The sequence below is a fragment of the Plutella xylostella genome, chromosome 12 (genome assembly GCF_932276165.1).
Source record: "Plutella xylostella chromosome 12, ilPluXylo3.1, whole genome shotgun sequence".
NCBI classification, from domain to species: domain Eukaryota; kingdom Metazoa; phylum Arthropoda; class Insecta; order Lepidoptera; family Plutellidae; genus Plutella; species Plutella xylostella.
Genome location: NC_063992.1, coordinates 11,391,288 through 11,463,376, shown reverse-complemented (window position 1 = coordinate 11,463,376; position 72,089 = coordinate 11,391,288). Strand labels below are relative to the sequence as shown.

Genomic DNA, 72,089 nt, shown 5'->3' with positions numbered 1-72,089 from the left:
CCAGTAATACATATTTTGTTTTATGCACCTTACAGCTTCGTTTTCGAAGTTCCTTCTGCCTAGTCGAATAGAATGTCCAAGGTAGACATAATATACTGTTGCTGCATTAAGGCCGCTATGCATGTTACAACGAGGGAATTCCAGAACTGCCCTGGTCTAAATGCAATCAAAGGCTTTCTTATAGTCCTTGAAGACCTTGATAGAAACACGGTTCGTGATGACCTTATAAAACAGCTTGAAAACATGACTTATAAACAAAATTGGTTAAAGAGCTTCTGAAGCTGTTCGAGAATATTAATAGCTTTCAGAAGAGCTGTACTAATTCTGTCTTTACCCAGAGCATGTGAAGCTGAAAGCCGTAAAAACCTTCAATTTCCGCAAGAAATTTCAGCTTAGAGGCAACTATACTACCGTCAGCAGTCTTCAACTTAGCCAAATCACTTCTTCCAAGCTGCTGAATTAATACATCAAGGTCCACAAGCATTTGCTTTCTCCATTTCCGTTTCCAAATACAAGGGTTTCTCGATTTGTTGCATTCATATGGACCCACGATTCGTCGCATACTTGTACTGTCATTTTGTCGTAGAAGTCGACCATTACAACGGTGATTTTGAGTCTTACCGGTACAGAACCTAGACAGGTAATTGTACATTACCTAATATCAAATATATTATTGATTTTAGAGTACTTATTGACCTAATTGCATGATTTTTCAAAAGGTGCCAGTTACTGAAACATCATGTGACAGTTACTAATTTTTACTGCCAGTTACTAGGTTTATTGGGGGTAGTGGATATAAACTTCATTAAAAACGAATATTAATCATATATCTTTACCATTTACGCCTATAATTGTTCGTCATCTTATTGCCAGTAATTCAAGCCTACCAGTGCTTAAATCAGGCCAATACTTTATTTTTAATATATTTTTTTGTGTTGCTAGTCGCTTAAACTGCCAGTTACTAGTACTTTTACCCTACCATTATTAGGCTAAACAATGTTATGCGAAATAACTTTTTACTAAACGAGATTTATGCCATACGATTTTCGGCGTAACGAGACTTTGACCAAACGTTACTATGCAATAGGAGATTAGGCAAAAAAATCTTATGCCAAAAAAGGTAGAACCCATCCCACCACCAATACATAGACTATTATCGACGCGATGTCTTTTGCGTGGATTTCAATATTCTGAGGTCCTATCACCATAAACAATAAGTTTGGTATTTGTCTATGGTATGATGATGATGACACAAAATGTGACATCTATTGAATTGACATTGGACATTGACATTTCTTCGCAAATTAGGTTTTTGAAGAAGTGGGGCAATGGTATAAAAAATCAATTTATTGTGATAAATCAAACTCCCTACACCCGTTTTCTGTATCTATTCAGTGGAATTAATAAGCAGAAATGGCTGGCGATAAAGACGAAGCCGTCCCAGGCGGCGGTTCAGAAGATAGGCTAGTAGCTAGCCAAAATGATGATGGGATCACATCGCCTGAAAATGTCGATATCGTAAGTATTTTCTATTGATATGTTAATTGATTATGATAATTTGGTTAACTATTTCTTTTCAATTTATTAATAGTAGTTCTGAATAGTACATAATATCCTACTCACACTTTTCAACATAATTATCTAGTGTCCCTAGATTTAACCTTAAAATAGTATCCAGGTGCAAGGCCATACATCATTACATTACAATATTCTAAGAGCTGAACTCTCTTACAGAATGCACAAATTGACGAGCAGAGGGCAAGGATGCAGCCAACGAAGTTGGAATCCTTTTTCGCCATTACCAAATCATTAATTATACGAGCTCTTATTGTATATTTTATAACTTCAATGTTCCGTCAACCTGCCGCCCCCAAGCCGGACCTGAAGTCCCCCGCGGGAGGCGCGCCGCGCATCCCCGCCATCAACATGTTCAACAATGGCACAGTGCTGGACATGTACTGCTACATATCTGAGAAGGAATACCTTGACAATAACTTTGATGATACAGAACTAACCTGGAAGCACACAGACTTGATATACGGGGATTGGACTGGAGGCCCTCAAGGAGACGGCACATTCACTCATGCTGCTGACATAATTCCCTCAGAATCTCTTAGAAATAATGGCTCAATCTACCTCCATATTTACATTCTTGAGTCGGGCAAGTCACCCAATCCCAAAGACAAGAATTTTGCTGGTCCTTACATCACATATGGAAGGAAACAGTTGAACAAGTTCAAAAAGCTGAAGTACCAAAAAACACACAACTTACTGACCGGAGAAACTGATAAATCTGAGGAAGAGAAGAGGAAGGCTGAAATTATGACTGAGGAGATAGTGTCCCACTGGCACCCGAATCTGACCATCAACCTGGTGACGGACCAGACCAACTGGATGCCAGGCAGTGTGCCGCCACCACTGGACGAATTCATTCTGTTTGTGCCCGACGGCACCAAGTACAAGCCCGCTGTCTTCTGCAATGACTACTGGAACATGATGAGGGACTATGTGCCCATCAACAAGACCACGACGGCCCTGCAGCTGCTGCTCACCTACCAGCCGCTGAGCCTGTTCAAGTGGCAGCTGTACACCGCGCAGGCCATGCGGGACAAGCTCAGCATGTTCTCCGCACTCGGCAACGAGGAGCAGGACGAGGACCAGGACACAGTGAAGGAGCTGCTGCTGGACACCTCCCCGTACCTGCTCGGGCTCACCATCAGTGTCTCCATCCTTCATTCCATATTTGAACTGTTGGCATTCAAAAATGACATCCAATTCTGGAACAACAGGCAGTCTCTGGAGGGTCTGTCCGTCCGCTCCGTCTTCTTCAACGTGTTCCAGTCCACTATAGTCCTCCTGTACGTGTTGGACAATGAGACCAATGTGATGGTCAGAATATCCTGCGGCATTGGACTGCTCATTGAAATATGGAAGATTAACAAAGTGATGGATGTGAAGTTCAACAGAGAAGACAAGGTTCTGGGCATCTTCCCTCGGATATCGCTGACGGACAAGGGCTCGTACGTGGAGTCGAGCACGCGGCAGTACGACATGATGGCGTTCCGCTACCTGAGCTGGGCGTGCTTCCCGCTGCTGCTCGGGTACGGAGTCTACTCGCTGCTGTACAACGAGCACAAGGGCTGGTACTCCTTCATCCTCAACATGTGCTATGGCTACCTGCTGACGTTCGGCTTCATCATGATGACCCCTCAGCTGTTCATAAATTACAAGATGAAGTCGGTGGCGCACCTGCCCTGGCGGATGATGACCTACAAGTTCCTCAACACCTTCATTGATGATATCTTCGCGTTCGTCATCAAAATGCCAACTATGTACCGTTTAGGTTGCTTCAGAGATGGTAAGTGCCTGTTTTACATTCATTTATTCAAGTAACAAGACTCGACAGACAGAGATTGTTAAATGATTATTCCCAAATGCATTGTGCTTACGATGGTAATCTCCAAGGGGAAGTCAGAGGTGACTCGCAAACGAGTAATTTCGATGTAGGTACATTATTACTCACTGATATAAATTTAGAGCCTTGTTAAATTATTACAGTTATGCATAATGCCTAAATAAATTTAGTATAATTAATGGGTTTTCCAAGGACCTCGCATATAATTAGAGGTAGGTAACCCAACTAATACAGTTTTAATTTTAATAATATGTTTATAAATTATATTTTTTCTCCTTTCCAGACATCGTATTCTTCATCTTCCTCTACCAGCGATGGATTTACAAGGTGGACCACAAGCGCGTGAACGAGTTCGGCTTCTCCGGAGAGATGGAGGAGCAGCAGAAAGCGGCCGGGAAGGCGCCCGCCATCGCCGCCGCCGAGCCCGCTGACAAGAAGAATGACTAGACATGCTTGAGGGTTCATTTACATTATTTATTATACCTAAGAGGCATAGCAAATGACGTATTTTAACGTAAGACGTTTTGTCGTCTGAGTGTTTTAAATACGTCCTGTGCTATGGCTGTTAATGATGCGCTGTCGCGATAATATGCCAGACGGATTGTTTTAACATTTGCAAGGTTGTACATCGTGTGAGGCATGAGTTTTATTTATATTTTGATAAGGTCTCAATTGTCAGTTTACACAAGAGCCTGAACAGGTTAGTTAGAATATATTTTTGTTATTTGCTGTATTATTTTAAGTAATTCATGTACAAGGTATTGTTGTTTTTTGGCTGTAGTTAGTTCAATTTTGAAAGCACTTTTATAATATAGTCGTGGATGTTGTGTGGATATAAATATAACATATTATAAACGTTAGATAAGCTTCATATATATTCATTGATTCCATTTTCATTGATAAGGAACTCGTCTTAGGTTGTGTGATAAGCATTGTTCACACAATACACTGATTAGATCTTGATAGTAGTATAGACAGCGACAGTCGGTACTGGCAAGTATTATGTAGTCTGAGCCTATCTGAAACCTAGATAAACATTGTGAGATTTGGCGTTGCGACTTTCTCCGTGTTCGGCATCATAAGGGTCACAGTGACAGTTAAATAAAGTCAATTTTTCTCTCCACCTTTAGTTTGCAAGGTGCGGGTGCCTATATAAATAGAGTGAGTCGCCCGCGCGCCTCAGTTGGTTTTTGATTTTTGAAGTGAACACTTCGGCAAAATGGCTCAATGTAGCCACGGTTCTCGTCGGCTTCGCTCCGACGGGGAAAAATATATTATTGAATTTGCGGAGTCCTCGCTGCCGGGAGCTGTAGCGTGATGCGGACCAGGCGGCGCGGGGCCTGCCGGCTGCTGCGCACGCAGCGATTGCTGAGGATTTCGCAACGAAGGTTTGAGTTGATAAGCCGTGAGTAAAATGCTATTATTTACTGCTTTTAAAAGCTCAGCCACTGCTGGTCATAATGCTCCGCGCTTGGGGTTTTTATCCCACGCAGTAGGGTCCGATTCAATAGTCGTGGTGATGATTGATCACATATTCCGGTCCTACTAGTGGCGCTTGAGCTAGATACTTACATTAATGACCGCTTTAAGTAAAGCATATGTTAATTTTATACAGGAAAAAATTATAAAAATATATTTTTCTACCCTCAATTTCTAATATTTTTAGAAAACAGTTGATAAAAACTTTGCTATTACAATAATGCACTTGATTATAGCTTATGTAAGGCTTTACAAACAGGAGCTTTCCAGGACCGTCATAGGATTTTTTACAGGAAGCACGTGGCTCCGAGTTTCAGTATGTTGGGACATTGTGGCATGTGCGGCGAGTAATGTGATCCGCCGGTACCTACCCGCTGAGGGTAGGCAGGCCGATTCGGTGAAATTAAGTTTCGTGTAACCTGCACCCGGCCCTGTGCTCCTGCGCTGGCCGCCGTCTCGTGGCACCTGCATCGCAGCGTACACCCGGCCCTGCGCTCCTGCCCTGGCCACCGGTTCTTGCCACCTGCATCGCAGCATGCACCCGGCCCTGTGCTCCTGCGCTGGCCGCCGTCTCGTGCCACCTGCATCGCAGCGTACACCCGGTCCTGGCCCTGGCCACCGGTTTGTGCTACCTGCATCGCTGCATAGACCCAGCCATGCACTCCTGCCCTGGCGGCTGTACACCCGGTCCTGGCCCTGGCCACCGTTTTGTACCACCTGCATCGCAGCTTACACCCGGTCCTGGCCCTGGCCACTGGTTTGTGCTACCTGCATCGCTGCATAGACCCAGCCATGCACTCCTGCCCTGGCGGCTGTGTTGTCCCACCTGCATCGCTGCGCACACCTGGCACTCCTGTTCTGGTTGCCAGATCCAAACGCCCCCTGTCTGGGAAGAGATTAATAAATAATTAAGATTTCCGCTGAACATAAAATTTTATGCTCAGCGGAAACGCCTGCACTATTGCTAGCACGGTCATCATCATCATCAGCCATCATTATGAGCTTATTTAGAAGGTATCGAGTAACGTGCGCTATTCATCAGTGATTTTGGCATATGCAGACGAACGTTTACTGCCAAGGTTGGTCATGTTAGCCATACAAGGGCACACCAACGAAGCCTGAGTAACCACCTGCAGTCGCCGTAGCCACATCGGCATGGATGACGACAAATCGGGTAACGTGCACCGCTTCTAAAAGTGTTATAGCACTTCAATTTGATGCCTCCGCTGAGGTAGGGTATTCTATTAAAGCAGCTTTCTTCTGAACTGCCCAAAGTGACCTGTAGACTGCTCCTGGGGATAGTTGTGCAATCAATTTTTTATTTCGATGTCTCTGCTGAAGAAACTGTCTAATGCAGCTTTTGTTCTAAACTGCCTAAAGATCATTGGACTGCTCATGGGAATGGTGACGCACGGTAAGTACAGGAGCGTTACTCTATACTGATGAGAAACGAACGAACGAGAGCTGTCGTGCAATCGGCACGTTTAATACATACAAACAGATAGAGCGGCTCAGGCCGCAGTGCACTGAAAGTTCGTTTTTCGTCATATAAAGTGACCCCCCAGACACTATCTTAAGTATCATGACACATCGGCAGATTCCAGCTTTGAGTCTTTTCTTTTCTCGGCTGTGAGCAAAGTGAATCCCACCGGCGAGTGTTCAACCTAAAAGCACTGAGCTAATTCCTGATTTCGTGAAAGTCGCTGTTGCTATACCATACCGCTTCACAAGTTACCGAATTTATTATGATCCTACTGTCGGGTGATCATGATCGGAGTGTCATCGCGGTTTCTGAGTGGCACCATATTAGCTGTCTTCCTTATGTCCCAGTGGATTGTGAGTGTGTATCCGAGCTCTTTGTTGAAAAATGCGTGAACCTCCTACGCAGCAGCTGTCTTCTAGTTGTGTATCGAATAAATCGAGTAACGGTGCTCTTGCACGAGACGACTACCTTTTGGTAAAATTATAACTTCCACTATTCTGGGAACATGCATATACGTACTGTGTACTGTGTATCACATCACGTGTAGCCGCAGCCCTACTCAATGTACGGAGCTAGATAATAAACAATGGCAGTCGTCATTAAATTTCTATGAATTTCGAAGGTCATCATTTGGAGCACAATCCAAAGTGTGAAAGTACCTATTCATGCCTAAACGGCTTCTCTAATATAAATGTATTTTTAATTCGATTCTGGCGCAAACGTTTCATAACTATTTTTCAACACTGTATCTGCTGAAACTACTTAGACTGACTGGTTAAGATGCAGACGTGCCGTTTTCACAATTCCATTTTGAGTAATCCGCAACTGTTTTATGGATCTTTCAGTTAGTTACGTAACTAGTTACCAAGTAAAAAATTACTTGTGTCATGCTCGTACTCGCATCTCATTTAGGAGCTCTCTGGCCTCTAGCTGAAGGCTAGAACTGGTATATATATCTACTAAGCTAGTACAGAGTTATAACCGGGCAGCGGTGACGTGGCAGCTGCTTGATTTATTAGAGTTTGCTGAAAACTTTCTAAATAAGTAATAATTATTAGTCATAATATTAACTCTTTGCAGTTCTTTCAGAATGCAATACCAGGTCGCTGAAGTAGGTAACCTTCCTTAACTGGACAACAACAACAAGAAGCCTTTTTGTTTTAAATAATGTCACAGTTATTCGCCGTTCCACTGTCATATCGATAATATGTCCAAGGACTTTTTCTTGGGTATAGCTAACTACCTAAGTTTACCTATAGATAGCCGCAAGCTATCCGCTGTTGGCGAACTGTCAGTTCTGATTGATAAGTCAGGCTCGAGGTGGCTCGTCCAACTGTCCATGTTCCCGCCATAGACTTAATATATACTAGCGTATAGACGAACTGACAGCTCGATAAAACGCTGGTATATACTAAGTCTATGGTTCCCGCCACCATGATTGTTGCTTCCACAGATTAGAGAGTCTATGTTGGCTGTCGTTGCATCAGGTCTGATCAGGTACAACTAACATCTTTACGTACCATGTTTATTTAATCGAGCTATTTTATTTTGTTTTATCTAGGTTGACTTAATGGTTTCAAAATCGAACCTACAACAATGTAAGTAGGTACCTACCTACGTACCTTTGAAGTTGCAACAAGGCGAAGCCTTAAGGTTTTGGCCGAGACCTGCCCTTAGTGTTGACGAACATACCTAAAGGTGACCTTGTTAATGTTTTTCATATGAAGTACTGAACATTTTACTTATCCTGGTGGCATGACTGATCATTTACTTACCCAGTTAAGACATGTTAGCCGGGTTTCATTTATCAACTATTATAATTGTTATTGTTGTGTAAATCAATCTTTATTAATTGATGTCATCTACCAAGGAATGCGGCCAGAGCTCATAATATTCACACATGATGATACAGAATGATAGTAGCCCACAAAATGGGTGCAAAGGCTTATAAAATAACTTTCCTTCCTAGTAGGACTGCACAGGAACTCGTTAACCGCCGAGTTAGTTAGAATACAAAATTAGACTGTGTGTTACTTGTCAATCTAGAATATGAATATAGTGACCTGCATCATGTTTTGAAAAACTGAATACTTAGTTATCCGCCAGTGTCACAGCCTTCATCTAATATTTTCCAGTAGCTGATGAGGCTGAGATATTTAGTAAAATTATCTTCCCTTCAAGCACCACTCCTCGTTCCAAGGACTAGATGCCGCGCCAGGTGTTGCAGGCCGTGTCGTCGTACAGGGCTGACTGAGCAGGTCCTCGAGGCTCCAGGGTCGGCTGCTGCATTTCTGAGGTCAGTCCAGAATTACATACCCTAGTCAGCATGTGCTGACCTGAGCCCCAGCGGCCTGGATCGATATTCTACATTTTACAGCTTTTAATATTGTTGCAAAGTATTTCACTGGTTCCATCCATTCGGCTAGTGTATGTTAAAAATATTGCCTTGACAATAACAAGATTTTGATCAATAATTACTTATAAGTATTGCTTTCGAAGAGGCACTGTGTGTATCCATATGTATAAATACCTACCTATATGTATAGGTACATACCTTCCATAACTTTCTGACAAGTCAGGAATAATAAGGAAGTACTTAAGTCTTATGTATACTTATACCTTTCTTTTTAGTATATCTATTACCTAGAAATCTATGCATTATAAATTTATAGATTCAAATATTTATCTACTGATATACTCATCAGTAGCTTATGGGTCACAGTTGGTTTTCTCTCCACCATGCGATAATAAACACATCTCACAATGTTTATCTAGGTTTCAGATAGGCTCAGACTACATAATAGACGCATTTTTCCTGAAATAAAAATGACATATTATGTATCTAGCCTATCTGAAACCTAGTCATTTCTGCATGGTGATATTACAACTGAGGCGCGCGGGCGACTCACTCTATTTATATAGGCACCCGCACCTTGCAAACTAAAGGTGGAGAGAAAAATTGACTTTATTTAACTGTCACTGTGACCCTTATGATGCCGAACACGGAGAAAGTCGAAACGCCAAATCTCACAATGTTTATCTAGGTTTCAGATAGGCTAGATACATAATATGTCATTTTTATTTCAGGAAAAATGCGTCTATTATTATGGAATTTTCATCAATGTTTGTACTGTATCCTGTATTGTAGGGTGTAAGGAGAGCCATTGCATAAGGATGGGTTCTTGTGTGTTGTTTCAGTATCGCTGAATATTGTTAAAGATCAATAATTTGCTTGTGATAGTAAATAGATAAATTTTACTCCAATCTAAGAACAGAGTCTTACTATACAGAACAGAATTTTTATCTTTTTTGACTTACTCTCAATTCTATTTTCAATATACTTAATTAATTATGTTCGTTGTCTACATTTAATTCATATTTCTCAATTGGAATTGTGTCGAGTTCATGTCTGTCTGTAAGCAAACAATATAATTACCTATTTTAAGTCTTCTCAATTTTGCATTACGCATTTTCTTCAAGTTGTTTCTATACTTATTTAATTATTTTTGTGTAAGAGATACAATCCTGCGCTCACCTTTCGCGCTGTTATGCGATGACTATAATAAATCTGTAAACTTAAATAATATCTGTTATTTCACTTCATGTTCCTCGCATTTGTATGCTGTATGCACAAAATCATCGTTTTATTTTCTTCGCTATGCAATGGAAAATACTTAATAATTTAAGTAAATAATATAATTATATGAGTCCCTCTAAACTACTGCACTTACGCTTAGTTTGCAGAAAGGAAGTTTAAGCTAATGTCGACCTTAAATATATTGCTGCCTGGCTTTGAGAGTATACGGATAGAAGGAAACAGATACTTACCTATAGATTTAATAGTACCTTTTTGCAACTTGGCATTACATACAACTGAACAGGCCCAGATCATGAGTACTTTATACATAGGCCTCTTCATCATGTGCACGACGCAGTTCTTAGCTCACAAGCAGCAGCCACTTCTAGTTGCTTCTGAAGGCCTAGCACAGGGCGCAAGTTGACACGAAGTGACAAAAGTTTCCCGTCGCACTTGCTCTCGAAGCCGCGCGATGTAAGTGAGCGCGCCGCAACTTTTAGAAATTTTATAAATAAATAAATAATAATAGAAGAACTTACGTTCCAAACCGGTATCATAATATGCAAAGTGAAAAGAAGGCTTGGTAATAAACTAATTTTTATTTTATATTTACAGATCTTTCCATAACAAAAATAACGTAACAAGAATTTTCATGGCGATTTATACATATTTTTACAATAGGTATTAGGTACCCATACTATTTATTCAATGAGTAGAATGTGTGTATACAGATATACCTGACGAGATAGTGCGGGGCCCAATTTGTGCATTACGTCGACGGGACGTACCGTAGCAATGGGGCCTCACCCTTATAAGTGTAACAGTTTTTATAAGTACTATTGGCAATAAAATCATGCATTGATATAATCACGGAGAAGTAAATCGATACGCACATAAACGATGTTTAAGATAATATTTTTATTTTGACATCGTAGGTAAGGATTTGCATACATTAAATTCTTCTTCTTCAATCCCGCTACTCCTCCGAGGAGTCTGGGGCTGACACCATTCCTACGTAATAATTTTATAAATTTATATGCTAACTAGGTATAACCTTAATTTTAAGGTATTTTAATCAGTATGTGTATGTTTCCCAATCAAATTGAAAATAGAACAGGAGAGGAAGGCGACACAATTATCTTAGGTCGAATTTGCAAAATATATTGAGGTTTAAAATACTTAACTAGGTAATTACTACATTAATTATAAAATCTAATAAAACGTATGCATATATATGGAAACAAAACAATAATTGTAAATTACAAAATAGGCATTAAAAATCGATGTAGGTAATCTGAAACAATCACCAACTAATAGAGAACTAAATAACTGACACGTCATAAATAATCAGTTTCAATAACTCTTACCAGACATTGGTAGATAGAGTTATAGAAACGGGCAAATATCACATAAAATCAGAACCATTTATCAACAACCATGTGGAATCATCAGAAGTAGGTGGATAAACCTAACCCGCGCCAAACGGCTTGAGTATAATAGACAATAACAGTCATGGAATAACACAGTTATAACTATAATTAAATTTTGAACAACACAACGGACCTACGCTTTGTAAAGCTGCAGACCGGCCCAACGAACGCCCAACGATGGATATTTATCATACATAATACAGAAGGGCTTGTATGGGGCGCATTTAAGACGTGACAAGAGTTTTGCATCGCGCTCACTCACATTGTGCAGTCTCAAGAGCGAGCGTGACAAAGAACTCTTGTCACGTCTTAATAGCGCTCTGTGCTACAGGGCCAGGGCAGATTACAGCAACGAAGGTCAACGAAACCTGTTCGTTGGCGTTCGTTTGGCCGGTCTCTTCGCAGCTGAAAACATACATAGCATATTAGCCCTATGACAGCTGTCAAATCCATACATATTATTTGACATTTGATAGTTTTGCCAACTGGCATACGAATCAAATGTCATAGTCCTGCTATATTTTACGAAACTTAGGGTGCGTCTTGCGGCGCTCTCGGGGCAGCCGGTCCGCTGTAGCGCACCCTCACTTGCCTCAGAACCATGGTCGTCGTAGTCACAGGGGTCACCGGTCTAGGCGCGGCTGGTCTATACACCACAGGGCTCGTAGAGGGCGCCACGGTCCTGACCGGAGGCCTATAGATGGTCAGCGACCAGGTGGGCACTCCCGAAGACGGTAAAACCCTGGCTGGTCCGTACGGCGTGATCACTGTGACCGGTCCAGGGGTGGTAGAGCTAGAGGTGCCTGCAGGGGTGGTTAGGCTAGACGTGACGGCTAGTGCAGGGGTGGTTAGGCTAGTGACGGCTGTTGCAGGGGTGGTGAGACTAGAAGGGGCAGCCAGGGGCCCAGTGGCCGCGCGCGCCGCAGCGGTAGCAGCGCCCGTAGCCGCCGTAGTAGGCGTTGGGCAGGCCGGCCACGCGCCCGTGCCGCCGCGGCGTGCCGGGGGGGAGGGGGCTGCGGGCGCGGGGCTCCTCGCCTGGGGGAGGAAAATGATTACAATGACGTGTCCAGCGATAACGACTTCTAAACACAATGGGTTAGACCTGGTTTCACATGATTCTGTTTCACAAGTATTTTTTTTTCCTTAACCTCCAGTGTCCCACTGCTGGGCAAAGGTCTCTCTCTAGGTAAGTATATTATTTATAAAATGAACAACGAGGTAAGAGCGTGCTACTTGTTCGGTGGTGGCAACCGCACAGTTGCGGGTGTCACCCAGAGAGAAGACAATAAGGGCAAGAGTACAAAGACCGCAAAGATTTAACCGTGTCAGTGAGCAGTGAGCACACGAGCAGTGCGGCGGCGCCGCAACGTTGTTATCTCGCAGCGGCGCCAAAATGGACCTTGTGTCTTTCCTTGCGACGCAAAACAACTGAACGGTGCCGCTCCGACGTCGTAACGCATTCCCCGCCTCGTCTTTGCAAGTCCGGTGCGGTGCTGGAGCGCATCGTGTGCCTTTGCTCTAATAAAGCCTATATGTAAGTTATTTACTCACCTGTAGGTTCGACGGCTCCGATGGCGCGCGCGCGGGCGACGGAAGCGGCCACGTCGGAGTCGGCGGAAGAGTCAGATCCACCGTCGCCGTCGTCGTACGACGAGTTGTAGCGCCCGTAGCGGCTGCAAGGAGGTGGGTGGTTAGGGACTATTCAACACAGAATTATATTATCAGAAGGGCTAGACGTGATAAAAGATTCCGTCGCGCTCGCTCTTAAGGCTGCGCGATGTGAGTGAGCGCGGTGCACAACGTTTGTCACGTCTTAAATGCGCCCCGTGCTATCCCCTAGGAGTGCCTCTCCAGTGATGTATCAAGTGTAGATAAGGGTCAATTCAGACGTACCACAACCACACCACAGCCACAACCACGCGGTGTGGTCGGGCGTATATTTTGTATTGGCAGTGAATAATCCAATTCACACGTGCCACATTTTGCCGTTGTTATCGACCACTTTTGTAATACGACCACATCGCAACCACAACGCAACCACATCGCAACGGCAACGCGGCACCGCGGCAACCTGTTTTCCGTATTAACTGCACACGACGACGTGGTTACCACATCGCAATGACAGCGACAACGCAACCACATCGACATTTTGTCGCTGCCACAACGCAACTGCAAAAAGCCGCTGTCACACAATTCACACGTAACCACAGCTTGACCACATTTTGTCGCTGCGACGTGGTGTGGTTGTGGTACGTGTGAATTGACGCTAACTAATATGGTAACCTACGGTGGGCGTATCTTGGGAAGTCTGCAATTACAAAATTATGTACGAGGATGTACCGAATATATTCCGGGTGAGCTAGTGAGTGATTGATTAAGTGAGCTATGGAGTCATTAATTCATAGGCTGCTCCTCTAGCAAGTCATATATGGGGGCCGAGTAGTGTCACTAAGCGAATGGTTGAGTGAGTGAGCTACTGATTCATTGATTGAGTGAGTGAGCTACTGATTAATAGATTAATAATAATAATAATAAATAATAAATAAATTAATAGATTGAATGAGTGATAGACTCACGGGTAGGAGTAGTCCGTCTCCTCCTCATATACGGGAGCCGAGTAGTGTCACTAAGCTAGTGAATGGTTGAGTGAGTGATTTACTGATTGATTGAATGAGTAAGTGAGTGATGTACTCAAGGGTACCAGTAGTCCGTTTTCTTCTCTTCGAGCGAGTCATATACGGGGGCTGAGTATAGTGTCTCTGACCTAGTGAATGGTTGAGTGAGTGATCTACTGAGTGAGTGAGCTACTGAGTGAGTGAGCTACTGAGTGAGTGAGCTACTGAGTGAGTGAGTGAGCTATAGAGCGATTGACTCACGGGTAGGTGTAGTCCGTCTCCTCCTCCTCGAGCGAGTCACCGTCGTCGTCGTCGGAGCGGGAGCTGGGCGGCTCAGAGCTGTCACTTCGGCTGTCAACAACAACAAAAGTTCAAAATTTTTCATAATGTTCTTTTCATTAAGGGTGTTTATAATAGTGTGCAGATTTGATCATACACACGCGCGCCTTTCTCTTGTATGAAAAAAAACGCGGGTGTAACGCGTGCGGGGCAATCCCGCGAGCGTCATTAAATCCGCACGATATTAAAAACACCCTAAATATAATCTTTTAATTTTATTTATTTATGCGCCTACAAATAAACTGGCTTTTAGTAGACGGACGCAACACATTGCCTTTGAAAAGAAGAGGGCTGCCTACCTACCTTAAAGATGTGTTTGAATGCAAGAGTACTTTCTTATGTAATAGTGTTGATGGATATAGGTAATTATTTATTTTCTGATACATTAAATTTTATTTTGCAGAACCGCATAATGCTCAGTCTGGTCTAATTCTGAAGCACACCGAGACAACACCAAATAAAGAAAAATATATTTTAATTTTATTATACAGGCTGTTGCAAAACGACGAGGTTGTTGTTTAGAATGACCTCTTGAGGGGGACCCCCAAAGGGGATAACTTTGGGCTTAGTATACCATTTTTGCAACACCCTGTATATGTAGAAATGGCAATCGTACCGTCGTCGGCTGCAAGCAAAGATGCCCCGAGCGAGTTCGGCGTCCATCTCTGAAAACAACACAGCTTCATAAGACGTTAGTTAAAATATTATTTTTATATGTTGTTTGAGATGTCCCCACATATTTATATGTATATAAATTATTTTGTCTTTCTTTATTATCCACTGTGTTCCACTGCTGGGCTTACCTGGAATCCATAGTGTTTTTCTTTTATAATTCGTTATTCGTTAATTTATACATAACGTATAATAATAAATAAATGATACCTAAACCCTACTCTTTATTACATGTTACGTTTTACAGTATTTTATGAAGCTGTATTGTTTTTAGATTTACCTTTATACATATTTACAAATTTTCGCTATTTTTTCTATCTTCGAGTGACGTACCACCTGCCCCTGGAATACGTACGCACCGTGGGCAGTCAGCGATTGAAGCCAATGTGACTGCTCAATCCTTTCACTACAGTGATAAACCTTAATCTAGCTCTTGTGATTGTCACCGACACGATACGATAGTAAGAAGAAAGAAGTTAGGTAACAATAGAAGAGCCGGTTTCGAACGGAGAGTAGTATTTTTAATAAATTACGTTCATCCGAAAATTTTATATTTATACGGCGAACAAAAGTGTTTGACTTTGACATTATCAGTCATCTATTCTATTCTATTCTCTGTGGGGGTGAAAGTACCTGCACCTGGCTCTCTCGAGTGGAACCGTTGTGCATATCCCCAAGGTCTAAACTGCCTTCCTAAGCTTGGACCATTTCCCACCACCGCGGGTTGGTGGGTTCACATATCTACATGTGCTAAATCTAGATGTACAGGTTTTCTAACGATGTTCTACTTCACCGTATTAAATAATAATAAATGCGCATTATGAACACACGGTACGTACCCTCCCTGTCCTTGAGCAATTCCCGCCTCTTCTCCTGCAGCTCGGCGGAGAGACTCGCCACCATCTTCTCTATGAAGGAGTCCAGCACCAGGCTCCGGCACTCCGACGTTATCGGCGCTCTGCACCAGGACATGAGTATTGTGAGTATAATGAGTAAGCGGGTGTTTCAGTCGTGAAATATAGACTGCAGAAAAAAAAACTTTTGGATTCACTTTTGGAGAGGCTTATGTCAAGCCGTGGACGATTACAGACTGATGATGATGACTAGAGATACCTTCAAAACCGATATTAACCATTTTCTAATTTATTTCATAAGTCTTTCATTCACCCAAAGGTTGCATGAATTGAATCACTTTTAGGCATAAGGCCGCCTATTGCGCTAACTCTTATGTTGTCTACGTTTTCCAGCAAAGTAATACCGTATTGCAAACTTACCGACAAATCGGGCACTCCCTCTTCTTCTTCCCCCAAACCGTGATACAATACTTGCAGTAAGTATGGCTGCAGTTCAACGTGGTGGCGGCCACCAGCAGCTCCGTGCAGATGCTGCACTGCAGCTCGCTCTGCAGCAGCTCTCCCACTTCCTCTAGAGCCTCCTGCTTAGAGGACCCTTCCCCAGGGTCGGAGGAGCAGATGTTTTGGAGGAGGGTGTTCTTTTCGATCTCGACGGACTGCAGTTGCGAACGCACCTGCGGTTTTCGGGTTACGATGTGAGAATTGTTATAATAATATTATGTGGGACATCTCACACACGGCCATCCGACCAAAACTAGGCAGAACCTTTAATATGGGTATCGGAAAGCTGATATATCTACACAAATACATATTAAATATAAATATCAACACCCAAGACCCGAGTACAAATATCTGCCCCAGCCGGGAATCGAACCCAAGACCTTCGGCATAGCAGTCAAGGTCATTAACCACTACACCATTCAACTGTCAAAAAGGGCATTGGGCTGGTCGGTTATGGAACGCACTATTTTAATAGTTGGCAGAAACTGTAAGTACCCGTTAGGTTACGTGCACATTGTAACTGCATAGGTCGTGTGTGATTTCAATGAGTTGACTTCTGAAGGGCTAGCACGGGGCACATTTAAGACGTAAAGGTTTTGCATCACGCTCACATCGCGCAGCCTCAAGAGTGAGCGCAACGGAGAACTTTTTGCACAGCCCTTCTGGACAGTCTTGGACTGATATCTAGGTAACCTCTATCGTGACAACATGTCTCCAGTTGCTGCTGTAGCGAGGAGATGACGCGGACTGGTCCGTCTAGTGACAACATGGCGGAGGGTGGACTCACATTCTCAATTTACTGTGCTAGTCACGCACAGTACAAGTGCCATACAAAACAAGAATAGAATAGACTCACAGTCTCCAGTTGCTGCTGCAGCGAGGAGATGACCTGCCCCGACTGGTCCGCTTGCTGCTGGATGCGCGCCGCCGCCAGCGCCGCCAGCTCCGTCTCGCGGGTGCTTACGCGTTCCTGGGGAGAATATGGTAGAGTCGAGTCAATGTGACATATATGTTAAGTACCTACCTACTAAGGGCCCGTACATAAAAACTGAGAATTCGCATCGCATCGCAAAAACGTCTCCCTCTAACTCGCAGGTGTTTAATGAGATAGAGAGTGATGACGTCGCGCGTGTTGCGAGCTCGCATCGCGCCAAATAGCAGTTTTATGTACGAGCCTTAAGGTGCTAGTGCTAAGTACAATAAGAAAACAATAAGTCTACTCTGGCGTCTAGATGCGGCCTTACACAAGTCAAGTGAAATCGTCAAGCACGTAGACTTGTCAAGTCAACTTGATCGTCTCGCGGACCCATTTGTTTAGTTGGGTTACACTTTCGTATTAGCACAGAATAATAAAGTAACTAGAAGCGAGATACCTATGCCTTGTCATAAATAAATCTACCGTAAAATAAAATCAGATGATCATTAAGAGATTTTTCAAACTTTCAAAATGATTCTCATAATGTAATGATTTTTCAAGATGTACGAACGGATCCTGTCCAGGCTTGCCTTGTGTGAGGATCTCTGCATTTCGATACTTTGTAAAACTTCTTTTGGCAATACATTATTTGTATTTGTAAATTAAGATAAAAATAGAAAAGAATAACAAGAACATACCCTAAGTTCTTCAAGTGTTTTTTCAGACTGTACTTGGGCCTCCTGTAGTTTTTTTTCAGCTTCTGCTCGTTCTTCTAGCTGAAACAGTAAACGATGTTACTTGTTTATCTCTTCTCCCAATATTAGATAAGTAGCTTTAGGAAAAAAATGCCCCCTGTTGAATAATTTGGTTCAACATTGGACCTCATCCAACGCCACAGAATGTATGTACTTATACAAATTTTCATGGTCTCCAATCTCCATATTTTACATGTGTCATAACTTTTCAAAATTAAGAATATTAACTATTTTTATGCAATGATTAATCCTACTAATATTATAGAGGCAAAAGTTCCTGAGTATGTGTTTGTATGTTTGTTACCCCTTCACGTCAAAACGGCTGAACCGATTGTACCGAAATTTGGTATGGAGTTAGCCACTGGATTAACACACTACTTTTTATCCCATAAATCCCACAGGAAAACTTTTTAAGGCGAAGCGGAGCTCTTCGTAACAGCTAGTTACCAATAACTGAGTCATCATTATCATCATCATGACCCATCACATCCCCACTGCTGGGGCAAAGGGGCAAGGGGCAAGGCGAGACCCTTAAATAAACGAGCATGTGATGTGAGTGCAAAGACCACTCACCAGCAGCTCCATCTTCTTCTGCTCCTGCGCGTTGAGCCTGGTGACCTGCTCCGCCTTGTCCGCCAGCTCGCGCTGCAGGCGCTCGCGCTCCGCCTCCGTCCTGGGGGGGGAACCTGGGGTTACTACGCGTGGGGTGGTGAAAAGAAACGAGGGTTGGTAGCCTCATCGGATGCCACCGTTCCCACGATCTGTAGGACCGAACATACATTTTTAGTTCGTAATATTCTGATGCACTGTTGTTCCTATTCTATTATATTCTGAGATAGGGCGAAATTCTTGAACATGGCTCTCTCCACTGGATTTTTTGTATTATTGGAGCCACTGTCACCTGGAGAGCTGGTCGTGTAGCGCAGCCTGCATCTTGCTGAGCTCCTGCTGCAGCTCCTGCTCGCGGAGACGCTTCTGCTCCTCCAACTCCGACAGTTCCTGATGAGGGAATGAGTCAAGAATTCAAGATAGGATGAGGTATTATTTATCTGACTCAAAAACGTAGATACATTTACAAAAACTTGATCTTACACAACAACAGAGACAACACCAGACAACATTTGGGTGGATGGATTTTCATTCATCATGACCCATGACATCCCCACTGCTGGGGCATGGGTCTCCTTCCATTTAATTGATTGGGTGGATGGATACTATGATGAAAAAGGATTAACTGTACCAGTTCATGGCTACAGATTCATTCAAATGGCATGATAGTAGATGTGGTGCTGATTGGAGCTAAGTTGTGTGGGTATTGTATAGGATGGCATCAAAACAACATCAAGAAAAAGTAATGTGTACCAAAATTATAAAAGCACATATCTGTAGATTAGCTTAAAATCATAAAATGTAAAACTATTTTGTTTCTTACAGGACACACAAATAATGCAACTTAAAGTAGACTTAAATTTACCTTCTCTTTAGCCAGCCTGAGTTGTTCCGTTTCATTCCTCAACACCACCTCAAGTTCCTGTTTCTCCTTCAGCCGCATCTCCTCCTGCTCTCTCATCTTGGCCTCGAGCTGCTCCAGTAGGTCCTGCTTCGAGGAGTTCTCTCGGTGCAGCTCCGAGAGGAAGTCTTCACGCTCTTTCAGCAGTTTTTCCTTCAATGCTGTGTTCTCTTTCACAAGTTCTGATTCTGTTTCATTGTGCTTCTGGATTTGGTTCTGAAAATGTTTGTTTAGCAAATGTTGAACAAGTTTATGATATGTATTCTATTCTATTCTCTGTGGGGGTGTCAGTACCTGCACCTGGCTCTCTCGAATGGAACCTTTGTGCATATCCGCAAGGTCTAAACTGCCTTCCTAAGCTTGGACCATTTCCCACCACGCTGGTCGACTGCGGGACTGTGGTGGGTTCACATATTTAGATGTGCTAAATCTAGATAAGCAGGTTTCCTTACGATGTTTTCCTTCACCGTAAGAGCGATGGTAAACAATGTACTTAAATTCAAAGAACTCATTGGTACATGTCAGCGCCAGGATTTGAAGCCACATCTCTTGGTGAGAAGCGGGCCCTTACCACTGAGCTACCACCGCTCTTTATAAACCTATTATAGTTGAGCAAGCAGGCTCATATTTTTATTATAAGGGGCCGTCCATTAATCACGTGAGGTCGTTTTTCTCATTTTTTGACCCCCCCCTCCCCCCTGGTGATATTTGGTGAGGTTTGGGACCAACCCCCCCTCCCCCCTCCTGTATCACGTGTATTTTTTTGGAAATCTATGTAAAAGCTATTTTTGACTAGAAAAAATATAACGAAAATTGCGTTTTGAATTACTTACTTACTTACTTATTCCCAATCTCCGCTGGGGAGCAAAGGGCCGAAGTGAAGCGCCGCCATTCTTTACGATCTTGGGCCAGCTCAGAGACATCCGCCCAAGACATCCCCGCCTGGCCCATTTCCCTTTTCACAGTGCGCTGCCATGTCTCTCGCGGTCTGCCGAGTCTTCGTTTACCGCCCTCGGGGTGCCATGTCAGCGCTTCCTTTGGGACGTCTTCAGTACGCCTTAGAACGTGTCCTATCCATCTCCATTTGCGTTCTTTTACGGTTTCTGCTACAGGTTTTTGATGTGTTCTGCGCCAAAGTTCCTCGTTGGAGACAAAGTCAAACCAACGGATCCCTAGGATACTGCGTAAGCATCTGTTTACGAAAACCTGTAGCTTGTTCGTGGTTTGAACCGTTTTCTTCCAAGTTTCGCAACCGTAGAGGAGAACGGTCTTTACGCACGCGTTGAATAGGCGGATCTTGGTTTGGAGACGGAATGCGGAAGACCTCCACACTGGGCTTAACATGGCAAAAGCTCCACGGGCTTTGTTGATGCGGTTGCCGATATCCTCGTCAGTTCCACCATTTGGTGTGATTTTGCTTCCCAGGTAGGTGAAGGTGTCAACATCTTCAATGGATTGGCCGTTGATTTTAAATGGAGTACGGTCCGCAGTCATTACTCGCATTGACTTTGTCTTTTCTCTGTTGACATGCATGCCCACTCGGTTACGCAAATGGACGAGGTCATTGAGTTTCCTTTGCATATCAGCACTATTTTCGGAGAAAAGACAAAGATCGTCCGCAAAAGCGAGATACTCTAGAGATGCGTTTTGAATTAAGAACCATTTATGTGTATTTGCAATAAAATGTATACTACAAATGGTTCAAATTTTTGCGCCCTTCAAAATTTCGGTTCAGAAATACCTAGCGCTTTATGACAAAAAATTAATACACGTGATGTCTAACTAGACCCCCCCCTCCCCCCTCGTGATGTTTCGTGAGGTTTTCCGTACCCCCTCCCTCCCCCTTTGAGCCTCACGTGATTAATGGACGGCCCCTAACAGAAAGTTTGTACTATTGCTTGTCCAGTTGGACCAGTGAAACCTGTTGTAGAGTGTCAGTGGTACAGTATCTAAACATTGTCCCAAGTTAAATGATTTCATATGTGTACTCACCATTAGGTCAGTGATCTTCTCCTCCATCTGTTCCCTGACGGAGGCGAGCTGCAGGTCGCGCTCAGCCTCCAGCGCTTGCTTCTGCCGCTCCACCTCATCTTTCTCCCCGCGCAGGTTCTCAATCTGCGACGCAAACCCCTGCTCCAGCTGTTCCACCCTCCGCGCCATATCCAGCTCTAGCTGCTGCTTCAGTATCATGGATGTGGTCTGCATTTGCTTTGCCGTCTCTATCTTCTCCTTTATGTGGTTTATTTCAAAATTCTGAGACTCCTCAAATTTTAATTTCACATTGTTTATTATGTCAGGGTGGCAAGAGGATGTGGAGCAAGAGTTCTCTTCCAGTTTTATCCGTTTTCTCGGTGTGCAGTGCTCTTCACCAGGGCTAACAAACTTGTATAAAAAGTCACCGGTGGCATCCAGCTGTATGATGTCATTGTCGGAGAGCCTAAATTTACAACCTTTTTTGAGTTTGGTTCCGTTTACTTCAATACCAAAGGAGCTAAAGTCTTCTATACCCCAGTCAACTTCATTTATTTTGGTGAAAACACAATGTTTTCTTGATATTGCCAGAAACGCTATAACAACATTGTTATCCAGGCTTCGGCCGATTGTAAACTGTAAGATTAAAATGGATGATTACACTAATAATTGAAAAAACGTAAGTACACAGGACAACTTGTTGAATGTAACATATTTTTATGTACAAACTTACTTCTGTGGAGGTTATCTGTATTTTGTGGAATTTTTCAAACTCAGATTTTAAGCTTTTTACTGAAACAAGGGTCGGGTAGTTTTCTTGCATTTTTATTGCAAAATTATGGTGAATTTCGCTGTTTTAGATAAAATCAATAATCAACACAAAACACAACACAACAACGGTCAAAAGCATTGTCAAAAATAGAACTGTCAATGTCAGAGTCATTGGAATTAACTGTCAAAGTTCAAGATCGTTCATAAAAAATGAATTCAAATCAAATTCTCAGAATAATAGTCGATTATTGTAGCTTCGTTCGTTGAGGACTCCTGTACCGCAGTATTTTTATAGTATTTATTATTGATAATATTGTACAATACTAGGTAATATGTGTTAGAGAAGTAATTATTATTATTACATACTTACATAAATTAACATGGCTGTCTGTCTTTAAATGTTTGCCGCAGCATGGGATCAAACCCGGGACCTTCGGCATAGCAGTGAGGATCACTAACCAGTACACGTGAACTACCTACACAAGCTCTACAAAAAAAATATCCCTGGATGGCTTAATTTTAATAAAGTTAGTTCATCTAATTAAGTTTTATTGTAAGTAGGTACCTACTCACTGTAGCACTTCTATGTAAGTAAGTACTGTAAGTATTGTAAGTACCTAAGTAAGTACTAGTGCCATAGCACTATTCTAGTAGGTACGTATTTAAACTTTATGAAATACAACAGGCTTCAAGTCCAAGGAATGACTTCTCAGGAATCGAACATCTAATGTCTTCGCTTTTTACTTCAACACTTATGATATTAGTTATCACTAAAGAGTGTTAGGCAATGACGTAAAAAGTTATAAAAAAACACAGGACTTCCAGAAACTCCAAATGCAATAAGTATAGTAGGTAGGTATCGGACGACGACGAATGCTTCTGGTCTAAAAATAAATATAAATTACTTACTGGAGACGTGGGACTCAGGGACTAACTGCAATATATCACCGTGGACAGGCGAAAATTGAGCCGACACGGTGCCCACGCGGCACACTAACGAGTAATGACCGCCATCATTATGTATTTACGACTATTAGACAGCGATAGGTAACATGTTTTTATGTTTTCCTAACACTTAAAGGGGACCATAAATAAGTAGCGACATAAGGTGCCTCATTGCTTTTGCTTGTGTTTCAAGGACGACTAATTTCCTTTGGTAAAGTGTTGTTATGTTTGTAGTGATAGGTACCTATGTATTGATGAGAGACAGAACCGTAGAGACCAAACAAGTGAACATGTTTCAATCTTTAATTCCATAACTACATGATTGGTATCGATTTGTCAATGATGTGCGCCTCATCTATGTAGTACAGCTTGACTGGTGCAGTGTCATTTCTGCTCCCATGATGCGCCACACCTATGAGGCTTATTTAGACTGGTGCAGCGTCACTTCTGGCGGTTCCTGGCTCCGTAGCGCCTCAGCTGTGCGCTGCTGAACTTGCCGTGCGTGGCGGTCGCGGCCTGCAGCGCCTGCGCCAGCTTCCAGCCCTCCACCGCCACCTGGCGACAGGAATACAACATCTTTATTTAGTTACTTACCATATAAATATATAGGTAATTAGATTGGCTGTCTATAACTACAAATAAGCTTCTCATAATAAATCTTTATCAATCCTATAAAGGTATCGTCATTCTACCGCCTGGCTTGGGTATTCGTACTTATTTGTGTATTTGCCTTGTGTAGGTATATTCATCAAAATTATTGCCGAATTTGCCTACACTTTCGGTATTATCCAATACAGCAAACATCCAACAGCAAATACGAATAGCCAAGTGTTAAGCAGCATTAAATAATGACCTGTTTGTAGTAGTCGTCCATGTTCTTCTTCTCTTGCTTGCCGAGCGCGGTCACCACCTCCTTGAACTTACTCGCGTACACGTTCTTTGGATCACACTCTGTAAGTAGTGTTATGAGTTACAAACAAAAGAGAAAATAGAAATAAGCAAATAAGCAAGCGTTTATAAAAAGCAAAGAGAAATAAGCGTTTTGGCAATGCTCTATAAGTACTTAGACTCCATTCAACGAAGCGAAGTAGAGTCGTGTTAAGCATGGATTCGGAAGCGCTTCTTTTATACAGGCGACTACATAACTACCAATACTCTGTGATGACGGAGCACACTGCACAAATAAGTGATAACAGACCCCAATATCTTGAGATTTAGTTACTAAAAGTTAACCTAAACTACGGTTACTTATATTGAAAGCTTATATAATACTACAGTGTTATTGGTAAGTCGACCGGATCCTTTCAGGAGGTGATAGAGGAAGGCATTTCCAGTCGATTGAACCCAATAATGCATTATCCTAAACTTAACCATTTCTAAGATATTTAATATTTAAGGTTTTTTTTAATTTTTTGCCAAAATTTTATGCTTAAAACCGAAAATAAAAAAAACTAGCAACATTTCAATATTTTTTTTGTTGTTTTGCATAAGTAACACCTTAATAAACTAATTAAAATAATCAAATGTGCATTATTCAACTTAAATTAGACATAATACCTCAAAATAGTTTAACATTTTGAAAAAATATTCAAAACGCAAAAACAAATAAATTAAATTAAAAAAGATTTTCATATGACATTTTTTTGTGCACTTTAGCTTAGAAACATGGTCAACTAATAAGCTTTCAAACAAGATGATTCAATACCAAATCGATTAAGGTATCACCAAGATATGGCCAAAACAACTAGAGAAAGCGGAGAAAACTGAGCAGGGGTTTCCATACTAAAGTTAACAGGACTGAAAACAATCACACTTTTTACCTTTAAATTGGGCAAATTTTGTTAGTTTTCCTGTTGAATTTTGTCCGTCTGTGCTGGTTGTTTTGGCCATATCTTGGTGATACCTTAATCGATTTGGCTTTGAATTATCTTGTTTGAAAGCTTATTAGTTGACCATGTTTCTAAGCTAAAGTGCACAAAAAAATGTCATATGAAAATCTTTTTTAATTTAATTTATTTGTTTTTGCGTTTTGAATATTTTTTCAAAATGTTAAACTATTTTGAGGTATTATGTCTAATTTAAGTTGAATAATGCACATTAGATTATTTTAATTAGTTTATTAAGGTGTTACTTATGCAAAACAACCAAAAAAATTATTGAAATGTGGCTAGTTTTTTTTATTTTCGGTTTTAAGCATAAAATTTTGGCAAAAAATTAAAAAAACTTAAATATTAAATATCTCAAAAATGGTAAAGTTTAGGATAATGCATTATTGGGTTCAATCGACTGGAAATGCCTTCCTCTATCACCTCCTGAAAGGATCCGGTCTACTTACCAATAACCCTGTATAATAAGTGTATAAAGGATATCATAGCGTCATAGGGGGCACACCCGAGTACGCGTTGTTCTATGGCGTTATAGGATTGGTATTCATCCAGAGTAGTTGTACCTACCTTCAAACAGTTTCATAGCTTTCTCTTCCTTCACGCCGACTCGCTTGAGCCAGTCCACGACGGTGGGCACGTCGTTCTTGCCCAGCAGCACCAGGTTCTCGAACTGGACCTCGACCCGCGCCAGCGGCTCCAGGTGCGCGGTGGAGGTACCACCAGGGTCCGTGTACACGCTGGCCCTCGGAGAACGCGGTTTTTTGCCGCTGGACTTTGCAGATTTCGTGCTGGACTTTGATCGCGTACTGGACTTTGAAGATCGCGAGCTGCCCTTTGAAGATTTCGCCGACATTGTGCGTCTGGAGAGGTGATAATGGCACTTGTTATGGTGGGGTTGCTTCTTGTTTATTTTTGGTAAGTACTATTTGTTCGTTCGGAGGAGGACGAGGGTAGATGTTATGCGCTTGTGGTTGTCCAGCAGTGGACGGTAACTGGGTTGTTATTACTACATGGTGAGTAACGTAGCAAAGCAGAGGAGTTCCTTGACCAGGGGGGGGGTCAGTGCCTTAATGGCTGAACTTTTAGTACAAGGTAGCGCCATCTCTTTATATTACTCTTATTACCAAAAAAGATGTAAGATGGCGTTATGAACAAGCCCATAGAACAATAACAAGACACATAGATAAGTAGTATTTGAATGTTAACATTGTCATGATCTATGGCTATTATGAAGAAATTGCGTGTCAGTGTCAGTTCAGTTGTCTTACAATGTCTCGCAAATAACATGTTTAATTTTTGTAAATAAAAGCCTATATTCTCGGTATATCGTTATTTATAAATTTTATATAAAAATAAAAATGATGTGTCAAGAAAAAGCATCTTTATCAGCTAAAAGTGTTTTTATGTAATTCTTGCGACCTAACAGATTCCATATGGATCCAGGTTCCACGTGGTTCCACGGGAACCGAGCTGAAATGGCGGCACTGGCAAAGAGCGTTCGACATCTTCATATCCGCTGAAGATTAAAATACTATGTGTACCAAACTGATAAATGTCGTCAAAGATTTGCCTCGCGAGGATAAATGATGCACTATTATCTTGGACGAAATGAATGGATCAATTGAAAGGATTTTCTTCTCTTGGGAAACATTAAACTAGCAAAACATGAATTGGTTTTCATGGTGAAAGGAATAAAAAAGGAATACACACACCCACTCGCATATTATTTTACAAGTGACATGAACAAAACTGAACTGAAATATTGTTATATGCGAGGTAATAAATAATTATATAATAATTTGTTTTTTATTTATTGTTGCATGTAGGTAGGTACATAAATATGTAGATTGAACTTACATTTAGCTAATAATTGTTATATTAACTGTTGTGTGGTGTAACTACGTTAAGGCAAATATGTCTTACTAGCTGTTCCCGCGCTCTTCGCTTTGCCTTAAATAGTTTTCCCGTGGGGATTCCGGGATAAAAAGTAGCTTATGTTCTTTCCCAGGGTCTAGACCGTATGTATGTATACCAAATTTCATTCAAATCCGTTCAGTAGTTTTGGCGTGAAAGAGTAACAGACAGACACAGTTACTTTCGCATTTATGATATTAGTTAGGATAGTTAGGATTAGGATATCATTATAGATTGAAGTTAATAACTTGTGATAACAATCCTTACTCCTTACTTTAATATTATAAATGCGAAAGTAACTGTGTCTGTCTGTCTGTTACTCTTTCACGCCAAAACTACTGAACGGATTTGAATGAAATTTGGTATACATACGGTCTACACCCTGGGAAAAAACATAGGCTACTTTTTATCCCGGAATTCCCACGGGAAAACTATTTAGGGCGAAGCGAAACGCGCGGGAACAGCTATATCTATATATACAGGGTGTCCCAAGGGCACCCTGTATGTATGTACAATGAGGCTGAGAAATAAAAAGAGATGGCACTGTTCAGTATGACGTATAGAGTATGACAAAAACCTCCTTGAGATGCCACTCTTTTCACAATTATTTATTTTTTCTCTATGTCCTTGACATTGTTGAAGTTTGGGTGAAGTGGGCAATGGTGGCTGTCAGTCTGTCAGTGGCTGTGGCAGAGTGACAACCGGTAACAGAGAGCACAATCTCCTAGCCTTACTACTACTACTAGTATTACTTACTCTATGCTCCTTGCCTCCATATCCATGGAAGTAATAAGGGGCCGTCCATTAATCACGTGAGGCTCAAAGGGGGGGGGGAGGGGGTACGTCAAACCTCACGAAACATCACGAGGGGGGACTCGTTAGACATCACGTGTATTAATTTTTTGTCAAAAAGCGCTAGGTATTTCTGAACCGAAATTTTGAACTGGGCAAAAATTTTAACGATTTATTGACCTTGATTGACTGGCCCGCCGTTGCTAAGCAACGACTCCCCGCGCTAAATTTAATTTTCGTTATATTTTTTCTTGTAAAAAAAGCCTTTACATAGACTTCCAAAAAAATACACGTGATCCAGGGGGGGGAGGGGGGGTCGGTCCCAAATCTCACCAAATATCACCAGGGGGGAGGGGGGGGGGTCAAAAAATGGGAAAAACGACCTCACGTGATTAATGGACGGCCCCTAAGTACTTGTTGAACGCAAATAGGTACTTATTACTTTTGTTTGTATCAGATGTCTTTCCCCGTGGAATGGGATATAGCGGAAGTCGGTAAAGTCCATGTAAAGTCAGACATAGACATTGCACGATAGGTAGGTTTCAGTAGGTGTATCAAGTTCTCATTGAAAAGTTGAAAGATAATGAATGTTACAGGCAGATGATGATGTTGATGACATGCTTTTAGCATTTAGCCCACCTTTTGCACATTTTTTTTTGTAATAAATAAATAAATCAATGATGGTGACATATTTCTCTGAGCCACAACTCCTGCGCGGAGTTTTCTACTCGATATTTAATTTGCACAGCTGTCTGGGTAACTAGATAAAATTATGTTATTAAAACTCATTCCAGGGCCTGGGGCGCGATTCACATCTCAACCGAAATATTTGTAAAGCGATACGAACGAGTTACGAGATGAAATCCGCAATGTTCAAAAACGCGATTCATAACACACATACTTTGATCTCGTTTTCATATCGCTAGTTCGTATTGGGATGGCTTGAGTGAAATGAATGAAACTATATTTTTTTAATTGCCATGCAAAAATTATAAATACTACCACTAATTGTTTTAAATAATTTTGTTCCTACAATATATTTTGTTGGAATTAGTGTCGATAGCAAGTATCAAGAAACGGCTTTTTAATTCAACGTTGAAGAAATTCATAACCTGTGGCACTTTTGACAGCCGCCATGTTTTCTACATAAAAACATTGATTTTCTTTGCTCATTTTCGTATCAACGTAGTTTTTTTGGAAAATAAGAAGAAAGGAAGTTTAACTTACTTAGAGAAATACGACTGAGACATGTAAGTATCAATGTATTAACCTATTTTTTTGGAAATATAACCGGTTGTAGTCAAGAAGGTATTGTAATTTACAATGTATCCAATTTCTGTTTGAATTGTTTTAGAATCATGAACGAGATGAACACAAGCAGCAGCCGATGTGCTTGAGTTGCAGATGGAGCAAGTGCGTTATGAGAGGGCCACGGCTTCAGCCCTCACAATGAATAGCTGAAGCAATGAACAGACAGGCTGCAGTCAATGAGAGGCTTCTTGAGCAGGGGCTCCTCATATGGAAAAAGGTTATTCCTAAATGTTTGGCTAAATAATAGAATAGAATTTAACTTCATTGCTACCCCAATAATGTGTTAGGAAAACTGATGTTGAATATTTATGTTACAGTGTAGTTTTGTTAGTGTCTGTAATTTTTTAGAACAATATCATACTGAACTTTTCATTTTGTCTTTTCTAGGCTAATGAAAGGAACAATCAAGACTGGCGGTGCGCGGGAGGATCCCGTCCCTACTACTCCCTACACATGCGCCTGGCCTTCAATGGACTCACGCCTCTCTTCTTCCTCTTCTTCATGCGTCAATTCAAACAGAGGAGCACCTGTGATTACTGATTACCTAAGTTCCTATATACAATAATAGTTTAATAATTGTTAACAAAATATTGTATTATATAAGTATTAATAACTATACACAAGGCTAAAAGCATTTTGTAACAGTCAACCTATAAGAGAGAATATGAGAGCTTTATTAAGTGGTAAAGGGACCTAATATATGTATTTGTGATAATTCATAGAATTTATTAGTTCTATCAATAAATAAAATAGACATGCATTACAATGTGTTTAATTCATTAACTTACAATTTGCACACTGAGGGAAAAATATTCTTCCTCATTCTGCGAGGGCCTCAGGCTAAAACCCACGCCAATCAAATAAATATCACTAATACAAGCTTACTATACTTAAAGGAAAATTACGAATTCGGTAAAGATGGAAACGTATCTCGTAGGGACGGCTGTCCGGCTGAAAAATGGCTTGAAGATGTTGGAGAGATGCGTACATGGTCAATTTCACTGTTAGCAGTAGGTATTTTTTCTGAAAACGATCTTACAATTTCACCCTTTTCTTCGAAAGTTTAAAATCGCTTAAACGTCAAAATATGACAGATAGGCGATATCAAAAAGTTCAACAAAAATGACATGAATCGCGTCATTCTCCATTCGTTCATTCATTTTGCGATCTCGAAACGATCTTACTATGTAGCTTGGGTTTTAGTGCCATGTGAATCGCAATTTGACAACTCGTTCGTAAAAATCTGAAAACGAGATGAAAGCGACGGGGTTTTTTGTGACACGAATCACGCTCCAGTTTTAATAACATAATTTTATCATAACGATTAATTATGGAAAACGGAGACAGTTTGAAGGGCCGCGGTTACAATATATTATTTCGCAGCCTGGCTGTTTCTTGAAATTGTATAAGTCGTCTGCCCACTGCTATAGTCGAGGCAGCGTCGCAGTGGCATCGCAGCGGCTTAAAGTCGCAGGAAATTATGTCTTGTATGTCAAGACCACTGTTCCGTGTTCCGCCGCGACTCCGCCTCAACTTTTTCAAAGACGTAAGGAGAATACGTACGTTGTAAGACCTACATTGAATGGTGCTTAGGTATATTATAAATTAAACCTAAGCATTTTTATCATTTACTGGGGATTACGATCGAATATTCTTGGGGTGGGGTCTTAGTAATATTTTTTGCTTAGATTCATTTCAGGAACATCACTTACTTAAATTCAGTTTTACGAAAAAAATATGTTCAATGTGCTACGCTAACCATGACTCATGATTATGATTGTTTAACACACACACACTCACGCCTTGTACTAATGTACTCCCTTGCGGGGTAGGCAGAGGTGCATTGCTGCACCCACTTTTCGCCAGAGCGTTATGTTAGTCCCAATGTAATAGGGGGCGGGCCTATTGCCATTTTACGGGCACATCTAACACCCGAGCAAAAATATCTGTGTTTAAACAAATATCTGCCCCAGCCGGGAATCGAACCCGGGACCATCGGCTCAGTAGTCAGATTGTTTAAATGCAATAAAATTAGCGGTTGCAAGAGTATTCCTTCAGAAGGTACAGGTGGGGCACCATAACTTTATTTATTAATCATTGCAGTGTTATACATTAGGACCAAAAGAGACAATAAGTTTCGGATCACACCTGCATGAACCACTATTTCGTTGTTTTAAATGTAGGTACTTGTCCTCTTGTACCTCTTTTGTCAAGTTAAAGTTACCCTATTGAAACAGGACAATTTATTTCAGAAAATAAATGTAAGTACCTAAACGAAACTACTGGAGGTTTTGTTCAGGCAGATGCAGCGGCCGGTTCCTATAACGACGTTGTATAATCAAACCTACCACATTCAACCAGTCTATACCTATATCACCCTGAAAGCATCTGCAGTACACGAAAAACGTACGGACTAAATAAATAAGTAGGTACAGTTATTCCATAAACACATCTGTTTAAATTCGTTTAGTATTCCCGCCGCGAGGTCCGCGTGACAAATCGTTTTCCGGAAAAAGGTCACGCCAAATGCCGAGGTCGGTGCCTTAAACCTACTACGGTCAAACGTAGCGGGCTGGGGCGGACCTTGGAAACATACGAGAGTAGATACGTAGTATGTAACTAAACACTCGCGATCACTGAAAAAGTTTGAGTGATATAGCAGCAAATTACTGCTAAACGGAAAAGGCTACCTAATTCACCATAGTGGGTTAGAGCCAGGGATTATTGGTTGACTTTTGACACATCTGTCAAGAATTTAGTATGGAGATGACATATAATTGATTAACCAATACCTTGTTACAATTTAACCGCATATTGTGAAATTGGAGCTAAATGACGCTGTCTGCGATATTGAATTCAATCAGCTCGCATCAGAAAGAAAATGTTGCCAGTTTGTACACATTGCGGGAGAGTAAAATAAAATAATTATTATATACTGCGGCGCGTACAGTGTGTCTATAAAGTCGTGAAATTAAATGATGGCGTTGCTAACGTTCATGTAGCAACCCTTTATAGCCTGACAAAACGATTTTGATACTAGCAGTTTTTCAAGTAAAATGAGTAAATAAATAATATTCATTACCTACAGTTATATTTTATGTTTGTTTTATTTAAATTATATACCTCTACTTAGGAAAAGTTATTTAAACAAAGATTTATTTAGTCGAAACAAAATAAAAATACACAATCTGTATTTACTGTCTTTATTCTGCACCATTAAATAAAATTACAGAACATGAAGTACAAAAAGGCGGCCCAACAGCTTAAACCAATCTCTACCGGACAACCTCTAGATGGAAGAGATAAGTACTAATTAAGTTTTATGGGGTAGCTGTAGTGCGGGTATACTACATATCGACGGTGGAAAGGCAAAATGTATTATCCGCCACTTTTGGCGAATATGAGTTATATATACCGTTGGAATCGCCTGATTTTTCTCTTTCGAATGGTGCGGGTCTCGTTTCGATCTGAGCACTTTTTGGCGCTTAAGACAACGGTGATTTTGGAAATCTTAATACTTTTTTCTTGTATTAAGAGCCACTTTTTTAGTCATTTGTATGTTCAAACATACTTGATCAAAACTAAAGTTATATAAAACATTGTACCCTCACTAAAACAGTAAAACATTGTGACTTAATTCATTTTGAACTAATGTGAATTTGTATCATTAGTTACTTAAGCGACCTACCTGATTGCGTAATTGATATAAAACAAAATGCCTTCTGGTCAAAAATAACATAAAATCACTTAATACATTTTACAATTTTGTAATTTGAAGCCATACTGGCACTTAAACCATTTTACCAGTCAGCCTTACTCGCGGCGTTTGGCGGTTAATACAACTTTACCTAAATCTGTTTAGTGGTACAATTGGCACTTAAGCAGCTTTTTGCGATTTGTAGATAATTGATATAAGTGATATAAAACAATTCAAAAGAATCGCAATGAAGCGGTCTATGGTGTTTAAACTGTTATATCCAGAAGGATATTGTGTGAAAACGCCAATAATATAAATAGGACCGGTTGGAAAGGTGTCGCTTCAGCACCCCGCCGGGACGTTCATTGGGAGAGGACGTGCGTCTATGCGACAGTTGGCGCCGCGTGCGCAGCGTAATTACGTAGGTACAAACTCAGATTCGTTCGCCAGTATAAAACTGTAAATATTTTTTGATTATATCACCGATAACTACATTCAATTATGATATCTATTATATTACTCTTTACACAGGTTCTAAATAATAGTGTTGCTATAATTAATATTTATTGAGTTATAAATATGCACTTGGATCCTTTCGCCTAAATTGCTGTTTCTATGCAAGTAGGGAATTTTAACGTTTCTCTAAAAGGATCCAACCAAATATTTATTTTTTATAAAATATTTTTTCTATGACAATATGGTTCTTAATGTAAAATATTTGTATTGTATTAACATGACATTACTTTTTATACAAAATACCTAATAATTATATATCATAAATAAACTTATTCATAAATAATTTATATCGAAATCTAGTCAGAAACAGGATTTCTTATCTATATAAAAATCTAACCGAAAATGTGTTCCCAAGCGCAAATCTCTGGATCAACTTAACCGATTTTGATAATTGTTAGGTAATTATACGAAATAGAAGACCAGTGACCACGAGTACCACGACCTGTTTGTATCCCATAATTTTCAGAATAAAGTATTTCAACGAAAAGCAAACCTTATAGGAAAAAGTTGGACATGAATTAAATTAACTTTTCTCTAACTTCACTTCATCATCCTCCATCGCTGAAGAGTGCAATATCTGGTATATTCCATCTATCCTGCTTTTTATGCCACCGTAGGAAATCCATCGTTCCCTGGTACTTTGCCACTCTTCAGCGATCGTATGGTCCGTATCAATTCGTCTTATTCGGGGGTTGGATATTTAAATTTCTGTCAAGATGCAGGATAGTCATAAATCTCATCACGAACCATTACGTCCCCACTCCTGGGGCACGGGTCTCCTTCCAATGAAGGAAGGGTTTAGGCCTAGTCTACCACGTTGGCCTAGCGCGGGTTATTGGGCCCCAACACAAGCAATCTTGTGCTGAGAGAGTTTTCGGGTAAGTGGGCTACCCAACTGTCAGACGTTTTCAAGCCACCCGAAGGCCTCTGACTAGCCTGTAAGACCTGCCGATTTTATTAATCATAATGATTACGATTATGTATCAAGATACAAGATGCTCCTGGTATATTTGCATCTGCATCCAACTCCCCAGGTGGTGGTTAGGATCATTAAAAACTTCGGCAATGTGGCCATACCATCTTGAAAGTCAATCTTTCATAGTAACAAGGAGATATCCTGGGTTTTGTTGCAATGTTCTTCAAGATGCTTTGTATAGATCCTTCATGTTTCCTATGGCAGCCGATGAGACCATCGCTGGATATAGGGTTACCCCTAGCAGCGTTTGTCCTTTTATAAATTTCGTTTGATATTAAGTTCACAAAGAAAATACTCTTACGCAAGTGCTTCTTTAGAATGGTCGTCTAGTTCGACGTTAAGTCTTCCTTGATGGTTGATCATATCCCATGTTTCTTTAGACATCCATTCATTCTTTAAGTGTTCCTTGTGCCTTATTATTTCTTCGCAAATTTTTAACAACACGTCTTTGATGCCAGTTGTTGCCGATCTGGATACTAAGTTTTCTTCTAACTTGTGGGTCCTGCAGCTTATTTTCACGACACCTTTGGCAGATCTTGTGGCCTGCTCCTAAACTCCCGCTATCTTCAAGCACATTTTTCCATCGACTAAGTGGTGATCACTATTGACATCAGCAACCCTCTTATTCCTAACATCCAGAAGTGTCTCCATTTTCGACTAATCGTCGGTCGATTTGGTTCTCGGTCCGGCTGTCGGGTGAGACCCAACGCACATTGTGATAGTCCTTTGGGGTTACCACCACTAAAACTTAGCCATTAACAATCCTAAAGCATCGGCGCTTGCTTATCAAATCTAGCGTATCTTGTATGAATCTGACAGATAGTTTAAAGCGAGCGACGCTGCTTATGGATTGATAATTGCTTATGTGTCTTGCCCACACTAACATACGGTGCCGATACATGGACGCTGACCAAGGAAACTGTGCACCGAATCAGAGTTGCACAGAGAGCTATGGAGCGATCCATGTTAAGAATTTCGCTTACAGACCGTATTCCCAGCGTGGTAAATCACCAAAAGACAAAAGTCTTCGACGTCGGTATGCAGGTCACGGAACTGAAATGGGAGTCGGCAGGAAACTTGGCTCGAAGGCAGGACGGAAGGTGGACAAAGGCGGTGACAGAATGGTGGCATAGAGACGGTCGAAGAAATGTCGGTTGGATTATGATTATTAATTAATGAATAAGTAAACCTGCTGATCACTTGGATCTCAATCTCAAAGTGATTTCGCGGTGAACAATATGTTACTAAAGTTTATAATAAAATAATGCTTCGAGAAAAGGTACGGCCATGCCGCTTCTTTGCTCGACTTGGTGAGATATTATGAATTTTTTGTTTTCAATCTAGCTGGCCCGCAGGTACCGCTTCTTACCCTACCCTACCCTATCCTACCCTACCCTACCCTACCCTACCCTACCCTACCCTACCCTACCCTACCCTACCCTACCCTACCCTTCTTACCTTTTATACCTTCCCTGGACTTCCACAAATGTTTCTAGACCAAAATCGGTTCAACCGTTCTCGAGTTCTGAGGTCCAATTATAAGTTCATTTATTCTTTAAGTCATTCATCTTAGATATAAATTGCCTTAGTCTGGCGGTTAATTCATTCTTATGGAATGTTTAAAGTAACATAAATTATTATAAAACATTATCCTGGTGTGATGGTTAAATCTCCTTGGTGTTTAAATTGTTTTTACTTGTATTTAATTAAAATGTTAATGTCGTTTAAGCCAATTTTACCTGACTGAGATTTCAGATGCCTATGTCTTATGTCCCTTATTTCAGTAAATAGAATATGTACATTCATTTTATATACAGAATAACATAGAAAACTATTTCAATTTAACGTATTTTAATTTTCAAAGCCATAGCTAGAATAATTACAGAGATACGATTTTTTTTCGAAAATTTCGAACTTTAAATCGCTCTGGTGAACATTTTATGTTATGGCGCTTAAACCATTTTGCCTTTCCACCGTCGATATACTAACAACAATAGAGATTGCGTTAACGCAATCTTGGTGGGTGTAAAAATATGAAAGTTAGAAAATAGATCAATCGTCATAAAATTCCAAATATTCTACACCAAGAAATGACTCGTTACCGCTTTCATCAGCAGCGCTGTCAACTCTACAGCTGCTGTCACCGCTGCTGCTATCATCGCTGCTGCTATCATCGCCTAAACAAATCACCAGCTCGTCTATATCATGATACAGGCGACGTCCTCGCTCGTAGTATTCTTTTTCGTGTGTCTCGACGTGATTGCAACAGTTTTTCCATGTTTCAGGCGTGATGCTATTGAAGGCCTCTTCAGCAAGTTGCTTCACATCACGTGACCCAACATTGTGTGCTGCAACTTTTTGTTTTACGTTAGCCCAAATGAGCTCAATAGGATTTAAATCACAGTGATAATCACTGTGTGCCCATATTCTCCTAGAAGATTATCAATGTGATAGCTCGGGAGTGGTTTGTTTTTTCTCACTAAACTCAGTAAATTTGGCTTCCTAAGTGTAGGGTCAAAATCAATATTGTTCTCTAATAGCCAGAGTTTTATCTCGTCCACACGGGAACTGGAGGTAGGCGCCTTATTTGTAATGACGGAGTGGTAGGGCGCATTATCCATAACTACGATTGAAGGCTCGTGAAGATTTGGTATTAGCTTCTCCTCAATCCACTTAGTAAAATTATGTGCATTCATTTCTGAATGGTAGTCTTCTAGTTTATTGTTACCAGTGAATATAAGAAGGCAGTTGGGCACAGACCCCTTTTCGCTTCCAGCGTGGACTATGATGTACCGCTTTCCTTTAGATATGTCTTTTGTGACACCTTCGATATTTAGAGACTGCCAACATTTTGTGACCTGTAGGAAAAAAAAAGGTACTTATTTATTGTGAACTGGCGTTGACTTTCAGCTTTGACAAGTATTTCATGTTCTCGTAGGATAAAAATTAACATAGATATGTCAAATTTCACGAAAATGTGACCATACTTTTTGATTTTTGTAGCAATAAATTTAATAGAGAGCGCAGATACTCTCGCAAACACACAAACTTTCATATTTATAATATTAAGCAGAATAGGGTGTATAATGCGTCGTGAAGAAACATTGTGATGTATAAAACTGTATATATAAGGGTAGGTACATGCAGAATAAAAACCAAGTCTTTACCTTATATGAAGAGTGAATATAGCTTTCATCGAGATAAATTATATCCTTTTTTAACTCTTCTGGCAAATCACGATTTTTTTTAATGATTGCCAAATATTCTTCTCGCTTTGCTGCAATATGAGTTTGTTCGATTAAAGCCTTTCTATTATTTTGGCATTTCTTGTAAGTAAACCCTATTGCTTTTAAAATTTTACGGAGAACTTCAAGACTACAATCGAAATCCAGGTCCGTTTTGGCGATCACTTGCAATTTTCTGAGGGTTGGTACCTGAAATATCAAGAGTTCCGTTGATTGTGCGTCTGACTACACATATAAAAAAATGTTAAGCTAAATGGTGCTTTTTAGGAATACACACAAAAATATGCAACTAAATACAAAAAACATTACCTCTTTTTGCACTGTGTAAAAGAATTGGATTTTTTGACGCAGTGCACAAATATCAAAATTGTCCATTTCTTTCTTTGGTCGGCCTCTTCTGTGTTTCCCAGGGGTTTCAAATTTTCCATTATTTTTAAAACCTTCATCTACTATCCGCCTAACTGTACTCTCTGATATTCCTGAAAAAATAAAGTACAAAAATTCAGTAAATGGAATTTAAGATTATTTTGTAGAAAGATTACTTAACCTAATACCTATGTGCCATAAAATTTCTGTCGCACAAATCGGCGGTCCATATATCGGAGATAACCATGGAAACAATATCTCATTGACATAAATCAATAATAATTCAAAATTGGTAGAATACCATTCAGTTTATTTTCAGACTGAGTTATACCATTCTTAAAGTATCAAAAATTATGGTCGCACTCTAATATGACCCACTTACAATGTCAATCTAACCTAAAAATATGCATTGTAAACAATGCTTTTTAACCGACTTCAAAAAAAGGAGGAGGTTCTCAATTCGTCGGGATCTTTTTTTTTATATTTTTTTTTATGTATGTTCACCGATTACTCCGCCGTTTATGGACCGATTTTGAAAATTCTTTAAATATACCTAAGCAGGAACTGTTCTTTTTTGAAGTTGGTGCCATATTTCTTCAGATTACTTTGTCACCGCACCAACATCAAAAAAGAACAGTTCCTGCTTAGGTATATTTGTACTGTCACATATAATTTGTGTAAACCTTAAATTTTTTTTATTTTTTATTATTTATTTATCAAATTATTTTACAGAATTATTGATTACTTATATCATTGCATCACAAAAATCACAGAGATTTGTCCGTGATGAATCATTCTACGTAATTAGGTACTTAATAACTAATTATACTTATTTATATTTTATACAATACACAAACTTATTCAATATTACACATTAATTAAATAAGTACAATAGTGGGTAGTTTAATAATAAACCATCAGCCAAACATACAAGATAGTTGGTGCATATTCGAACAGTGTTAAGTTAAAGTAATGATATATAGTATGATTTTATTTTGTGCTTGATATTTTTCGGTGTAATTAGATTTAATTATTTCTTACATTTTAGTGGTTTTTTGAAGTCGGTTTTTTTTATGGTCTCCAAATCGCAAATTCAGTAAATTTGTATCTTCAGGCAGACTAAATACAAACAATAACTCGATTACATACCGGTCATAGATGCTGTTCGGCCATAAACATCATCCAAATCCCACAAAATTTGTCCAGCTTGGAACTCCGCCATACATCGCTGGAAAACTTTAAAAATTACTTCCCGCGTACCACTCCGGTTCACTTTACTCATTTTACCAACCTATTCGCGTAGTTTGGCCCTAATTTATTGCAATTTAACACGTTCACGGACAATTGAAGATTGGGAAATATTTTGATATGACACCTAAAAATCCCATACATTTTATCGTTACGCCTTGAAACGTATTGTCATATTTCACTATATTTTATTTACGTAATGTGACAGTTACGGCCATAGACGGTATCGTCTATAAGCGGTTTGCCACATCATGCATATCGAACAATGCGTATAGTGACATCTACGGCTACAGGCGTTACCGGCAGTTATTTTCTAGGTCCGAATCCTCTTCAAAAATGTTTGTAAGCTTTCCCGACCTCGGTTTATAATTTCTGCATGCCATTTAAAAAAATAAAGGTGATGTATACTAAGAGTATACAAAAGGTACATCGACAAAAACACAATTATTTTCGTTCCTCATTACAGTTTTATATTCGCTTTTCTATGCTCTATTTAAGTAATTATAAAATTTAAATCGAATAGTAAGGTATCCTATATGCAAATCAGTATATTTTTTTATTGATTTATCATTTATGTACCTCGTAATTTGCCACAAAATTACCAGCCCACCACACGTTTTACACAATATTTCCGCAACGCTCGCGCCGTGACACCAAAATTTTGGAAGATTATTTGTATTTGTAACGGTTACGGCTACAGGCGGTATGTCACTATAAAGTTCACTTATGTGTGGGCAAAAGAACCCCCCACAACTTGTTTGTTATGACACCTAGAAACAAATGAATTAGCACAATACGACATTAAACCATGTATCTCCTGTTAAGACTATGGAAATGAAACGGCTGTTAACGGATCGTCCGTTTTAACCAATAGAAGTTGGACGGCCACAGGCGCGTAGTCATATTGCAAGGACATTTAATTACGGCTCTCGACGGATTGTCCGTGAACGTGTTAATTAAAACAATAAACAATATAAAAGGAAAACAGTATCAGAACACCACTCGATGACAGCAGATGTACTAATGTTTGGCATTGTTTGGTGTTGCCAGGCGCATAACTAATGTTAGTTCCTCAAACATTCATGTCACGACTTTATAGACAAACTGTAAACGCATGCGGATGAAGTTAATTTGTGATTAGATTATACATATTGTGCGGTCATGGACGGTACTCACCACACCACTTAGCAAATCAATGAACATTATAATTAGAGTTACCTGCGCCCAATGATTAGTCAACCTCTGACTATAACAAAAATTTGCAACGTATCATCTGTAAGAAATACTTAGAAGCAAAAGCCATTCTGATGCTTGCAGTGGTTCCCACTTCCCACCCCACACCGCAGCGCAATATCTATCACCATTCCATAATAAGGCACTTGCAAGTCATCTCACACGGAAAAAACCGCTTCCACACTTCATAAAACCCCGCGCAGACTTCTTTCGCAATTCTCAAAATGGATTTAGCGCTGTAACGTAGCGCCGTAACATAATTTAAAGTGTGATAATGGCGGATGTGTCGGGTGTTCTGTACACGTGCCCTTGTAATGCGTCCATCATGCCTCATGCCATGCAAATTGAATCACGTCTTTCATCTGTTCGTATGAGCGCGCCTTTTCTCTTCACGCCAGGGCGACCATGGCTTCTGAGAATATTTTTGACGGTTCTGTGAAGAGGGAAGGTGTTGTTCTATCTGCGGAACAGAGTTAATTAAGAGCTTTTGTTTTTTTATTTTTTAACACTAATACAACATTTTCTGACACACATAAAACATTATATAAATAGAAGTATCAATCAGAATTCATCCACAACATCCCACGTCGAGTGTGGACTGTTTGCCATGACTGTGTGGGCGACATGCGAAATAGATTCATGAAAAATAAATAAAACTACTTAACACGCTTTAATCTACGAGCTGAAATAACTTCCGTGAGCTATTATTGTAGGTGACACATAATTACTGTATGTATTGTGTACCTACATAGGTACTAAGTTTGACCTGTAACTTGCACAATTACAATGTAGGAATTGGAGACGTTTATTCACTAATTATCTCATATTTGTGTGATGAAAGTAAAAGCTTTCTCATAAGGAAGGTATATCTATCATTATTACACACACTATTGTGTAGGACACACAAAGTAATAAATTAATAATATAAAAAATATTGTAACAGGGCTCTAAGAGACTTGCACCAATATAATTAAACAAATATAATAAAACAAGCTCAGACAGCACTACTTAAATTTATCTTATCCTGATTAGAATGCACCAGCAATTATTTATTTATTTATTTTTAATAATATTTATGTATTATTATAGGACATATAGGTATATATTTATTATTAACTATGTAGGTTTTATGTATTATTATAATTATGTAGGTATTTACATATCGTTTATACTTTATATTAATGTAGTTTATAAACATCTCTTGTTTTCACACGATACCCATTTTCTTTCTTTCTATTTCCTATCAATTTGGTTGTCTGGAAGAGATTACTTTTAGTAATAAGGCCGCCGATTGTGCTATTTATTTTCTTTTCTTTTTTGTAACTCTGTTTCTGTTTGTGTGCAATAAAGAGTATTTTATCTTTTATCTTTATCTTTAATTATTATTTTTAGGTATAAGTAGTGTCTAATCTCGAATTAAGAAACGTCAGTATAATGGTTTAAATCGAGATTTAACACTAAATCTAGATTTAACATTTAGTGCAAATGACCCTAACCCCCTTATTCATAGAAAAGTTACAATACGTTTTAACTAATATACTGTTTTGTCCCTCTCTGTCAAAGAACAAATTGTTCTTTGTTGGAGAGGGACAAAACAGTTTATTAGTTAAAACGTATTGTAACTTTTCTATGAATAAGGGGGTTAGTCTTCAACCACTGCATGCACCAATACAATTTAGTTCAGCAATACCATAACAGATGGCGCTACTTGGCTCAATACACGAAAGCTCGTTCTTTTCATAGTTCCACATCTCACAACAACGTAGGGGTTAGTTCTTGAGGGTATTACGTATTAATCACGCACCTAATGATTAATGCATTTTAAGGGAATATTGGAAGGGGACTTGCACATTTCCGCCCCCCCCTCCCCCCGATATTGGAGGGGTGTGATTAATGGTGCATTCGGAGACGGAACGGCTGAGAAAGAGGAAAATGGGTGATTTCTCCTCGGAAATGAATTTTTGTTTTCGATCTCTCATACAAAATTCTATAGTATCAACTTAGGTATCAAAAAATAATTTGTAAGGATTTTTTTCAGTAACGTTTAGCTTGGTTGATAATGTGCTTGGTTATTTTTTGTTTACATACCTACTACCGTGCTGTCAAAAAAATCAACTACCTATGTGTAAGTACTACACTAACGGACAATGAAAAAGTTTCACTCGCCAGAAGACACCAATTTTTCAAATATTTATTTTAAAATTCGATCATAATATTAACGTTTTTAGTTGGTAATGTCCTGATGCCCTATTAAATGTACTTCAATGTTAGTTACAGAAGGCATCACTAAGCTAGCCTTTTCCGTTTAGGAGTAGTTTGGTGCATTTCCCACGGGAACTTTTTAATTCCCGTGAGTATATTTTCATTTCCTAGGCGTGTTTTGTTTCTTAGTTCTTTGGATTAATTTAAAACAATTTCATGACATTATATTCGATACATTCTTACAAAACTTGTTAAGAATGAAAAAAATATTAACCGTGTACCATTTCCAAGTTGTGTTTCCATGACCCAATAATAAGTGTTGCCAGATTTTCCCTTTCTATAATAATTATATCATCCTGATCTAATAACCCATGCGAGACATGACAAGTTAATTATCCTTATATCGATGTCCTACATTTATAAATGTGGCACATGCAAAAATATTTTAATACGAAATAGATGAGTACAAAAGAAACATCTCGATAAATAGAACTCACTTCTACCACTAAGCATTTATGTATTATGAATAAGTTCCGTTAGAAGATTTCTTTATTCATTGGTACAATAGCTATCGTTAGGTTGAACTTAAAACTGTTTGACTATTAAAAAGTGGGGGTTTTGCTTTGCTTTGTTTTTATGTGACACCACATGAGTGTCACCCTACTGATGTGTTCCACTGCGACAAGTCTCAAGTGAAACAGCACCGGCGATACTGTACTAGCTGTTGTCTACCACCTTCTTCTATGTTGGCATCCAGGGTTCGGAGGGTAATTACCTACACTCTTTAGCCAGCGAGGTGACGGTGACGGTGTTACTCAGAAAAATCATTAACACCCATACCCGAGTACAAAATACCTGCCTTTTATCAATTCATAGTTGTAGTAAGGCAGGTGTGTAATATTATTATATAAAATATATAGGTACAATGTTGTTTTAATCTGTATGTTGCCTGTATTACCTACACAGGTAGCTTTATATTACATAGGTAGTTATGTCTTCGTATGAATAAATTATAGGTGTTGTCTGACAATAGATACTTTAGTATGACTTGTAATAGTACGACAACCGAGATTTTATATTATACATAAGTAGATAGATATTTGTAGCGCAAAATAGAAAGAAAGCCTTCTATCCCGCGCTTCACACAATATCCATTTGAGAAACTCACTTTTGAACACTGGCTCTGAATATCATCTACACAACGAGGATTTTAAAAGGTTTCCTATTTTTAAAGTAGGTACTGCCAACGCTCCGTAGTGGCTCTTATCTCGAGTGTGGTAGGAGTGCGAATCGAAACCCAAGAGACAATCACGATGGATATGAGTATGAGTAAAAACTTAGCTATGCATGAATTGAATATCCCTGATTATGTTATATCACGAAGAGAGCGTGAAATTAGAAGGATTAGGTAATAGACTAATTGGTCGAGTCGAGAAATTTAAGTATGTATATTATGTATTATTGTATACCTACATTAATATTTAATATTAGCCTTTTCCCGATAACGTGCTTCGTTTCTGTTAAAAGGGTTTTCGTGGGACTTCTAGGGTCTAGAAAATGGTCCCTTCTATACGATTTGACAGAGGGACTAAAACGCAGAAAAGTAAATATTAGCTCTACATTATGTTGTTGACTATATTTTGTATGTTTATAATACTTATTTATACTACATTCAATATTATATACAACCAAAACACATAACATTGAAGCAGGCCAGTAAAGTTGAACTCATACAGATAATCGTATACTTATCAAACATTTGGCAGAAAGCTGATTCAAGTTGCCTTTACAACAATCTCCAGCTACAGTCTCTAACATTGTACCTCCACCGCGCCTCCACAGTATCTCCGCTATTCTCCAGTAACAAACTACAACTATACACTTCACCGAGTGGTGTAAGTTATGCGTGTAGCCGCTGATAGGTACAACTCCAGTTAACTAGCTATTGAGGACGCCTCAACTATTTAAAACAGCTTAGCCGTTATCCGGCAATGCGAAGTTCCAGCATTCTCGGCGCAACTTCGCTCCGTATTATTTATAATATCGATAATACTGCGAACACTCTCGGGCGGACAAGCAAAGTTTTATCATCCAACTGAAGGATTATTGGGGAGACGGATGGAAGTTTCGCACAAGACGGTCCGATTCGTACGTTGGAAAACGGAACGGATCCGTCTTTGTTTTTGAACAATGTGCGAGCGATGATGGAGTTTCTGCAGCGCTAGGGTTGCCAGTAACGAGGTATTATTTCTTTAATGCCGCCAGGGCTGTCACATGGATTTTTATACGTGGTTATGGAAGCTATGTTTTGTTTCAAGATGATTTTGTAATTGAGCAGTAGTTATTTAGTAACGCTTGTGCGGAGGGTAATTTCATTATATGAAAAACAGACCCTAGGCTATCCAGATTCCAGACTACGTATAGCCGTATAGTACATCAGTCAAAAGTTTATATTCTAAATAGGTACTAGGCCCACCAAATTAGAAAAAAAACCCACAATATTATTATTATGATCAACACGCGACGTAAATTAAAAATTACCTGCTATTCATTTTCGAACTCGATGATAAACAACTCGAGTCGCAGCAGTCTGCACCAGCTCTCGTCTCATCACGGAGCGCCTCCGCTCGCAAGTTATTTTAAAAACAGACACAATAAGCAGAGTACGAGCAGACACACTGAGAACTTTCTTATTAGATTGGCAGCGGAAACGAGCGCTGCAGCGCTGCGGGAGGCTGCAGCAGCGCTGTGTGCAATCTTGTATTGGCTTCGAACGGTGGTGTCGACGTGAGGGTTAATCTATACTAACGAACGAACGAACGAGAGTTGTCGTGCCTCGCGCAGCAACGCTACGAAACTTAGTTTTTCGTCAAAGAGAGTGACCTCCCCGATGCGAGGGTTTTACGTCATCCTAGAGATTTGCAATGCCTCTGATATGAGTAAAGCTGTGTTTGTGCACTGAATAGTTATTTATATAAAAAAAATAGTCATGAGTTTAATTGTTCTCGGGTCTTCGTTTTTGATGTTTCTTGGTAAAATGTGTGTGATGTGTGATATCTCCAATCTGCCGGAAAAGCGTGGAGATTGTTACAATATTGGAAACGGTCTTTGCACTGCAGTTACCGGATGTGCGTTTTTTAAGAAATCGTAGATTTGACGTTCAAATGGTAAGAAAAGCAATAGTTCCAAGTGGTAATTGTGTAATTTTCATAAGTTAAATATCGGTGAATATTTAATCTATAATACGTTTTAAAATAAAGCAATAAAATCTTAGCGTTTTCTTACTTACCTCAGGAGCCATAATAATTCTTCATTCCGCAGCAATCGTCGATAGGTAAAAGTAAATAAGAATCGAAAAGTAAATTATTTCAGCTAAGTGAAATTAACTGCGGGAAGCGCTTTAAGAAGTGGCCAAGTCTCTATCCACCGGTGTTGCCAGGAGGGCAACTTCAAGTACCTAACTATTTTTTTTGTTTAGGCTAAAATGTTATTTATTGATCAGCAGGTAAGAAAACTGATTTCTAGCTCAGACGAGTGTAATTACATATCCTTTCGAATGTGAAAATTTTGGGCGGTGCCAGGCTGCAAGTGGGCTGAGTCCAGGGTAAGTAATTAATGGTTTGTATAATGAATTAGATTTGCTAATAATTACGATAATATATTATCTTAGTTTCTATGATAACACGGAGCGAATTAATGATTTCCACCAATGACTGCATAACAACAAATATTATTATCTTCTTCAAGTGCAGTCTCCTAGCGGAAGTCAGCAATCATCCTGCTGACCTCCTCTTAAAAGCCGCCGCACGGAACAATATTTATTTAACTCTTTATTGCATAAATATGTGAGATAAAAAATGTACAAAAGGATTTAGTGCTAATTTACTAGCCAACCTACATGAAATACAGAAAACTAGTTAAGTGTGCAAAAAAAAGACTAATTATAATAATAATATGATATCGAAAGAAAACGCTATCTATTTATGTTGCTGAGAGAATGAACGGAAGATATCGCTTAAAGAATTAATTAATAATATACAATATTTTTTATCTCACTAAATAACAATCCCCCAAGCAATCAAAAACGCCCAGCAAGCCGGCAAAACCCTTGTCCCCTGGCAACACCTTCTAGAACCATCCATTACGGGCGCGCGGCGTCGTCGATAGATCTCCTTGCGATCTCCACGGAGTGATACATGTTCTCTCAATCTGCCCCGAGAGCCTCCGCGGCGGCATCAGCGCCCAATGAAGAAGGAAATTAAGAGTAAAACCACACAACCCCCCTTTTTCTGTTTTTCCTTACACTTATGGGTAATTGAAGAGTGTGGTCACATCATGGAATCTTTCCACTGAATTCAGTTGCACAAAGGAACTTTAGTCGGCATTAAATGTTTTGATGCCTTACTTTGACAGTATACGGACAAGAAGAGACAGATATAGGTTTAATGCCGACATTAGATCTGTCTGTTCAATCTACCAGGAAAAGAAGACGTTTATCATTCGAAAGTTTGGAGCTGAATCTATTTTGTGTATCAATTTTTAGACTTCCATCCCATTAGGAATTATCTTTAGGAATACTGAAATAATTTACAAGCTTTGTAACAACTGAAGTGAAATAAGTCATAGTTTCCACCTGGAGACTGGAGACATTATTAATTACAAATAATAATAGTATTATGCCAAAAATAAATCTAAGGTACAGAGATACATAGTTTTACAATGTACGAATGGCATCTATCGGTTGTTAACAGTTTGTATTAAATTGTTTGTATGTATCATTTATCTAAATAATATTATTATTTCCATGAACATACACTAGCGCAACGCGGTTTTCAGCTCTGAATCCGGTTGACTGAATAAACCCACATATTGATAGAGAACAATCAATATTGGTTGGACGAGTGCGGCCGCCAGAGCTGCTGGAGTGCTATCACTCCACATCAACTAGACGGTCACATGTTGCCGAGTGGGCACCGGACATTAGTGACTAGTGACATGCCATACGTGAATGAAACGATTTGGTGAAACAATGAGATATACTTATATTATGTATGTGGCTTCGGACAGACTCTTCAAACTCATGCAGTGATTTTTTCGGTCTACGGTGCTACGCTGCTACGGTGCTACGCGGCTACGGTGCTACGCGGCTACGGTGCTACGCGGCTACGGTAGTTCGTAGCGTTCTCGTAGCACCCTTTGTTGAAATTAAAATTTTAATTGTAATGTTATTTTCTATAATATACTGAATATAAGTAGGTAAATATGTTTTTATACCTCAATGTTTATTTCTTGTTCCGAAATTAAGAAAGTATTATGGTACCATGACCTGTCAGTCGTAACCAAATAACTATTTATCGCTTACCGTCAAAAGTTTTCAATTAACGAGTGAAACAATAGGTCTTTGTGCCCGCAGCAGCGCGGGCCGCGGCCGCTGCAGACTTCATTACGCCCTCCGCAGCCCCTCCTAATCCCATTTATAAGGAAAGGAGATCGGAGCTATGTCCAATTCCCGATTAAGGCTTTTATCGTGGACTGATTAAGTGTCGAGACTGGGATGGATTTATTGTAAAAGTTCCCCGTTCTCCTTTAGTGATTCAAGCCCGCACACTTTAGTCGAATAATTGTCTACGTGATCGGAATGGGCTGCTGCCACCTTTATTAAGGTTCGATAAGGAGGCAGGTGCTGCGCTGAATGGAGCCGGAGCGCCGGGCCGGGGCTGCCTGCGAGTGAGGAATGCTGCGGCTGAGTGTCGTCGCTATTCGGCCGGGTTGGCGGCGGGCTGCAGCGACGACGTCGGTATGTCGTCGCATGTAGGGCACTCATTTGGGAGTAATAGAATATTTAAAGTAATAATATTTCAAGTTTACATGAGATTCAATCAACTTGAGAATTTGGAATATTTTATTCGTCTCAGTACACACGATTACAGTTCATATAACAAAGTATTCATCGTTATTTAACTATTACCTTCCTAAGGAAAAGTTATTCAGCATGACTGGATTCATGAGGAAAGTTTAGATCCTCCAGATTCTCTATATTTTTAAACTAGTCGGTATCAACAGTATTTATAGAGAAGGCTTCCAACTTTTCTAATCAATAAAAGGGAGACTCTAGGTTTATATCCCATTGAATCGTTTCCTAAAGTTTTTTTTGTTATTTATGAGATTCTTAAACGGGAAATGCTGACTCTTATACGTGGTATGTCATGGGCAGAAGTTGTGATCCCACCATGGAGCTATAAGGACGGTAGGATACTTCTTTTGTTAGTGGTTTTACGACTGCGGTAAGGAAGTGGCTTGCTGATGTACGTAGTGTACAGTGTACACTACGTACTACATAAATACGAGTAGACTGTATGTCCTATAAAACAGAGCGATAAACCTGCCTACTTATTATGTATTATTTGTGATGTGAAAGATTATATTGACGTCACTGCGGAATTATTTAGGGAATTTAAAAGTCTATAGACACAGAGCGAATAAAATAAATGAATTAAATAAAATTATCAGACAGTTTCCATCTATTTTTCCATCCCTCACCACACTAGAGAAATATTTAAAAAAATACAGTATGATCGAAAACGTATATTTATCGATATTTTTGTAGGTAATGGTTGTAGAGGCGCATCACTGGGCGAGATGTCATAAATGTTTTATGACGTCGAATCAGTGTCAGTTTTTATCTGCGGACCGACGAGTGCTTCAGATATTATGCGACAGATTCAAAATGCTCCACCGACGCGAGAAATAAGAGATGGCACTAAGAAATTAATTCACTTTGACAGTCTCAAGTCCAAACCTAAAATATAAAAGTTTTCTTCTACCTTGAGAATGTCAATTTGTAGATAAAGAAAGTTCTAAGTAATATTTCTCGGTCCACAGTCGGCCACTTAGTCTTGCTCTTCATGAAAGTGAAAAACTTCCAGTTTTTCCACGTTTAAGAGCTGTTCTTTTGACGTTGTAATTAAACCTTAAGGCGAGGTTTTTTCTACCGCTTAATTTATGAAATGTCAGCTAAATGGTAAAGGTCTCAAACATTATGGCTGCCATCAAATAAATCTCCATTCTGTATGACCTCATTTAAAATGACTTTGATGAAACGAAGCTGGAACTTACTTAGGTACTTGTAGCAATTAATAAAACATTTTTGAATGGTAAGAAAGCAAGCCTCGTGACAACGCGAGTGAGCGCGCGGGGTCGGGGGTCGGGGGTCGGGGCTCTGTCAATATTTAATGGGTATTCTCGGAAAAATTGTAGCATTTCAACAAAGTGACTCGTTGGAAGCCCAAAATCTTTTAACACCCGAAAGCAAAAAGCCTGTTATTTTTATTCGTTTTCTTATATTTTATCGCGTCACAATCTTGAATGTTAAGGGGTCAGAAATTTAATTTGATGGTCGGGGGAAGGGTGATTACAGGGTGATTTTTGTAGGAGCGTAATTCCTGACAGGACTTTGTGAGGAAATGTCTGCGGGGAGGAAGGTAATGCAAAAAATGTGGTCTATAGTTGAGGGAGCCCCCCCCCCCATTTCTCTAATGAACGAGCCACTTCGGGGCGACGCTGGGTTTACATGCCGCTGTTGTATAACATTGTTAATGAATTGTAATAAATGACTATCTCATACAGTCATGGGTGAAAAGAGTTATTTTATAATGGAGATGTCGAAGTTGTGTAGGAGTATGTTTGGCTTGGGCAGACTCTCTGTACATAATTTAAACCTGGGTTAAGATTTAAACATTTTATAATTTTAATTGTTTTTCGCTTTGTTTTTATCCCGGTGTTTCATCCGGCATGTAGCACCATCATAACTGCATGTAGCGCTGTCGTGGCGGCATGTAGCCCCGCCGCCTCGCCCGCGCTAATGAACCGAGCCGAACGTCGCGAAGAAAGAATTCGGAGCGATCTCTCCACTTTTTGCTCACCTACTTGCCTCGTTCATTAGTGTAATTAACTTAGGACGAGCAATCCGTCCTCGTTATTAAATTGGTCCTCTCCTGTTCTACATTGTTGAATCACTTTACATAAGTCCCGGCATTGATGAGGAAGCGTTGACTTTGAGCTGACAAAAGTTGATTGTCTCCAATATCTTTCCGCGTTGAATTTTAAATTGCTAACTAGCGAAGTGACTGGTTGATGTCTCCTACAAAGATCAGGATGGGCTGCATGAGTGTCGGTTATCGCATGAACTCCGTACAATTGTATTGTACTGTGTTTATATAGTGTAGTTCAAACAGAGGTATTCGAGTATTCCTACTCACGTTTATCTACAGGTATTGTTTCCATGAAATGCCAGTATCTTTGATGTAATTGGTGCTTGAGGAGCATTGGAATATGTCATTGAATACTTCTGAGAAATTAAAGATATCAAATGAATAGTTGAGGATACCGTTTACTATTTTACCTATTACCTAACTGTTGGGTAAAGAAAAAATATCTAGACAAATCTAACTATATCTGTAAGTAAGTACTTAGTGCAATATTCATACGATTCACACGACAATATGGTTATGAAAAAAAAAGTAAACTTGACTAATTATTAAAGTAAACTAAAGTAATTAATTAAACTAAACAGAACTAATTCCACCAAGTTATTTAGTTTACTTTCGCCGCACTCGCAGAATGCAAAAGTTACAGTATATAATAAACTACGAACAAACAGTGTCTCATTTAAGTTAAAGTCTTGCATGTGCTAGTCATTGCGGGGTAATGGACTCAGTTTAAATGGCAACAATTTCAGAACTTTACCAGATCCAACGGACGAAAACATAATAAATAGTTCGTGTATCCTAACTTGTGCTAGAATTTTTCATCGGACATTGACTTTTATTTTGTTTAGATTTTTAATTGTTCAGGGCAAAATTTACATTCTTACCGTTTTGGTGGCTAACACGGTCTGTCTAGTGCTGGTCTAGATTTTGTCAGTAAAAAGAAGATTTTTTTTCCATCGTTTTTACCATCGGGGAGATCCATTCAAAGCGTTATAATACCGTGCGCACTTATTGTGCGAGCGTGTGTATTGATAGTGAACAGGTGAACAGCTTTAAGCAGTTCTATAAGCTTTTCTGCAGGCCGGATACAAATGTATGTAACGACTCACGACAGACCTGCAGATAGACTCAGACTTATATCACTTGTATATTTCAGTGCGAGGTTTAGATTGTCGGTGGTCGTTGGTTGTGGCCTATAAGGTCCACAAAAACTGGGGTGATTCGTCATGACGTCACACGCGGTTGACGTGAGATGTGGCGTGCGATACCGGCCCTCCCGCTGTTGACGTCGTAAATTTCGTGACAACTCAATTACTTAGTTCATCAGAGCCCCTTCAAATATTCCAGCGTTGTTTTGGTAGTAAAAGGGCATTGTCACAAAATGAACTATTCAATCATGAAAGTGTTTTCATTTGAGTACGGAATAACAAGTTGATTTATTGTGTATCTGATTGGCATACGTACTCGTGATCGTTTTTTGTTTACATTAAAATATGTCGATAAACTAGCTGTACCTATCGCGAACTTGTTTTGACAATGATTTTTACATTCAAAAGTTATCGAATTTAACACTAAATTACCTATCTACTTACTTCGTAAATGTTATTTAGTTTTGGCTTTCAATGAACGGTGATGAAAGGATTGGCCAGTCAGATTAACGACAGTTCATACAACAATTAAAGTTATCTACTATCTAGCACAGGGGACTAGTATAAAAACTCCTAATAATTTCATGCCTACATAGTGCAGGGCAGGGGTGTGATCTTACATCTTAGTCTCACATTACAGGTCACACTGCCCGACAGCAGTGCAGGCGGGTACGCCGAGGAGCAGTGTGGCGGCGCATAATGTCATGCTGATGTCTACACTCTCGACAAGACTGTGTTGATGCTGAATTTGTGAGTTCACGTTGTTGTGCTTCGTATTTGGCTCATGCTGGTAATACATTATAGTAAGTATGCAATTGGTGGTCTTTGTTGTTGCAGCGCAGAATCGTTATTTACTTTCTAATTTGAGCCATAAACAGATTGGAAAGCGAATCGTATTTTGGCGGCATCAGAAAATATTGAAGATTACCCAGTAAAGATTGCGGAATAATAAAAGGAATAGAAAGAAGAGATGTAATATGATATTAAGTATACACCACATTTTTTACAATAAGTACTTACATGTACCTACTTAATTTTCCTTTGGTATCCTAAGGTAAGGTAAGGAGACCCTAAACTATTCCGCAATAGTTCCTTAAGTTTGATCTAGAAACATAACTCGTACCTTGACGGCAATTTGTCAATATCCTCCAGGCAACATGTCCACGCACAGACAACACTCCGCGGATTTTGCTCCAAAGCGGATGATTTAAGGCTCCATTTTTCTTGGCAATAAAAATGTCATATTACCTTTGCACACCGCAATATTCATACAACATGCCTCCAGATGAAGATGAATAGGCGATAAGCTGCTGTAATAAAACGAAAGATGCTCGTTGCTAGCATTTTTACACATATATTTGCATGTTTATATATTGTAGAGATTTCTTGGTTCCATGGAGTACATCCTCAATAAAATTTTACACTAAGGTGGATGTTTACCAAACGTAAACGTATTTCATTTATAGTCGCCTGTCAAACGTCAGTCAGTACAAAACGTACGAAATGTATAAAAAATTTCTTTAAATACAAGCGTTTGGTAATAGTGACTTAAGCACTAGGCTTTTTAGTGAAAATTAAATTTTAATATTTCTAGTGTAGATATTTGAAGTTGGCACGAATGGGAGCAGTAGGTTAGCGGCGGAAGAGGCATTGTGGGCGACGTCACTCGCAGCGCCGTCGTTATAATAAAGCCGCGTGTCCACTGCTCGCTGGAACTAGCAAGCGGCCTATATAGGGGTGCATGCACACTTAACTTTAGTGATAATTCACTTTTTATTGTTAATAGGTGTGTGAGCCTTATCCTGAGTGTCGTACCATTTGTAATATTTCCGGAGTACCCAAGACCTGACATATCAGATTGGATAATTCTTTCACCACGGCTGTAAACGCTAGTTCAGGTAGTTTGCTAAATACAGATGCCAGATTGAGATTGCACCTTTTTTCGCGAATATTGAAAAGGCCATTATAACAAAAGTTGCTCAGAAGAAAAAGCTCTGTGACCTAATTTCAGATGTGCACCTACGAAAGACTCAGCCTGTATAAACATCCTAATCTCGTAATGTGCGTTTAAAACAGCATAGCCTAACATTCGCGACCCTGCACCCACTGAGCGCCGCACGGTATGAAAATGAAACTAGGAGTTCCATGCACGCGGGGGATCTGCAGCTACACACGGCCCTGGGGGGTCACACTATATCACGAAAAACTAAGTCTCTACAAGCCACGACTGTATCTTGTCATATAAAACGTGCCGATTGCACGAGAGCTCTCATTCATTCGTTTTTCGTCAGTATAGAGTGACCGTCCTGCGGCGGTAACATACATTGCACACTTATCACCGGGGCGCGTGGCGCTTTTTGTCCGGGCCGGGTATGAGTTACTGCGCCGGACGCGGCCCGGACGGCCGGCGATATGTTCCGTACGCCCGGACGCCCGGACAGAAATATGCTTTTTACGAAACGCTGATATGTATGTCGCGCGGATTAGAAACTTTGATATTAGTTTTTGCGCGTCGCTGTATGACAATGTTTCGGCCAGTTTCGGGCGGGTTTTTGCTGAGTCGCGAATGAAATGAGGCATGTTATAACGTTATAAGTGTCTCAGTGTATTGTATTATGGTTTAAAATAAGACGTTTGGAAACATAATTAGGCCGTTTGAAGCCGAATCGGGATGTTTTGTAGTTATTCTAGATACATACTTTGGGAGATCATTGACACAGCACATAATAATTATTATTTAAATACATAGGTATGCAAAACTCAAACTCAAACTCAAACTCAAAATTTTTTATTCATCGTACAAATATAAAATTTTCTGATGAACGTCAATTTTTACAAATTACTCTCCGTTCGGATAAGGGGGGGCTCTTTCTGTCTAAGGAGAAGAACGGAGGCAAGAAACTCCTGAGCCATCTTTTCAAAAAAAGACTTAAAACTAGTTGGTATACAATACATATAAGCTTAATAATTATTATTATAATAATATGAGCAGAGCTAACTACTTATCACAGCCATGCATTAACGTCCTCTAAGTAATCATCAATTTTATAATAAGCTTTTTTACTGAGTTTCTCTTTAATGTAACACTTAAACTTATTCTCTGGCATTTGAGCAACTTCTGCTGGAAGCTTATTATAAAATCTAATACAGTACCCTAAAAACGATTTATTAACTTTCGCCAGACGCATCGCTGGAAAAGCCAGCTTATGCTTGTTCCTAGTATTAATGTCATGATTACTGCCAATTGTATCAAAAGTTGAAATATTCTTTCGTACATACATTAAATTGGAAAAAATGAACTGACATGGAACTGTAAGGATGTTAATTTCTTTAAATAGTTCTCTCAATGAATCCCTGGAACCAAGTTTGTATATAGAGCGGATGGCTCTTTTCTGTAATACAAATATAGTTTCAATATCAGCTGCTCTACCCCAAAGCAAAATGCCATACGATAATAAGCTGTGGAAATAACTAAAGTAAACTAATCTGGCGGTTTCAACGTCGGTCAGCTGTCTAATTTTCCGTACAGCAAAAGCTGCGGAGCTCAACCTTCCAGACAATTTTTCAATGTGAGGTCCCCACTGTAACTTTGAATCTATAGTCATCCCAAGAAAGACAGTATCATTAACTAGGTCCAATTTATTCCCATCTAGAATAATGTTAGTATCGCATTGTCTAACATTCGGCAGTGTAAATTTAATACATTTCGTTTTCTTAGAATTCAATAGAAGATTATTAACGGTAAACCAATCGTGTATGTCAGATAGAATTGAATTAATTTCATTAAAATTATTTTCTCTTCTTTTAACTTTAAAAAGCAAAGAAGTATCGTCAGCAAATAAAACTATATTAGTCAATTTTTCAACCATAAAAGGCAAGTCATTAATATAAATGAGGAATAAAAATGGTCCTAGAATAGATCCTTGAGGGACGCCTATTTTTACATGAGCCCCCTGTGATTTAGTATTGTTAATATCGACCCTTTGTTGTCTCTTGTCTAAATATGAAGATATCAAATCTAAAGCCTTTCCTCCTATTCCATAGTATGCTGTTAGAAAGTTAGCAGCTACAATTTATGTGCTTCCAAGCCGCAGTTGAGTCGTTTCTCGAATTCCGTGTAATATTAACAGCAGTGAAAATCGTGAAAATATTTTTAGTTTATTCATAATATAAAAGTAGCGCTGCTGTATACGTATAAATTACCATCCCTGTTGGCAGCCGAACGTTATCAGTTTGCGATCTCCAAATAGTACTATAATATAATTGCTCCAACTGGACTTTTCCCGTAAAAGCAGATTATAAAAACTGCATACTTAGTTACTTATAAATAATGAAAGTATACTTATAATGAAAGTTACACAATACATTCGTGATATACCTAAAGATAGTAGCTACGACGATGTAAAAATAGTATTATGACAAACCAGATCACTTGAAGCATCAGTTATCTACAGAACAAATTAATGCAGTAGGTAAACTTCCCAGCTACCGACCTATTTATAAAATTACTTCTCATTTCTAAATGCTAAGTTTTAATTAGAGATATGCAGTACGTCGGGAAGAGCCCACAGAGTGCATATAACGAGATAATCCAGTTCTCGTTTGTATAATGAGATAAACTTTTCAATTTCATATACACATCTGTACATTCTGTACAATCTGTACATTACCACATATTACTGCGTATTATCCCCGACCGTGGCTTCGCTGAGAGAGATTGCTAATTAGCATTAAACTCGCACTTCCACATTTTATATCCGAGATTATCCTTTAAGGTTATGGTAGGAGTTAAAGAAGGGATCTTTTTGTTTTATTTCTTGGAAAAATGCTTTAAAGGATTATGCTCTGCAGTGAAAATAGGATCGGAATCATTTAAATAGGGGTAAAATTATTGTATGATAAATGCTATGGTGAAGTACTTTTAGATAGTGTGTACTTGTGTACAGTAAGGGGCAGATAAACCTGACCCCCCTCAGAAGCATTGTTAGTATGAGAGGGGGGTCAGGTTTATTTGCATCTGACCGTACATATTATGGTCATATTTTATCACGAAAACTACTGTATTTACATATCTTTCATCATCGTCTCAGTGCTCCATTAAACGAAAAAATATTGATGCGTAAAACATTTAAAATACTAGACCAATGGAGTTCCGCTCTCACAACAAATAAAATAATAAATGTAATGAAATCGTTTCACAAGTTGTAAACTGAATAAACAAATCGATTACCGACCGAATACTTGATTGTTATTCGGAATAACAATCAATTAACAATTGTTTCCGATTAGGCGAATTAGGGCTTTGTTTCACGGGTGGCTGGGCGGCCACGGCGCGCTGATTAATGTTTCATGGACTGTAATCGAAACTACAGGTTATCGAATGCCTAATTATATTCAGCCTTTGTAACGCCGCACTGCTAATATACGCCATGTAATTGCACGTATTCGATTACCATACTCATTATTAGCTGTGCCTGTGCTCGTGGGTCTCCTTTGTGTACCCGAACTCTTTTCCGGGTTGTCATCGTATGTGTGACGTCATTACATTGCAGAATACCAGGAATGTTTGCAACCCTAATAAGCATATTATCAGAAATGTTAATTAGCTTAGACTCCTATAACGGTATGCGCTGTATTGCTGTGCTTTATGAGTGAATATTGCTCGGCACGATGGCCGCACGTGTCCCCCGCGCCCCGCGCCCCGCCCCCGCTCTCTCCTTGACCTGACACTCCAGCAATTCGAAGAAAGCACATAAATAACACACGAACGCCGTCCAAAAAGCTTCAAATACGTGAACTTAATATAAATTCCTGTATAAATTACCAACTAAACCACTGTTTATAATAAACCATTATTGTTGTCGCAACATCTCAACTATGCCGAGGAATGTTGACATATTAAAACTAATTAAAGTGTTGTTTATTAAGCGAAAGTCTGTTTTGTGTGAAAATTAATTTAGTTTTAGCGCAAACATTTCTGCTGAAATAATTCAGTTACTAACTTTCACACTTATGAAGCACCAGGTGTTTGGCTTTGGAATTAAAAATTGCTTTCAGTAACATTAATGTTTTTTCTTGCTATTTTTGCTTGATATTTTTTTATTTCTTTTAGTTAAGTTTATGATTTAGCTGTGTGAAGTCGTCGGTCCAGAGGGCTGGATGATATCCCCAGATGATAGACAGTATACATCTAGATTCTAGAATCTTGATTTGCTGGTTTCCTTACGATACAATATTTCCTACACCGTAATTTCTAAAGAATTCATTGGTACATGGCGGGATTTGAACCCACGGCCTCATCAATGAGACCCGAGATCTTATCCGTTCCGCCACCAACGACTTTATTTATTAATTAAATTTATTTTTTCTTATAGAGCCGGTTCATAAAAACACGTTAATTAGATCTATTAAATGTTCATAAATTAGAAATGAACACTTAACATTCTCAAATTGAAAATTATATAACAGGTACCTATACATTGATTTACAACGCGATCGCGAATAGAAAATCAAATTGCGTCAACTCACCAGTTGAATTGAACTCGTTTGCGAGAACATTCTCGACGTTTCAGAGAGGTTACTCTATACTGACGAAAAACGAACGAACGAGAGCTATTGTGCAATCGGCGCGTTTAATACAACGAGATAGAGTCATGGCTCGCGTGGCAGCGCTCTGAAACTTGGTTTTTCGTCATGTAGAGTAACCCCCCAGCGCCGTTACAGCGAGCGCCCGCCGCATGTGTCTCAGTAATCAAAGGCTAATCCAATCAGAGCGGCTCGTGCGTTTCACATTTATAACTCCTCCGCCACGGCCCACTGAGCACCGCTCAACAATTACGTGAATAAACAACCGCCGGGTTAAGGGCCTAAGTGGCAGTGTTTAATATCTATAGCGATCACGTGACACGAGCAATAATATCCACATATTATTATGTAGTTAGTAAAATGTAAGCATATTCAGAAATCGAAACGGCATCGGCAGCGCTACGGTGGCTACGGCGTAGCACCGTAGCATCTTACTACGGCGGCGTAGCGCGATGCTACGAGACGTAGTGAAGTGTTTGCATTGTTCTTTTCCTGTGCATGATAATATTTATACTAAGTACGTGGGTGGATTTCAACAAGTCCTAAAAAATCTTCATTTCCGTGGACTTTTTTATCTTAAGGTTTTTTATATTAGAAAAACGCTTTTATTAAAGTTTTTGTTAATGTTAGTGTTCTTACTAAATGGGTAACAGATAAGTTAAAAACTGAACGAGATACGGATGGTCAAAAATTTCGTGCCACGGCGATGAAACATGCGTTCACGGCAATGAAACAAGCGTCCACGGCAATGAAACAAAGGCCCACGGCAATGAAACAAACTTCCACGGCAATGAAAGAACTGTATACAATGGAAATGAAAGAGTCAATCCACTGCTATTTTTAAAAAAGGCTGTGAGGGAAACGCAAACTTAGACAGGTATGTATGGCAGAAATATTTGGATAGATATTGGAACGAAAGAAAGAACGACAGTATGTAAAAAAAATAAGAATATAGTATGGAATTCTCTAAGTAGCATTGTGGGGTCCGTATTGCGACGTATAAAACAAAATGTTTCATTTCACCCTAATAACGTTCACAACATAATATAATAAACCTTACCTATAACATCTATATTTTCATAAGGTATAATATATTAATATCCAATTCGTATAGTGTTCATTTTATGTAAAATTCATAAAATATACCTTCTATAATATGACATAATCTGTGCTGAATTACACAACACCGGCAAAACACCTAGCACCAAAATATAAAGATTGGTGCGGTTAGGTGCACATGTTGGTCAGCTAAGCGTCTCCCTACATAGCGCCAATAATAATAACGCAGTCAAAACTCCTTGCACCAAAACCTAAACATAGAGCGTCTCCCCATGTAGCCCCGATTCGCCTTTGATGAACATGTGCACTTAACCGCTCGTCCTCGCTTTTCTCGTCATCGCACCTATCTTTAGGTTGTGGTACTAGAGGTTCTGATGGCGTTGTGTAATTTAACACAGATTATGTGATATGATAGAATATTTTATGAACTTTATGCTAAATCATAGTATATTTTAATTGGTATAATAATATGAAATGTACATGTTATCATCATCAGCCTATAGTCATCCAATACTGGACATAGGCCTCTCCCAAGGAGCGCCACAACACTCAGTCCTCGGTCTCCCGAATCCAGCCACTACCGGCTACCTGCCTAAGCTTGCATATTTTGACAGCTATGTTGGTAACCTTAGTCCTCTGACGTATAACCTCTTTTCTGATACCATCCGTTAGAAAAACCCCAAGCATAGCTCTCTCCATAGCACGCTGAGTGACTTTAAATCGGTGGACCAGTCCCACCATCAGTGTCCACGTCTCTGCACCATATGTCATAACTGGAAGGGCACAATGGTTGAAGACTGTTGGATGCGCCTTTCAGCCTCCTTGTCGAAGTTGCTTCTGCCTAGCCGAATAGTCTGCCTCAGGTAGTCATATTAGTCATATTAGTAGTCATATTGCACAACTTCGATAGTTGTCTCACGAACGATCACCGGCTCCGGTTTTATGTGAACATTCTACATGACTTTTGTCTTGCTCAAGTTCATACGGAGGCCTACACGTTGCAAGCAGCATTAAGGCCACTTAGCATCCAGCTGAGTTCCTGCAGAGATGTATGTTCTATTATATTCTATTCTACTATCTGTGGGAGGTATAAGTGCCTGCACCTGGCTCTCTCGAATGGGACTTTTGTGCAATGTGCATATCCCCAAGGTCTAAGCTGCCTTTCTAAGCTTGGACCATTTCCCACCACGCTGGTCCACAGCGGGTTGGTGGGATCACCTATTATCTAGATGTGCTAAATCTATAGGTAGATATGCAGGATTCTTCACGATGTTTTCCTTCACCGTAAGAGTGATGGTATACATTGTATTTAAATTCAAAGGAACACATTTGTACATGTCAGCGTCGGAATTCGCACCCGCATCATTGGCGTGGGAAGCGGGCGCTTACCCGACTGAGCTACCACCGATCTTATTTATACATAACGTTCATTATAATTATGTTGTGATTGTTATTATTAATGTCATATTATATATTTCGTTTTTATACATCACGATACGCACCCGTTTTAACGCACTGCAAAAAGAGTTAATTTGACTAGTCCTGTAGGAAATGTCAGTGATCGGTATTACCTGTATTATAGGTAAAAGATGGTAAAGATATGTTACTTTGCCTAGTCATTCATACCACGGCGATGAAAACATGAGTCACGGAAATGAATAACCTGGCCACGGAAATGAATAACCTAACCACGGCAATGAATACAAATTATTTTACAAGACATGGCAATGAAATTTTTTTCATTGCCGTGGCTTTTTTTTCATTGCCATAGCAAATATTGGCCACGGAAGCCACGGAAATGAAAGCATGGCGATGAAAACCAAGGCATTAAATATAAATAACTAAAAAAGTATTAACTATTCGAAGAAATAAACACTTTATAAGGTAAATATTTTCAAAAAGCTTTCTTTTGAATGCTTACTCTAGAAGACAAACTTAATTTTATAGAAGTTATATCTATCCACGGCAATGAAAGAAAAAATGTCCAGTCCCCAAAAATTTTACTGATTTTCACTATAGCGCAAAAACGCGGGCACCGATGTACCTCCTTCCACGTCGAGCAGTTAGGCGACACTTGTAAGAAACGATTAGCGCACTGAGGGGGGCACCCAAGTTCATAGGTAAAACAATATCCTTGATCATGTTTAGGACACGGCGATGAACAGAAGTTCTGGGACACATAAATTTTCACTTACCGTTCGTTATATTCTTTATGTATTTCAATAAATGTATTCCGTGGCAATACTTTAACTATTAATGTATCAAATGAAACTAAGTTTAACTATCAATACTCAATATTTTTTCATCAATGAAGAATAATACAAAACATTTTTACGTGGGGACAGACACGGCAATGAAAGATTTGGAGGTTTAATATTTTTTTGAAAAATATCCATTAATCCTATTAATAAAATATTTAGTGCTACACAGAGATAACTATTTCACTTAACCGGAAAAAAATATTAGAAAATTATAACTTGGTTTTTTAGTACCGATTTCATTGATGCCACGCAAATTTTGGCCGCGGGAAATTCACCCACGTAATAATTAATCAATTACGATATTATCATGTATTAAATCTTATGAAATTTATTTAATTACACATGTAAATCTGCATGTTATTATAACCTTTTAAATACAAGCTACTGTGATATACGTACTCCAAAATGAGGCAATACGGCGCCATTTAGTTGCCATAACAGTGTTAACAGAGTTGGATCGGCATCTCTGATACGGCGTAGTTGAGATCCTAGACACGGCCATTGATCAGTTTAAAGCTCCTAAACACATAGTGGTCCTGCGAATAGTGATATTTTTGATGTGGTCTCTTGTTACTGCTTGTTTATTTGTTTTGTAGAGAGTAATGAATTTAGGAGTGACTGTAGGTTTAGTTTCATGTATTTATTTCATAATTATTTATTACATGTCAGATTTTTCACCTCTGATTACTCCTTCAGGAATCATAGACGTGAGCATATGTGAGTATGTACGTATTACTACACTGTAATTAGTAATCTTACGGAATTCTGACAGTTATCAATTTTAGACAAATCAGAGATCACAAACCTTTTTGGGCTGGGCACTTTTTCAATACGAGTCTGGACATCTGAGACTATAATATATTTTTTTTAGTTTCTGTATCCATTTTAATAAGTGCGGCGCTCCAAATTAAAAGGGGTTTAACCTACGGTGAGAAATAATTACCGTACCTAAATATATCACAAACAGTGAAAAATACAATTAAAGATAATCTCAATTATCTTATATAATTATCGCTGTCGTAGAAAATATATCTAAAAACAACTAGTAATTCTTTTTGAAACGGTAGCCGTAGATTTTGATGAAACCTATACTTGGTTCCTACGGTCGGAGGATCCTCCCTTTGCCATGGGGAAGCGCCTCCAGCATCTCCATATACTGCCTTCCTAAGCTTGGACCATTTCCCACCACGCTGGTCCACTGCGGTGTTGGTGGGTTCACATATCTAGATGTTTTCCTTCTCCGTAAGAGCGATGGTATACATTGTACTTAAATTCTGCACTCATTGTTACCTACATGTCAGCGCCGAGATTCGAACCCGCATCTCTTGCTTGAGAAGCGGGCGGTTACCCAACTGAGCCAGTTGGACTCGCGCACTGAGTGTTCCGTACAAGTCTACTTAATTACCTGAGGGAGTTTTCCTTTTAATTTCATCATAATTATGTACATCTATACGAAATATCAGCTTGATATCTTTACCCGTTTCCGAGAAAAAAGGTGGTGACAACAAAGTGTGATTATTATTATTATTATTAAAAAAAATGGTAAGTACACCAACAATAAATTGATCGGGTGATCCTATAAGGGTTCTCTTTTTTCCTTTTGAGGTACGGAACCGTCAAAAAGAATAGTGACAATCGGATCAATCGTTTTGGAGATATGCGTGGACAAACATACATACCAACAAGCATATAAACATACATAGCCCAAGTAACATTTTTGGTTTTAGAAAGGTTTTGAAAAGGTTCTAGAACCTTTGTATGGAAATCTACTCGTAAGTCTTAGAAGGCTCAATAACGTTATATTAACCTTATATTAACCTCCTGAGTGCAAAAAGGGCCCACGTTTTAGAACCTTTCTGAGAGCTACAGCAAAACCTATAGCTCAAACCCAGAACCTTTTGATCTAATTACACAGAACCTATATATAACCTTCACAACCTTAATTTAACGTTAACATAACCTTGGAAGACAGCTTTTAAGTTCTAAATTAGTCCTGGATGTAACTCTACTATAACTTGAAACATATTTGATGGATATTTGTAATGCCTTTCCGGGACTCTCGGGTTTTAAAATGTTTCTGTGTAAGATTTTATAATAATTATAATAAATGGCGCCAGTATCCCCAAACTTTCCAAGACTCAAAATGGCTAACTTGTAAGTGTTGTATTAATAAAAAATATAGTTAGTAGTTAGGCTGAAGTCAGGAAATATGAAAACCTTGTGCGACTAGCACTTTATTGTGATACTTTCGGATTATAGTTCTGTATAAGTGACGGGCCTTTTGTAAATAATAAATTTGAAGATATTTTAATTAAAAAAAATAGATAAAATTTTATTTTGTGTAAAGTTATATTACAAATAAAAGTACTGTCTATATAAAAAAAAGATATATTTGGAATAGTATAGCACACTCTACTGAATTTTCCCCTAATTAATTAAAATATATCTTTTTTTGCTAAGTATTTTTTCATTTCAGTGAAAAAATATGGCGGCCGTTAGGAAATTACTAAAAAGCATTAAACATATTTTGAGGATGCCTCTAAAGCTTTAAAATATTCTTGAAAGAATTAAATCATGCCTTTAGCTCATAGCCAGTGCTTAATGCTTTTAGTTTTCACCAAGTAGTCCTAATTTGTTTGCCTAGACAACTCTCATCAGCCTTAAGGTTTAAGATAGGTTTTAAAAATTACTTATAAGTGATTTCAACATTCCATAACTTTATGGTTGTATCGAGGTTAAAAATTTAACTGTAAGCTCTCACTTTAGCATAAATGCTAGCTTTTCTAGAACTTTATAAGGAGTCTACGACTACTATAAGATCCTAGAACTATATGCTCTTGAAAGACAAGTTAAAATAACGTTAATTTAAACTCTTATCAGCAGCTCCAAGGTTGTATTAATAAACAATTGGTTTTAGGACTTATTAATCATTCTCAAGTACTCAATATGACCAGATAGCAAAGCATTAACCTTTTCACAACCCTTATAAAACCTAAAGGCATTTCTTACAACCTTAGCTCGAATTAAATGTTACTTGGGAGGTACATAAACATTTATAAAATTTTGAATATTTGTTTATTGTCATATGTCAATATGATGCAGTTCCAATAATCCTAATATATTGTCATATGTCAATATGGTGCAGTTCCAATAATCTTATATACCTACATACCGAACATATATGTACTTACCGAATAGACAATCTTTTTTTGAAATTGATTAAAAAGGTTTATTATCCCTGAATTTAGTAGGAAGTGATGCCATGCTAAAGAATAAAATAAAGCAATTAAAATTAATTTGATACATTGGTCGTGAGTCGTGATCCTACTTCATATTATAAATGCGAAAGTTTGTAAGTGTATGTGTGTATGTATGTATGTATGTATGTAGGAGTAGGAACATAGAGTATTAGAAATAATAGAAGTGTTGACTATGGTGTTTCCTTTTATCAATGTCTCTTGGAAAATGGCGTTTAGCACGAAATGTTGTTCTATCGATCTTGGGTGTAAATAAATTAAATAACGATTGTTCAAGTGCACCTGCGGTTTCATTTTCATCCCACAACTTTTGGGGGCTCGTCCGGGATGAGAATAAGCCAAAGGTGCAGAAGATGGTGTAAATAGTTGTAAATACGGGTCCGTGTTGGTGAAGGATTTTTCACACGGCAAAGATGGCGGCGCGCACTAAGGCGAAATTATGGTGTAAATTCAAAATTAATAAAGGTGAAATAAATTAAGGTGAACAAATATAAATAAATAAGGTGATAATTATGTAAATACGGTGAAGGTGAAAAAAAGGGGTGAAAAATTACTAAGACGACATGATGGTGACGGCGGCCCAACCCTCGTTGGTCAGCATTGAGGCGACAATCCCACCGTTCTCAGGAGCAGACCCGACGTACCCGGCGGCAAGGTGGGTGGAGGAGATCAACGAAAATGCGGAGGTGTTCGGCTGGTCACCTTCACAAAAGTTGCTGATGGCGCGACGTGCTCTGACTGGTGTGGCAGGTCTGTGGCTCCGGAGTGAAAAAGTTTTTAAGACTTTCGACGAACTGCAGCGGGCTCTGCTGGAGGAGTTTCCCTACGATGTCAACCCGAAGGTGATCCACGAGCTCATGACTAACCGCAAGAAGAAGCGCGACGAGAGCTGTTATGAGTACATGCTGGTGATGAAGGAGCTGGGGAAGCGCGGTGGATTTGAAGACAACGTGGCCATACAATATATAGTCGATGGTATCGAAGACTTTAGATTTGATAGCTTCATATTTAGACAAGAGGCAACAAAGGGTCGATATTAATAATACTAAATCACAGGGGGCTCATGTAAAGATAGGCGTCCCTCAAGGATCTATTCTAGGACCATTTTTATTCCTCATTTATATTAATGACTTGCCTTTTATGGTTGAAAAATTGACTAATATAGTTTTATTTGCTGACGATACTTCTTTGCTTTTTAAAGTTAAAAGAAGTGAAAATATTTTTTATGAAATTAATTCTATTCTATCTGACATACACGATTGGTTTACCGTAAATAATCTTTTATTGAATTCTAAGAAAACGAAATGTATTAAATTTACACTGCCGAATGTTAGACAATGCGATACTAACATTATTCTAGATGGGAATAAATTGGACCTAGTTAATGATACTGTCTTTCTTGGTATGACTATAGATTCAAAGTTACAATGGGGACCTCACATTGCCAAATTGGCTGGAAGGTTGAGCTCGGCAGCTTTTGCTGTACGGAAAATTAGACAACTGACCGACGTTGAAACCGCCAGATTAGTTTACTTTAGTTATTTCCACAGCTTATTGTCGTATGGCATTTTGCTTTGGGGTAGAGCCGCTGATATTGAGACTATATTTGTATTACAGAAAAGAGCCATCCGCTCTATATACAAACTTGGTTCCAGGGATTCATTGAGAGAACTATTTAAAGAAATTAACATCCTTACAGTTCCATGTCAGTTCATTTTTTCCAATTTAATGTATGTACGAAAGAATATTTCAACTTTTGATACAATTGGCAGTAATCATGACATTAATACTAGGAACAAGCATAAGCTGGCTTTTCCAGCGATGCGTCTGGTGAAAGTTAATAAATCGTTTTTAGGGTACTGTATTAGATTTTATAATAAGCTTCCAGCAGAAGTTGCTCAAATGCCAGAGAATAAGTTTAAGTGTTACATTAAAGAGAAACTCAGTAAAAAAGCTTATTATAGAATTGATGATTACTTAGAGGACGTTAATGTATGGCTGTGATAAGTAGTTAGCTCTGCTCATATTATTATAATAATAATAATTAAGCTTATATGTATTGTATACCAACTAGTTTTAAGTCTTTTTTTGAAAAGATGGCTCAGGAGTTTCTTGCCTCCGTTCTTCTCCTTAGACAGAAAGAGCCCCCCCTTATCCGAACGGAGAGTAATTTGTAAAAATTGACGTTCATCAGAAAATTTTATATTTGTACGATGAATAAAAAATTTTGACTTTGACTTTGACTGTGTGATACACAAGGTCATGCTGTATGGTGTCACCACATATCCGGACCTGAAGGAAAAGCTGAAAATTTACGAATATATGAAAAGAAAGATGGAGATGAGTGCACGAACGAGAAGAGAAAGCCCGGCTAGATGGTGTTACAGCTGCACAGGAGGCGAACGACCGATAGACGACGGGTCGGTAAAGCAGGACCCTGAACAGCAACAGAGCAGCGGATGCGGAGACAAGTCGGTGGTGTCGGTAAAACAGCACTCGAGTATGTTCGAGTACGAGGTCAGGATGGACGAGGCCAACCAACGGAGTAATGATTATTCGGAGGAAACAGAAGTGACAGCGATAAAGAACGAATACGAGAAATGTCAACGTCAGACGGAAGTTGTAAATAATGTAAATACGAGTAATAAGCAAGTTATACAGAATAAAAAAGAGAAAAGTAGCAAAGAGGTACCAATAGAGCTGGAGAGTATTAAGGAGGAAAAGATTGTTGAACATAAAGTTGAAGAGGTATGTGAGACAAAGGTGGAAGAAAAAGTTGAAAAGGTAGTTAAAAAGGAGCATTTTTCAGGCGAGTTTGCTAATCTTGTGAAGAAGAAAGATGGCCAAAAAAGATATGTAGAAAGACGATTTCAAGATGGTTTGATGGAGAATAAAATACTTTACGAAGGGAACAAGAAGAAAATGATGGTTTCAAGAGTTATGGAGATAGCGAGGGGGGTACACGAGAATGGTACTTTCTCAGCAAAGATGATGAAAGAAGCAATGGACAAAGATTATCACATACTTCGTTGAATACATGAAGCGATGATTTTTATAAGTTTTTATTTGTGTGATGATGATGACGATGAATGAATGACGAAGAATGAGTATATTTTTATTGAAGTTGTATTTTAGCCTGGGGCACATTTTTATTTTCAAAGAAGTTATGTAAGTTGTTGTTTGCGTTAGTTTCGGTGTTGTAATGTTAAGTATATTTTGTTCTGAAGTTTACATTATAGAGTTGTTATATTGTGTTAAGAATGTAGATAGTAAAGATTTTTATGTTGTTTAATTTTCGTTCATTGTAATAGTCTGAGGGCAGACTATCTGCAGGATGGCCGGGTTGTAGGAGTAGGAACATAGAGTATTAGAAATAATAGAAGTGTTGACTATGGTGTTTCCTTTTATGAATGTCTCTTGGAAAATGGCGTTTAGCACGAAATGTTGTTCTATCGATCTTGGGTGTAAATAAATTAAATAACGATTGTTCAAGTGCACCTGCGGTTTCATTTTCATCCCACATGTATGTATGTATGAATGTCTGTATGTTTGTTATTTCTTCACGTCAAAACGGCTGAACCGATTTTAATGAAATTTGGAATGGACTTAGCTGACACCCATCACCAACTGAAAAGGCATCAGACAAGGAAATAGAAAACTTCTATCTGAACGTAGAGCAAGCTTTACAGGGCACTGGTAGCGAAACAATTGTGATGGGAGACTTTAATGCAAAAATTGGATGGCCAACCAAAGAAGAGGCTGCCATATGTGGACCATATGGATACGGCGAAAGAAACGAACGAGGCAGCCTTCTCATGAACTTTTGCTTTGAACATCAACTACATGTTACCAACACGTTTTTCAAAAAGAATCAAAAACAAAAGTGGACATGGTTATCCTCAGATGGTTCAACTAAAAATGAAATTGACTTTATTTTGGTTAAAACTAAAGAAAAAGCCGAAAATATGGAAGTCATATCCACAAAATTTCCCAGTGATCACAGACTACTGAGATTAAGCTACAATTTAGACAAGCATATGAAGAAAAAGAGAAGTAGTTATAGACATAAAAATAAAAATTTCTCACCAATTGAAGAAGAATCCCTCAAAAATATGATAAAAGAGCAAATAGAGATATTGCATAATGATTCAAAAATCAATTCAACCTACACAAAAACCGTAGAAGAAATTAAAAAATGCGTCAAACATCTTCCTATCACAAAAGAAAATTCACACAAGACACAATACATCACAAAAGATATAGAATATTTGATTGACGAAAGAAACAAACTTAAACAAATTCCAAATAGAACTATAGAACAAAGAAAGAAACTGAAAAAGCTGTATACTAAAATACCGAAGAAAATAAAAGAAAGTAGACAGAGAATTAAATTAGAAAGTTTAGAAAAAGAAATAAACATAAGAAGCTCTACAAAACGCTCTAAAATAAAATTTGAACACTCTAAAGACTGGATTAAATCACTCCACAGCAATGAAATTCGAAAAGAAACCACAAAAAGACAAGAGATCCTAACGGTGGCCACCAACTTCTACAAGCAACTGTATTCCTGTCATGATAATGCTTACACAGAGCCAAAGACAAACACACGGGTAAATGAATCAGTTGCAATAATATTGAATAGAGAAACTGAGTTTGCAATAATGCAACTAAAGAAGGACAAATGTTCAGGTGCAGATGGAATAACGAACGACACTATTATAGCCATGATAGAGCCGCTTTCCCCACACCTTACTAAATTGTTTAACAATATTTTAATACAAGAGCAGATACCAGAAGATTGGAATAATGCAATAATAACATTGCTCTACAAAAAGGGTGACCCTAACTTAATCGACAACTACAGACCTATATGCTTGTTGCCTACCATATACAAGCTATTCTCCAAAATTATCCTCAATAGACTAACCCAACAACTAGATGAACAACAACCTAGAGAACAAGCCGGTTTTAGGAAAGGGTTTTCCACTACAGACCACATATTTACGTTGACTCAAGTGATTGAAAAATACAAGGAATATAACAAAGATCTCTATCTGGCATTTGTAGACTACACAAAGGCATTCGACTCAGTCTCACACTCACAACTATGGGAGAGTCTGAAAGAACAAGGCATACCAACAAAATATATAAGCATTCTCAAAGCCATCTACAGCAAGACAAGTGCTCAAATACGGCTTGAGAAAATAGGCGACACTTTCCCTATTAAACGTGGAGTGAAACAAGGGGACCCCATCTCACCTAAGTTGTTTACAGCCCTCTTAGAGTCAGTATTTAGGAAAATTCACTTTGAATCCGATAAATGCGGTATAAACATCAACGGAGAAATGCTGACTCATTTAAGATTCGCTGACGACATCGTTCTCCTAGCAGATAGCCACGATGCTATACAAACGATGCTTAGAACACTCGACACAGAAAGTCGTAAGGTGGGACTACTTATGAACTCCTCAAAAACAAGAGCGATGACGAATAGTACAGAAAAACCGATCCATATACACAGTGGAAATATTAAATACGTCAATGAGTATATATATTTAGGACAAATTATATCTTTTGAAGAAGCCATGGAAAAAGAAATTGACAAAAGAATCGCTACATCCTGGAAAAAATACTGGGCTAATAAAGACGTATTTAAAAGTGACCTACCTATCCACCTGAAAAAGAAGATCATGGACAACACCATACTACCAACTTTATTGTATGGCTGTCAATGCTGGGCCTTAACTAAAACTGTCATACGCAAAATTACCACCTTCCAACGAGCAACTGAAAGATCCATGCTGGGGCTGAAACTAAGAGACAGGGTTAAAAACTCAGACATTAGAGAGTTTACAAAAGTGACGGATGCAGTAGGTATGCTCTGTAAACTTAAATGGAAATGGGCCGGTCACATCGCAAGGGTAACTGATGGGAGATGGAGCGAACGAGTCTTACACTGGTACCCAAGAGACGGACACAGGATGCCTGGTCGCCCAAGGAGACGCTGGCATGACGACATCGTCTCTGTAGCCGGCCACACATGGACAAGACTTGCACAAAACCGAAAAGAATGGCTTGACATGGAGGAGGCCTTTACCCAATTTTGGGTGCCCAAATGAAAAATAATCATTAGTTTAATTATACACTCATTTTATTTGATATTATATTATGCATGCACAATACAATTTTCACGGACATTTTAAAATTATTTATGTAAGAATGCATGTTATCTAATTAGTTATTATTAATAGAACATTTTATTAGATAATAATTATTTAATCTCATTGTGATATTACTATTACCATTAGTGAATTGATTATTTGAAATTTATGTTTTATTTAGTTTAAATCAAGTGTAAACTACATTGTAAACATTTGGAAATAAATGGCTTTATATTATATATATATTATATTATATATTAGCTGACACCCTGGATTAACACATATATTACTTTTTATCGCGGAATTCCCACGGGAAAACTTATTAAGGCGAAGCGAAGCTCAAGGGAACAGCTATTATATTGAAATATTTGATATTATTGTATTAGTTTACTTGAGCAAGTAAATATTTAGATTTATCTTTTTGTATAAAAATATTAAGAAAAAATTATTGCCCAGAAATGGATCGCAATTTTTCCTTTTTTCGGTAAATAACTTTTTTAGTAGCATCACTTATAAAATGTCAGAATTCTTTCCAATTAAAAATTACAGATTACATATATTTTTTTACATAGTGTGAATCATAAACCTTAAATAATAATCAAGTATCAGCAAAACTACGCAACAACGCAATATACATAAACTTACACAGAATTAGAAAAAAAATTAGATTAACAACGCCTAAAATCGGACTATTCCACATCGGAAAGAATTTACACAAGCAGCCTTTTCGCTCCACAACGCCATGCTATCTGACAGCGGCGTCACATCCCTTTCCTCATTTCTATACTGTCAGTTAAACCGTGTGAAGCTACGAGTATGCTCACTGCTCAGTGAGATATCTAAATCCGTTCTATTCATCCGGGCGGCGCCGGCGCTCGCTCGTTATGAGTGTAGTAACGTATGCGAGACACGACTTTATCAATTACCAGCAGTACGCAGCCACTGGCACGAGCAGGGCGGACACACACGGTGCGAATGGAGAACTAGCATGCTTATGTTTGCTTATAGATA

The 72,089-nt window shown here is 39.0% G+C and overlaps 4 protein-coding genes and 1 long non-coding RNA gene across 5 annotated transcripts; 2 read left to right on the top strand and 3 right to left on the bottom strand.

Annotated features, from left to right (window-relative positions):
• Positions 1-1,278: 1,278 nt before the first annotated feature.
• LOC105381448 (cleft lip and palate transmembrane protein 1 homolog) lies at positions 1,279-4,282 on the top strand. The gene is made up of 3 exons (XM_048624582.1): positions 1,279-1,518; positions 1,735-3,358; positions 3,699-4,282. Exons 1-3 carry the CDS (start codon positions 1,414-1,416, stop codon positions 3,860-3,862), a joined length of 1,893 nt encoding a protein of 630 aa, XP_048480539.1. The 5' UTR covers positions 1,279-1,413; the 3' UTR covers positions 3,863-4,282.
• A 7,942-nt stretch (positions 4,283-12,224) lies between these two features.
• On the bottom strand, positions 12,225-22,447 carry LOC105395626 (probable E3 ubiquitin-protein ligase bre1). The gene is made up of 13 exons (XM_048624744.1): positions 22,251-22,447; positions 21,539-22,153; positions 19,511-19,762; positions 18,938-19,035; positions 18,610-18,709; positions 17,980-18,057; positions 17,222-17,335; positions 16,285-16,538; positions 15,850-15,968; positions 14,955-15,003; positions 14,261-14,350; positions 12,936-13,057; positions 12,225-12,419 (listed from the first exon to the last, which is right to left on the bottom strand). The coding sequence occupies exons 1-13, from the start codon at positions 22,338-22,340 to the stop codon at positions 12,268-12,270; spliced, it is 2,133 nt and encodes a 710-aa protein (XP_048480701.1). The 5' UTR covers positions 22,341-22,447; the 3' UTR covers positions 12,225-12,267.
• Positions 22,448-23,522: 1,075 nt separating this feature from the next.
• LOC105395625 lies at positions 23,523-26,161 on the bottom strand. The gene is made up of 3 exons (XM_048624696.1): positions 25,687-26,161; positions 24,087-24,184; positions 23,523-23,788 (listed from the first exon to the last, which is right to left on the bottom strand). Exons 1-3 carry the CDS (start codon positions 25,970-25,972, stop codon positions 23,675-23,677), a joined length of 498 nt encoding a protein of 165 aa, XP_048480653.1. The 5' UTR covers positions 25,973-26,161; the 3' UTR covers positions 23,523-23,674.
• Positions 26,162-28,623: 2,462 nt separating this feature from the next.
• LOC125489274 lies at positions 28,624-29,577 on the top strand. Its single transcript, XR_007266851.1, has 3 exons — positions 28,624-29,075; positions 29,180-29,353; positions 29,524-29,577. It is a non-coding gene; the product is annotated as an uncharacterized LOC125489274 (long non-coding RNA).
• Positions 29,578-36,718: 7,141 nt separating this feature from the next.
• Positions 36,719-39,259, bottom strand: LOC119691614. The gene is made up of 4 exons (XM_048624493.1): positions 39,086-39,259; positions 37,880-38,049; positions 37,493-37,759; positions 36,719-37,183 (listed from the first exon to the last, which is right to left on the bottom strand). Exons 1-4 carry the CDS (start codon positions 39,216-39,218, stop codon positions 36,719-36,721), a joined length of 1,035 nt encoding a protein of 344 aa, XP_048480450.1. The 5' UTR covers positions 39,219-39,259.
• Positions 39,260-72,089: the final 32,830 nt, after the last annotated feature.

Bases quoted from the DNA above. Each gene is read 5' to 3' on its own strand.
- LOC105381448 (XM_048624582.1), top strand. From the start codon at position 1,414: ATGGCTGGCGATAAAGACGAAGCCGTCCCAGGCGGCGGTTCAGAAGAT. The intron at 1,519-1,734 runs GTAAGTATTTTC...ACTCTCTTACAG, and splicing joins CGCCTGAAAATGTCGATATC to AATGCACAAATTGACGAGCA. The intron at 3,359-3,698 runs GTAAGTGCCTGT...TCTCCTTTCCAG, and splicing joins TTTAGGTTGCTTCAGAGATG to ACATCGTATTCTTCATCTTC.
- LOC105395626 (XM_048624744.1), bottom strand. From the start codon at position 22,340: ATGCAAGAAAACTACCCGACCCTTGTTTCAGTAAAAAGCTTAAAATCT. The intron at 15,004-15,849 runs GTACGTACCGTG...TGTTGTTTTCAG, and splicing joins ATTGCTCAAGGACAGGGAGG to AGATGGACGCCGAACTCGCT. The intron at 14,351-14,954 runs GTACGATTGCCA...TGTTGTTGACAG, and splicing joins TTTGCTTGCAGCCGACGACG to CCGAAGTGACAGCTCTGAGC.
- LOC105395625 (XM_048624696.1), bottom strand. From the start codon at position 25,972: ATGTCGGCGAAATCTTCAAAGGGCAGCTCGCGATCTTCAAAGTCCAGT. The intron at 24,185-25,686 runs GTAGGTACAACT...CACTACTTACAG, and splicing joins AGCTATGAAACTGTTTGAAG to AGTGTGATCCAAAGAACGTG. The intron at 23,789-24,086 runs GTCATTATTTAA...TCCTGTCGCCAG, and splicing joins TGGACGACTACTACAAACAG to GTGGCGGTGGAGGGCTGGAA.
- LOC119691614 (XM_048624493.1), bottom strand. From the start codon at position 39,218: ATGAGTAAAGTGAACCGGAGTGGTACGCGGGAAGTAATTTTTAAAGTT. The intron at 38,050-39,085 runs GTATGTAATCGA...TTATTTTTTCAG, and splicing joins CCGAACAGCATCTATGACCG to GAATATCAGAGAGTACAGTT. The intron at 37,184-37,492 runs GTAAAGACTTGG...TTTTTCCTACAG, and splicing joins ATATTCACTCTTCATATAAG to GTCACAAAATGTTGGCAGTC.